At 51.2% G+C, this 63,928-nt stretch overlaps 1 protein-coding gene across 1 annotated transcript; it reads right to left on the bottom strand.

The window, feature by feature from the left end:
- Positions 1–8,942: 8,942 nt before the first annotated feature.
- On the bottom strand, positions 8,943–48,922 carry SYT13 (synaptotagmin 13). Its single transcript, XM_039226831.1, has 6 exons — positions 48,743–48,922; positions 21,040–21,265; positions 17,828–17,962; positions 16,030–16,331; positions 11,105–11,234; positions 8,943–9,331 (listed from the first exon to the last, which is right to left on the bottom strand). The coding sequence occupies exons 1-6, from the start codon at positions 48,920–48,922 to the stop codon at positions 9,027–9,029; spliced, it is 1,278 nt and encodes a 425-aa protein (XP_039082762.1). The 3' UTR covers positions 8,943–9,026.
- Positions 48,923–63,928: the final 15,006 nt, after the last annotated feature.

The raw sequence follows: 63,928 nt of genomic DNA, 5'->3' as shown, positions 1-63,928 counted from the left end.
TAGAGCTATGTTGGTTTATCATGATATGTACGCAGAAACTTTCCTTTTGTCATATTATCCTTATAATGTAAGAAGATTGTTAATAAAAGCATTTAAATTTACTCACCAAGGTCGAATCTCTGCCTCTTTGCCTCCATCCCAGGCCTGGGCTCTGGTCGCTCCAGAATGGGTCCCTGTCTCAAAGGCTCCAATGTCCGGAGAGGAGCCTGCCTGCTGCCAGGTCGGAAGGTTCTAGAAGAGACCTCTAAGCCCCTTCCTGCCTCTCTCGCTCCCCCACCCCACCCCAGGCAAGTCCATTTCCAGCAGGTGACCTACATGCCTCACCCACCTATCTGGCCAAAAGGAGGTGTAACAAACCATTTAAAATAAACCTGCCTGCCCCCACATGCATGTATCTCCCGGAGGCTCTTGGAGGAAACACACACGGAGCGGTTACAGACAGACTGCTGTTCAGATGCTCCCTCCAGCTGCCTTGCACGGTTTTCCACCTGCAGACTTGGTCCCTGGGATGGGGTGGGGGTGGGGGGGGTCTTTCCCCACTGGGCTACTAATGGCACTGGCACGGGGGCAGGTGATAAGCAAAACTTTGCTCAAATTGTTTTAGAAAGAAGATGGGCATACATTCAATAAAGACATAGATACGTGTTTTTATATCTTCTCAGGATACTAAGCTCTCCCTGCTCTCGGCTTCTGCTCCCCTTCGTCTGGCTTCCTTTCAGGGGCCATCCTTCTCCCCTTCTCTTAACCTCTGCCTTCCTAGTGCCTGCCATCTTGCTCCTGGCCTGTGACCCTCCCAGGACCACCCCCACCCCAGCTGGTCACTCAGAGGCTTCCTGTTGGGAAAGCCACCCCACAGTGCCAGTGGAATGTTCTGATTCTCTTCTTTTCCCAGAAGAGGGGGGATGGGAAAGGAAGGCGCAAAGGGCCATAGCTGTCCATGTCCATTCAGCCCAGGTGAACCAGCGTCGGCCCTCACTCCGTTGCTGGCCATCTGGATTTGCCATACATTGGCAGTCGTGGCTGGAACCTACGATGAGTTCATCACTGGGAAGCAAGGAATAGAAAGATCCTCCATTGGCACTTGGCCACGAGGTTGGTCTCCCCCGAGCTGGGCTTGGAGGATGTGGTAAGATGATGAAGTCTAGCCCATTCCCTTCCTTACCCCTTCTCCCCCAGATGCTCCCTAACTTCCCTCTACAAGAATCAAAGGACAAGTTGAGTTCACCTCAGAGAGATGACTCATAACACTGGCTAGTTGCCTGAAGACCCAAGGGGCTGCTCTGTGACAATGTCTACCGTGATCTTTTGAAAACACCAGTCTAGTCATGGCATCCTCTCTGCTTAAAACTCTCCAGTGGTTTCCCATTGCCCTTGAAGTCCAATCCAGGTCCTGAGCATGATCATCGCCCCGCACTGTCTATCCCCTGCCTCCCTCCTGACGTCAGCTTGTGAGCTCCTCTGCCCGGGGTCTCCAGCCACACCGCCCTTCTCTGTTCCTGGAGCTCACCAAGCTCGGGTCCCATTACCCCCGGTCCTCTGCCCGGGGCGGTTTCCCCCAGGGTGGTTGTGTGGCTGAGCTCATCTTGTCTTTTAAGTTCAGCTAAAATGCCACCTTCTCAGAGAGGTCCTCTCTCAAAATGCTTGTCTTTGTTTGCCACTGTGTGTGTGTGTGTGTGTGTGTGTGTGTGAGAGAGAGAGAGAGAGACAGAGACAGAGACAGAGAGACAGAGAGACAGAGAGACAGAGATTGTTCTATGTCTGGTCTTCCCCCTCTAGGTTGTAAAGCCCACAAGAAAAAGCGGAGACTTTCTAAGATCACTGTGTGCCCTTCCTGTCCCATAGTAGGCATTTAATCAGTGTTTATTGCAATGACTTTAAGCAACACCTGATAAAAGTATAATTCCATGAATACTGTACTGGTCACAGGGGAAGTCCTGGATTCTTCCACTTCATCTGTCTCTGTATTAGTTTCTCCATTTGATCAGGATGACCCTGCACCTGACGCCTGGCTACATCTGGCCTTGGCCCAACCTCTTCTCTATACAAAGCTGGAGGTAGCCCCTGAGGCGTCTACTTGAGGGATCCTCCACTCCAACTTGCTCTTGTCCCTTGAATAATGGTGTCTTCCAATTCAGGCAGGGGTGCCCTCTTTCCCCGAGCAAAGAGAACTTCCCAGCTCCTTCCACCTTGGTAATTCTCAGTCCATGGTTCCAGGTAGCATTTTAAAGCCACTGTGTGCATATTTAGGTTACCTCTCCAATAAAGACGCTTGGCTGCTGGCTGTATGTCGGAGTTTGGACTTTTGGGTTAGAGGACACCACATTCAGTCCCTCCTCTGCCTCTTATAAGCTGTGAGACCTTAGGTAGGTCACTTATCTGAGTCTGCGTCTTCAGCACTTAGCACAGAGCAGTGGTCTACTACATGCTGACTGTTTATCGTCATTATCGTGATATATTGTTACCTCTTAGATCAGGATGTCATAGGTGGTAGGAAGTTGTGTGGTTCCCCACTGCCATCATCCTTCACCCAGAATTCCTGGGGCTACAGGGGTCGCCTGCGACTCTTAATACAGAGTCGCCTATACTTCCACTGACAGCTAACGTGGTCTCCTCTGCCTAAATGGGGGTCACCTCTTCCTTCTCAGTCTGGAGAGCCTCAGGGAAGATTCTCCTGCTTCAAGAGCCCATCCTACCCGGCTTTCAAGGGACAAGGGGCCACGGAGAGATTCTGTTTGTTTTTGCCTGGAAAAACAAGTTTCTCTCTGCTCGCCGCCGGCTGGAGCACCTGGGTTTCTGAAGGAGGGTTCCTGCCATCACCCACTTGCCCCTGGGCTGTTCTGAAACACCGAGAAAAAGCGCTGGGTAATTGCAACGGGGACCATGCTCCAGCCTGGGCTGCTTGAGAGGAGACCACAGCCGGCTGAAGAAGAACCACCTCGGGGCCCTGAGCACATGGTGGCCACCACTAGACCGGTTTCCCTGACAACGCCTGGCTTCCGGCCCCAAGACTGACTTCCTCCCACCTCCTCCCAGGTACGTGTCTGCCTCCCTCTCCGGCTTGGGGAAGATTCTGAGGTTCCTGCCAGGAACCATCTGTGCCGGCTCACCTGCAGGAAGGGAAAGAGGGGAGAACGGGGCCAGTCTTTCGACGCGCGCAATGAGAAAATGCCCAACCCCCTCAATCTATCCATAGCCCATCCTGCGGCTCCAGCCTTGCCAGGTGTCTGCCCTGGAAGGGGGACAGAACAGATGCTAGGGCTCTGAGCTTCTGGAATGGTGGTGCTTCCGGCTGGCTATAAAAAAAAATAGAAAGTCTTGGGTGGAAAATTACCACCAGCTGCATTAGCAGTTAAGCACAGGAGAGGAGGCTGACTCTGAGCCTCAGGTGACATCGTATGTTGTCTCAAGGAGTGGGTGGCTGTCAGGAGGGACAGTCAGAAGATGCCCGGCAAGGGGCAGAAAGGGCAGCTACACAGGGACATGGGCTTGGCTCGTTTTAGGTATGAGATGGGAGACCACAGATGTGTGTGAAAAGGATATTGTTGCCAGTCCGGATCACAGAATCATAAAACCTTAAAATGAGTGATCGTTTGGTCCGAATTCATTTTACAGATGGGGACACTGAGGGCCGAAGGTGAGTGACTTGCCCATGGCCACAAAGTGACAGGGCCATGCTGTGTTGCCGGTTCTTAGCTCCTAAATGCAGGACCCTAGCCTTGAGTGCTTCTGCAGGGACAGAGCCTCCTTTTTAAGGCAGTTCCGTGGAAAGCCCTGTATAAGGTGATTAACTCTTCTTCCCTCTTCCAGACTCTCAAATATTCATTTTGGGCTCTAGTGGGCCATATGCATAGTTACCTGGGGAGCAGTCTCTATTTGGCTCTGTGAGATAGGACCTACTTCTACTCCACTATGAAAATAAAAATCCTGGTTGTTATTAAAATATAATAAATATGTGTATAATGTAACATAGGGAATTATATGTGCAGGTTTGGAAAGCAGGGACATCTCCTGGCTTTCTTCATGGATCATTTATCCTTTCTAAGAACTTTTTTTAAAAATTTTCTTTAATGTTTATTTAGTTTTGAGAGAGGGAGACACATAGAGTGTGAGGAGGGGAGGGGCAGAGAGAGAGGGAGACACAGAATCCGAAGCAGGCTCCAGGCTCTGAGCTGTCAGCACAGAGCCCGACACGGGGCTCAAACCCATGAACTGTGAGATCATGACCTGAGCTGAAGTCAGCCGCTTAACCAACTGAGCCATCCAGGTGCCCCCTAAGAACTTTGCTTTTAATCAGCCCAGCTGATTCTCTACTGACTGTGAAACTCAGGCCCCGCCCTCTGCCTAATGTCAGAGGCTTTTCCTCCAGAGGCCAGGGCTGCAGAGGCCACCAGCAGGCCCTATGGTGACAGGCCGCCAGGGGTCCGCTGGTCCTTGTCCACCTTCTGGAGCACAAGAGCACTACTGGCTGCTGCACTGATCTTCATGACAGGAGTGTTCCCTTTGGGGATGTTAGAGAGAGAAGTCTCTAGTTTCTACCTGATTTTTTTCTTCTCAAGATTGAAGTCAGAGTCCCAGAGGCCATGCCCAATGCTTGTACTGCCGCTTGTATGCAGCCCCGTTGACCCAGTGCCCAAGCAAGGCTATCAAGGCGCATGCGCATGCACACACGCACGCACACACATAGACACAGAGAGCACTTTATGGTTCAGCAAGTCTACTCACTCCTAGGCACATACCATAGAGAAATGTATATCTGTGAACAAGGGGACATGCACCAGAATGTCCACAGCAATCTTGCAATAGGGAAAAAAAAAAAAAAGGAAACATCTAAATGCACGTCAATAAGAGAATGGGATTGTGGCATCTCCATATGATGGAATATTATACAGCAGCAAATGAATGAATAAATGAATGAATGAATGAATGAGTGAATGAATGAATTAGAGCTCATATGTCTGCGTGGATCAAGCTCAAAATTTTAACATCGTGAGGCAGCCCCTGGATGGCTCAGTTGGTTAAGCATCCGTCTATTGATTTTGGCCCAGTTCATGATCTTGCAGTTCATGAGCTTGAGCCCCACATCTGGCTCTGCATGATTGCGTGGAACCTGCTTGGGAGTCTCTTTCTCTCTCCCTTTCTCTCTGCCCCTCCCCTCCTCATTCTCTCTCTCTCTCTCTCAAAATACATTAAGAAAAAAAGCTTAAAAAATGTTAATGTGGAGCAATAGTGAGATGCAATTTAAATAAAGTTTAAAACACAAAAATACTCTTACACTGCTCAGGGTTTACACATACATGTAGGGAAGGGATGAGGAAGTGCCCAGAGGGAGACACATGGCGGTCCCCTGAGTGAAGGACCTGAGAGGACTTTGACTTCATTTGTCAAGTGTTATAAAACTCGGCGCATGAGTTTTTACCAAATTACTTTTTGCGCATTTTATATGTCTAAAATCTTAAGTGAAAAGAAAAAAACCAAAACACCAGGCACCTGACCTCATTGGAAATTATTTATTCACCACTGAAAGGTTGGTGCTCCCAAAGTTGACACCAGACATAGAACTACAGGTCTCATGCGACTTTTTGTGCTTCCGTTCATGACGGCAAAACAGACACACACTTAGCACTGACAACAGGAAACACGGGCGGCAGAAACAAATCACAAAGACGGAGTCTGTGTCTCTTGGGGTCCTCGCCTTGATCTGGTTTAGGCTCTGACTATCTCCCCGCAGGACTTCTTTACATCCCAAAGGAACTGTCCCTGGAGAGCCCATCTTCCACCCTTACCCTCTCTACATCGGCTCATTTGGAGCGCTGTGTCACTCAGCCCACACCAAGAGTCATATCTCAAATTGAAATGGACAGACATGCGCAAGGTCTTGGTCAGCAGGTACCCAGCAAATGCACACTGATTTGATGTAAGAAGTGAAGTCACAGATTAACGAGGGTGGACTCTCATTGCCATCCAGGTAGGTCACCTTGGGGGCCATAGGCCAGTCTGCGATGGGTTCTCACCTTATTTTCATCTTGCTCCATGCCCTTCTTAGAAAACGCTCCCTGGTCAAGTACAACGTGTTCCTTTCAGAAATGATCAGCTGAATTCATACAGGCTCAATTACTCTAATTTGGGAGTAGGTTGCAAATGTGTCTGGTACAAGGTACGCGGAAGAGAAGGTCACTCAAGTTTGTTGATTTGGCAGTCTGGTAATCTCTGGGCAATTTGAAATTCACCAAGATGGAGTTTCAGTGGAAAAGCACAGCAATCATACTCTCTTCTATCACTGGGTACATTTACGGAGAGCTAGGGTCTGTCATTAGGTGAATGGTAGTGCTCAGGCTGACTGCTGAGGTTTCCAGTGCTTTTAACATTGGGGACTCAAAGCAGACTGATTTTTGTGCCACTTGCAGTGTCTTTTGCTGCCAACGCCCTATTCATCTTTCTTCCATTAATTAATTCAACAGATATTTATCAGGGGCCCATGAACTAGCTTCATTCTAGGTTCTTGGAACAGACCAGTGAGCCCAGTGGACAAACCCCCCTGCAAAACCTATCTCATTCTGTGCATGCCTGCCAGGTGAGATGATAGGTGACACTAAGATGTACCGTGGTGGCGTCTGACTCCTATTGGGGGCAACCTTTAGTTTGGATTCTGGAAAACGAAACTCTTGAGATACAAAGAAATGGATGCCCCGTGATGGAATGACCATAGGCAGACTTGATATTTCTGGCATCAGACCCTCTCTCCAGCCCACCTCAAACATCCTGTAGTGTGACTGTGAGGCAGGTGCATAGATTTATGAGGAAGTAGAACCTGGTTTCCTGATTTTAAGTCTAGAATTCAGAATTTTTTACATTGGAGTAGCGGATGTTGCCAAGAAGAAAATCCTGGTCAGCTCACATAGGAAATGTTTTGTTTTCTTGTGGCTACGCCAATCAAGCCAGGCAGACCGGAGTGTGAGGGGAGCCTCAGTAACATGTCATAGGAAATCATTAGCAAATGCTTTGTCTAAAAACCAGTTGGCAGGGGTTTTAATGAGCAAGATCTCCAATTATCTGAAAGCCTTTCCAATGAAACAGGGATCCGATATTTTTTTTCTGTTTCTTCGGATGCTTTTCTACTTCCGCACAGAAAGGCAAAGTCATGACAGAAGGTGATAAAGCCCTGCTTGGACTCTCAGGGAGAGCCCTAGAATGGCCTGACTTGTTGCAGGAATGAGCATGGCCCTTACCCATCTCGCCAAGGGGTTCCTTGTGGGTCATAGGACTGGGTGACATTTGAAAGCCCAGAGTTTGGACATCAGTAGCAGAGAGCCCAAATGAAGGATCCATGGGTCTGGAAGTGCCTGGGATGCTTCTGGCATTTTCCAGTCATTGTCAGCTGCCATCTTGAAGCTAAAGATGACCTGTGTGTGGCCCGAGAGTTTGTTTTTTAGCCTATGGTGTCTGAGTGCTGTTTCATCTACCACCTCATTCAGAGACAGAGCTACCATGTCATTGGTCTTGTTTTAGAGATGGCCAACAGCAGAGCCCAGGAAGCCGGGTTCATGGGCAAAATGCCCACTCAGCAAGACTCCTCTTTTAATTGACTATGTGGACAGCTATTTGGAATAAGAAGGTAGGAATTCGAAACCTAGGCTGCTGGTTACTTACTGATTAAAGTGACAGGCCCTGAAAATTCAGGAAGGGAGGCACATTTGCAAGACTTTTTTCCTATTTCAAGTTACCTTCCTTCTCTACTTCACAGAGCCAGACATAAGAGACTAAATGAACATGTGCCCCACACCAAATTCCTTCTGGAATGCCTGGCATGCTGAGAAAGGTGGATCTGGCTCAGAGGGTCACTCTGGTCATGTTGGTGGAGGTGACGAGTGCCTTATGACCAACAGGAGATTCCGAGTACAGCTCATCAAGGAAGATCTCCCCGAGTATAACATGAACCGAGTTTGAGATAAAACGATAGAGTTTTCGAACAAAAAGCACAAAATTCAGCCCCAGAACAGTATCTGAAGAGCACAGATGAAAATATTAAGCATTAAAATAATTAAATTAAAAAATCCAGAGAGCGCCCCTTCTCCCCCCCCCCCCCCACATTTCGCACTGCCCGCTGAGATGCCCAACCCTGCAACCCACTGCCCCAAGGGACTGCAGCCCCGACAAGGACTGGGAGAATCCTGTCTGGAATGTTGTAGAAGGGATGTCTCCAAATGCAGTGCTCCAACCTCGGCATCCAATCTGCTCTGTGCTGGTTAAAACTGCAGGTGCCTAGGTTTCAGCCAGGAAGATGGATTTGGTATGTCGACGGGTGGGCCCGGGGAACCTGCTGGTGATTCTTCACACACTAAGTTCTGAGAACTGCTGGGTGCCCCCGGGGACCGGGGCGGGGCGGGAGGGGGGCGAGGGGAGGGGGGCATGATTTAATGCTTAAGGTTAAGATTTCATCCCATCCTGCTAATCCTTAATTCGCTGAGTTGACCCAGGACACTTTACTTCCTCCATCATGTTTGAAATGCTTCTCTTTAGAGAGCCACGTGCTGCGCGGACATTATTGCCCACATTAAGCTTCCTCTGCATGGGGCCGGACACTCCTCTGCCAAACCCGCACGTGGGCTGTATTCGCCAAGTGTCTCTTCAACAGAACAGATAAGCAAAACGCACTCCTCAGTGGGACCCACGTGTCCTGTGTCCACACCCTGCCCTGCCTTGCTCATGGTTTAGAAATGAGAGTGTAGGAAGAGAGGGACGGGGTCCTGGCCTTTGCAAACACATCTGTCCCCTGCATGTCAGAATGCGGATGGGGCACAAAGAAGCCATCGCGGGGATGGCGGTGGGGCTGGAGGGGTGGGACTGGAGAGGTGGGGCTGGAAGGGCGGGGCTGTGCCCGGCAGGGGAGGAGTCAGGGGTGGAGGGGCGGGGCTGTGCCTGGCAGGGGAGGAGCCAGGGCTGGAGGGGCGGGGTTGTGCCTGAAAGGGGAGGAGCCAGGGCTGGAGGGGCGGGGCTGTGCCCGGCAGGGGAGGAGCCCAGGCAGCGGCTTACAGGTGCAGCTGATGCCACATGGCGATCTGCCGCCGAGGGTTTTTGAGCATCTCCTCCCAGTGGCTGCGCTCGGAGCCCGAGGCGTGCAGGCCCAGGCTGCAGCGGCCAAGCGCACAGCTCTGCCCTTCCTCGTCCTGGCCCAGCACCTCCAGCTCCACGCTGGAGGCCTGCAGCAGGTCGTCCGGCAGCTCGAACATGATCATCTCGTTCCATACGGGGTTGATCTTGTGCTTGGCCCGTTTCGTCTGCTTCTTCTTCAGCTTCTGAGCCTGGTGCTTTAAGGTCACCTTGACAGAGACGTCTGGGGGAAAGAGAGAGGCAAAAGAGTAAGCTGGTGAGGTGTGGCGGGACCCGGGTGACACTCCCTCTCGAGGCTGGAGAGACAGGGTCTCCGGCTCAAGATGTGCACTGAGGCTCCCTCTGGGCACGGCCTGCTCTCACCGGGCCATGCACTCATTTAGCAATTATTAAATGCCCACTATGTGGACCTAGACATGGGCTACAACAAAAGTACCCATCTGCCTCCACAGAACTTAGGCCGTGGTGTGGAAAACACACACGATTAGCATAATACATGAAGGGTGGTCGTTTGGTGGCCCATGCTTGGGTCCAGCTACAGCCACCACTTGCCAAGAGCCCTTCCAAGGATCTTCATGTCTCACACCAAATCAGGGCCAGGATAACGGCTCAGCTGGATTTTAAACTCAGACCAGATGGAAAACACACACGATTAGCATAATACATGAAGGGTGGTCGTTTGGTGGCCCATGCTTGGGTCCAGCTACAGCCACCACTTGCCAAGAGCCCTTCCAAGGTTCTTCATGTCTCACACTAAATCAGGGCCAGGATAACGGCTCAGCTGGATTTTAAACTCAGACCAGAAAACCTACGCCACCCCATGTGTTCATCCCATTGGCTGTCCATGCAAGTATTCTGGTTGATTATTAAGACAGAAGGTCTCCTCCTGGTAGGTTGAGTTCCTCTCCTCTATCGTTTTATAAATATTACTCGGCGGCCCCAGCCTCATGTGGAGGGTGAGTGCAGACTGCCTTGGCCCCCACAGAATAGCGGCACAGGTCACTGGACAAGCTTCAAGGGGACCTCACGAGGCTCAGAACCCAGATGATGTTTTCATGAGTCAAGGTTCCCGAAGCTAACGTGAGAATAATCGTTACTCGGTATTTATGGCTCTAATTATCATCCCTGGGTGGCCAGTTTGTTATGTCGGCAGATAGATCTGAGAGACAAAGGGCTGTGCTGTAATGGTCCTGACAGGAGTTGTAAAAAAATAAAAATAAATAAATAAAGAGTAGGAGGCAAAGAATTGTCTGGAGGGGATGAGAGAAAGCACAGAGTTCTGGCCTTGGGCTCAGGAATCTGTCGGCAAGACCAGCTCTTCTGATGTCATCTGCCCCAAATCGTTTGCTCAAAGATCATGAATGTGGTGGCGAGTCTCACTTTGTGTCCTGCTATAAATATCTCTTTATTTATACCCTGCGATGAGCAATTGGCTCCGGGGCCAGGTATCATACTGTTAACCAGAGATGCTTTCCCGCTCTGACCAGAGAGCCTGTTCGGTCCCCAGCCTCGGGGTCTGTGCTGGGGTTTCCAGAGGGAAACACGGAGGCTTCCAGAACATTCAGAGATGTTTATTTGGATATATGGGGCACAGACGCCCGAAGCTTCAGGCCGCCTCAGCCCAGGCACCCACACACCTTCTGCCAGCATCCGCACTCAGCCGGTGCGGGGTGGCAGGCTGACAAAGAACGAGAAGAGAGAAGAGCCTGGGGTGGGTGAGACGGGAGGACCTGGCCTTCCAGACACGGGCCAGTGAGGTGCGTCTAGCCGGGTGTGGGTGACGGGCTAGGGCTAAGTTTCCTCTACAGCCCAGATGCTCCAGTCTGTGGCTACTGTCCTATCCTTGGCTTTCTCTGACCCATGGGTAGGACTGGCTCCTCTCAAGGTGGATTTGGAAGGTAGGGAGCTCCAAGCAGCTCGTACCTGGGCCTGATGAAGGGATTGTCCCAGGAGCAAACGGATATGAATGTGAAGAAAGGAGTGTGTCCTCACTCACCCTTCCCCAGGAGCGCCTTGGGCTGGTTGGAGTGGAGGTTCTTGGCCTTAATGAGCACGACCAGGAGGCGGTTGGCAGCTGGGAGGTAGCTGATGGACAGAAGGACCTCTCCAGTCCCTGCAGATGGCTCCTGACACAGAAGAGAGGATACGGGAGGGGAGCGTCAGGTAGGCGTGGCTTCTGACCCATGAACTAAAAGGCTGAGGGTGGGGTCACACTGGACTTGTATCCAACGGGCACCCTAGAAGCCACTTACCCATCAGCGCTGCTTTCTTGCAGAGGGAGGAGGAATTCTAAGTAGCATGGGCCTCACTGAGAATTTTCATTTGCCGCAAAATATGATTCTCCAAGTATCATATATTCAAACCCAACATATAAGATGCATCCAAGAGATGCCAGTTAGGCTGTGTCAGGGGCAGAGGGCCAGGACCCCCTCTCACCCTTCGCCACCCACCACAAGCTCCTGGGATATCGTTATAGAACATTGGGGTTCTAGGGGACACCGCTTGAGAACCACAGCATCAAGCGGTCAGGTTCCTGCAGCAGTGGGGAGTTGAGATGCCTTACTCTGTTTGAAAAGATCATTCCTTCCAGCCCCTGGAGGCCTGAGAGTCAATAATGTGATGTACGGATGCTAAGCAAGGCCTTGCTTGGTCAACAGAATGGCCAACCATGTCAACAAAAATGCCGGGCATGCAACGTTAGGAAGGGCCTAGAGGCCATCGGCAATAACGTCGCTTTGCAGGAGGTGCTGATGCCCCCTATGAAACAGCCAGTACACCTTTCCTCCATCTGTGGCTCTACAGAGTATCTCCACTGAAATTCCTACAAGAATCTGTTTGGGATTTCAACAAATCAGTTGAGGGATGTAAATGACCAAGAAGGAGGCAGATGCCTGCCACAGTCCAAAGGTGACGTGACAGACTCCAGCACCAGACCATTGAGGTCTGAGCACCATTTACTGGCTGTGTGCCCTCCCGCCCATCACGTAACTCCCCCAAGCCTCTGTTTCCTCATCTGTGGAATGGGAACTGTTCGCTGTGATTATCACCATCGGAAGGACAACCACCACTTTTTGAGATTGTTAAGTGGGAATTTTGTTTTTGGATGAAGAAGAGCCAGTTTGGGCTTTGGGAGTGAGGCTGGAGGAGGCTGGCCGGCCCTCTGCCCCCTGTCACCCCTTTCCTCTGGGAACAACGTCTTTGACAATGACCACATCGATTCGACTAGCCCTCAGTAACTAGTCACATGACAGAATGATTTGGGGGCTGCCGGAACTTTGACAGTGATGTGAGTAACTACAGCTAAGACTAATTAAACACTTACTATGTGCTAAGTGTGATGATACTATCTATCTGACTGGGCTGTGATCTCCACAAAGCGGCTCCCAGGACCTGGCATACAGTTGACACACTCTACTTATTACGTGTGAGAAGTAAGGGAGATGGTTCATTTTGAGAAATGCCAAGGGAAAGCTGTGCTGTCTAGTTAACAGTAGGTTTACAACCTATTGGACATATGTACGAACCCCAGTCCCCCCACAACGGAGTCCCAAACCCTTAGACATTTCACTTCTTGGTTCTTCCCCTCTCCGTTTCTCAGGCTTATTTTCTCGGGCTTTGCAAGGGGCATGCGCCAAAGAACAAAGGGAAGAGGGACTGAAAGTCTCTGCTTCACGTCAGGGAATGTACATTTGTCCAGTCAGACCACTTCTTGCCTTACGTGAGCATAGGCACTTCCGGGTAAGGCTGTAACCTCTGGAGTACTCAGCCAATGAGGAATCAGGGGAGGGACTTCAGGCTAGGAGATAAATTGCTGTAACTGCCCACGGAGTGCTTGCCCATCAGACACCTGCTCTTGCAAGAACATTGATTAAAGCCTCCTTTCACTGTGCTCGGAGTCTCTGTATCCCTCCTTTGATTGGGTCGGTGGGCTCATTTCTCACAGTGAGAAGCAAGGGTGAGACATCCTACTGTATCTCGACAACAATCCTAGCGATACTAATTTTGTTCCTTTTTTAAGTATAAGATCTTGATGCCCCAGAGAACACGTCCCCGTCTGAGGTCATGTAGCCAAAGTAAGGAAAGTAGCAAAACTGAACCTTGAAGGGAGGTCTGGTCTGATCCCGAAGCCCAGGTCCTAAGCCAGAGCTCTCCAAACCTCTCGTTCCACAGTGAAGGAACCGGGCTCAGGGACTTGTCCTGGCACCCAGGGGGTGCCAACAGATTAGGATGGACCACAGCCTCCTGATTCAAGGCTGCTTCTTGGAGGCCCATGGGTGACCTGTGCTGTAGTCACAGGATGATCCGGCTCAAGCATCCTTCTCCGCTCAGACCAGGTAAGGGGAGCTTGGCCCCATCGGCCTGTAAAAGGCTTGTCACCTTTTTGTAGGGCGCCAAGGGCCCGAAAGAGCCCAGCCGGCTGCACCCCAGCCAGATAATTTTAGCAGCACCGGCCACCTCAACTCTGCTGCTTCAAGTACCTGCGGACAGAAATAACTCTTTCTTCACCCTCACCCGCCCCCCATCTTTCTCTTGGGCTCTCAATGAATCATCCGAGATGCCCTTGGAGTCGGTTGCTCTATGATCCCTGCTGACGCACATGCTGCTTTTTGGCTGAAAGTCTTCTGGTGAGAACTGCAGCGCAGCTGCCCATTAACCTGTTCTGGCCCTTAGAGGAGCCAAGCAGCCACCGAAGGCTCTGCCGGCCTTGCTCAGTCAGCCCACACCCTCCAGGGCCGCCCTCGCCTGCCTCGGGGCACCAGCTCCTAGGTCTGATGGCTGGCTGCCTCTGACATTGCTCACGTGTGTGGAAGCAGGCCAGGGGGCCAGGAGGATGTGGGGGTGTCCTTGCGACACAGCGGCGCCTCTGAACGCAGTGAGGATTCGAATGCGGGCACTGTGCGGGCAGGGCCTGGTCCTAGTGACGGCTGCGTCCCCAGCTCCCGGCACTGTGCCTGGCACAGGCTGGAAGCCCGGCAAGGTATTTGTGGGATGAATGAATGAGTTTTGGTCTTTCAGGGGGAAGGATAGCAGGTCTGAGCCTTTCAGAGAGACAGGCTCCGTAGGCCCTGGTGACACCAAAGTCTCCAAAGCCCTGGGGGAGCCCCTCCCCCCGCCTCCAGAGAAAGCAGGTTTACCAGCCGAATAAACCAAAGTGTGGGATCCTCCTGCTGGGGGCCCCGGCTGTGATTCCGCACAAATCCCAAACCACACGCTAATTAGAGAGTGTGCTTCGGAACAGCCTGCTTCCAGCTGAGAATGGCTACCAATTTTTATCAATTTTCTGAGCCTGGGAAAGAAAGAAAAATAAGGCAAGGAAGAGGTTATAGCACAAAGGGGAGCAGGTGGGGACCGGAAGTGTCCATCAGGAAAGGCTCTGACTGATGGAGCCTCCCTCATACGCCGACGGCCCCTTCCACGGCATGGTGGTGAGGGAACAGCATGGGACTCAGAGCCAAACCAGCCTGGCCGCGAGGTCCCGTTCGTGGTGTCCCCACTGGGTGACCCTGCATGGGTCACCCAGCCATTCTAAGCCCCAGTCTTCACGTCTGTAAATGAGTCACAGTGTCATCTTCACCTGGCTGCTCTGGAAAAGAACTGAGGTAAAGTTCTAACCACAGCAACTGATAGATAAGTACCCAAAATGAATGTCCTTTTTAGTATTTTCTTAGTCTCGCATGGGAGTTGGGAAGCATTTTCTGTAAAGCCACGTAGTAAACACTTAGGGCTTTGTAGGCTACACGGTTCCCCGAGAAGGCGCCAACCAGCTGGTTGAGACTGGTCTTCTAGAAAGTTCTCTCTAGGCTCCACTGTGGCAGGCCCTTGGATAAAGCCTTGACCTCAGGGCCTAAATAACCACACACCATCCTACAGCCCTGACGTCTCCGACCCCTCACTGCCCTAGCCAGGGAGCATCGATGGTCTGCTCTCCAAGGGACCCCCTCTCTGAACAGTGCAGCCTTTCAGCAGACCTGCCACTTACACTCTCAGCTCCCTGGATGGCAGAGGGGCGGGAGAGCCATGCCGGGGCTGGTGACAACAGAGAACACTGGGCTCCGGGGCTGCCCCCAGCCCAGTCCATCCTTCAAACCCCAGCACAAAGGCCATTCCACACCAGGCCTTATAGAACTCTCCATCAGAGTTAGGTCAGGCCTCTCTTCCATGTCTTAGGATTCAACGCATGTCCAATATCATTATCGTCCTCGTCATTGTCACCTGTCTGTTCCAATTTATCCCTCTGGCCTGTTAAGTTCTGAGTAGAAGCATTCTACACGGTGTTTGCCTCCCCAGCAATGCCTGGCACATAGTAGGGACACAGGGAATATACGTGGATTTAAATGGGGCCATTGCTGGGGCGCCTGGAGGGCTCAGGTGGTTGAGCATCCGACTCCTGATTTCAGCTCAGGTCATGATCTCATGGTCATGAGATCAAGTCCCATGTCAGGCTTCATGCTGGGTGTGGAGCCTGCTTAGGAGTCTCTCTCTCTCCCTCTGCCCCTCCTCTCTCTCTCCCTCTACCCCTCCTCCATTTGCTTTCTCTCTCTCTCTCTCTTTCAAAATATAAAATAAGATGAGATAAAAAATAAAATAATATAAAACAAAATAAAATAAAATAAAATAAACAAGGCCATTACTGTCAGCATCAGAGCCAATTCGCACATAATGTGTTTTCCATCATAGCAGGGGGTGACCTTAGGTGGCAAGCTAGAAGCAAAAGCAGACTCCAGAAATTCCATAGCCTGGGCCGTGAGTCCCTCCAGCCCTCCGCCCTGTTCACGACTCCGGGCTTCCTCGCGCATGCGCACGCGCCCACGCACAGCCCGGGGAAGGTCTGTGAAGTTCGTCCCGTGAGCGCCAGCCCGGCCCTGCCACAGTCACGCTCCACGACCAGGCTTCAGCTTTGCCGGTGCAGGGTCGCCCTACCTTAACTGACGTCTTCAGCTCACCCCACTGGGCGGCCCCCAGAGGCACAGACACGCCATCCAGGCCCAGGCGGAGCTCCCCGACCACGCTGTGGCGGGAGAAGCGGTCGCAGGTCCGCAGGGTCAGCAGCAAGGTGGCTGTGGGGAGCTCCTCCTCCGCCAGCGGGAGCACCAGGCCTTCCTCCCACGTGGTGTGCAGCTGCCGCTTCTTCAGGGCCGTCTGGGCCTCCGTGGTGCCCGTCCCGTTGGCCAAGCTGCCTTGCACATAGCAGTCACAGCCTCCGTCGTGGCCGCTGGTCACAGCTGCAGCCAAGGAGACAGCAACATGACATGGACCGCTCAAGGACAAGGGGAGAGGAGAGACGCGGGCCTGCTTTGAGCAGCCACATCCTGCTTAATGGCCATGACCTTGGTGTATGAGAGCCCAGGGCTGAGGAATCGCCTTTCAGGAAGACACTTAGACATAGGAGATCCTCGCAGTTGGCCACGTCCTTACACGCTGGTCTTCCCTGGGGAGCCGGGACATGACAGGCAGCTCCCCAGGGCCCTTCCCACCCGTGACCCTGAGGTTGCCCCAAGACCCGGGGCCCACAGACTGCTGAGGGCTTTTGTGCTCTGACACTGTAACTTTCCATTCTGTCCTTTAAGTATTTCCCAGACAGCCATTTGTGATGTGAAGCTCTTGGCCATTCTGTTGTTTTATATTCTGAACTTGGATGCTGTCAATGCTCCACAGTGTGGACGTATCCAGAAACGTGCAGCTGCGGTGCTTTTGAGAACTGGAGAAATGGTAGCTGAGCTCTCCCAGGAAGAGCAGGTGAAAAATTGAGGCCGTGTGTCCTGGCGGAACTCTCCACAGAGCTTCAGGGGAAATGGGTTTCGTCCGGGCTCTGGAGAGATCTCAGACAAGTCACCTGATGCTGCTAGGCCTCAGTGTCCTAATCTGTTAAATGGGACTATTGGGGAGCCCAAATGTAACAAAGTATATGAAAATGCTAAAAACAAAAATCTTGAAAGAAAATAAAAAGGGAAAAAGCCCCTTAAAATATAAAATTTAATACAAAAGTCCAATTTATTCTATTCACAGTTTCCAACCCCCAACAGCCATTGAATGGCCCACTGTTAGCCCCAATTTCTTTGCAAAGACTTAGCGTTGTGTGCCAATGGTGAAAGTGTTGGGGAAAAGAGACCAGGGACCCCCAGACCCCTTGGGCCAGTCCTTGGATTACAGAAATTTTGCTGACCATTCAGAACACCTCCTTATCCCCTACAAAGCCCCATTCAATGTCAAAGGCACCTGTGGCAGAGACAGCCGGCCATTCACCACAAACCCATTTCCTCTCTTTGCCGAGCACCCACTAGGCCACTGTTCCCATGCTTCTTTGCATCCAGTGGCCACGTGACAGTTCCAGCCAATGGCCTTTGCACAGGAGTGATGCATGATCTGTGTGGCCATGGACTTTAAGGGATGATTGTGCTCCCTCCCTCTTCTCCCTCTCTCTCCACCTGCTAGATACAGATGACAAGGAGGCCTGAGAGGGTTACGGAGCCCCTGGTGGAAAGAACCTGGTCCTGAATCACCATTTGGAGGAAAGATGTTTGCCAACCAGGAGTCTCCACTCTGAATGTTGAGAGAGAGAGAGAGAGAGGGAGGAGACATCCCCCCACACACACACATTTCAGGGTCTGTTCTTTAGAGTGTTAATCCAGCAGTGAGTGCTCCCTCCAGCCGCAGGTGCTCCCATTCCTCCAGAAAGACAGACACACAGGAAGCCGTGAAAGTCACATACAAGTAATACCTTCCAGGTGAGTCACAAACAGTTCTGCCTTCTGCTGGTCATAGTCCAAGCGGTAGTGGAGTTTTGGGGCTTGGTTCCAACTGGCCACCTTCTCTGGGTTCCAGGCCTCTGTGACACACACGTCCTCCACCACACCTGTTGAGAGAGGCAAGGTCGTCACCGCCACCCGCACTAGGGGCCTAGGTTTTCGAGATCCTATCTTTCCCATGTGCTGCCCACGCCATGAACGTAAACCGAAAGCTCTCTGGCTGGGGGACAAGCCATGGTGGCCACATCCGGGTGACACCTGGGATCACATTTTAAGGGACCATCACAGTCCAGTGGTCAAGACATGGGCTTTGGTGTCACACATGAGCTGCCACATAAGACTTATGTGTCCTTGGACAAGTTTTGTGACTTCTTCAAACCTCAGTTTCCTCACCTTTATAATGGGAATGATAATAGCGCCACTTTCCTAAAGTTACTTGCATTAAATGAAATGATGTGGGTAAAGTATTTGGCCCAGGGCGTGGCCCATGGTGAGCTTTCAGTAAGGGAAGCGGTCACAGCCAGTGTGGTTCTTCACCCTGATTCTGACAAACCAACCCTAGCCCATCTCCAGCGCCTCCCCACCCAGAGTCTAAGCCCTGCTCCCCAGGCGTTCATGGCTGGAGATAGTGTGCAAGAACAAGTCAGGAGGAGACGCGGGGGCAAGGTCAAGGGCAGCGGATGTGACTTCAGTGCCATGTCCAATAAATGCTCGTGGAATGAATGAATGATGTATCTTTAATTCAGAAGTTCCCCCAAACCTCTAACACCGCTCACTCTGCCCCACACTCGAACGGGAGCCAAACCTCTGGAAGATTCTCATTAGTCAAACATAATATAAGAGTGAAAGGATCCAGCAGCTGTAGCTGACTCCACTTTGAGCAAATTGGAATTTAAAAAGGTTCGATGTTCAGAACGACTTTATAGAGGGCAGAAATGTAAAGGACGATTGAATTTCCAAAACGGCTCGTTACGGGGTTCCTGCACGTGGTGAAAAATTCCCCTGCCGCGTCTAAGTAAGGAACAGATGGACCCAGGGTGTGAGCACTGTGTGAGGCGAGACCAGCACGAACACAGGACCCAGGTGGCTTCCAAGGGCGCCGCAAGAATGATGAAAGCGGGGTCAGTGCCAGAAGGATCCTGTCTGGCACCCACAGCTCTCTTCTCTTGACTACCTCTGCCTTCAAATTCAAAACCAAATCAAAACCAGACCAAAGCCGGCACCACTTGGAAATGCAGGAATGGATGCTGCTTTAAGAAACGGGAGGCTGGGGGCGCCTGGGTGGCTTAGTCGGTTAAGCATCCGACTTTCGACTTTCGCTTAGGGCATGATCTTGCGGTTCGTGGGTTCGAGCCCCGCGTCAGGCTCTGTGCTGACTGCCAGCTCAGAGCCTGGAGCCTATTTCAGAGTCTGTGTCTCCCTCTCTCTCTGACCCTCCCCTGCTCATGCTGTCTCTCTCTCTCTCTCTCTTAGAAATAAATTTAAAAAAATATTTAAAAAAAAAAGAAAGAAACGGGAGGCTGAGCTCCCCGGGGGACGAGGCGGAGGGGGGGAGGGGGGGTCATCACAGGTGGGAGCAGGACACGCTGGACCCATGGGAACAGTGTGAGTGTCCGATGGACCTGGCATCCTCCTCTCCTGCATTCCCCTGCCTCCGGTCAGGATTTGCTCAAGAATCAACTCCCCCTAGCTTTCTGTGAGAGTGGTGCTTGCCTTCTGGGGTACATGAGGAACGATGACAAAGAGAAGACAAACTGATGCGTTGTGAAGTCTTCAAGGTTCCAGACTCTGACATCCCCCCTCTTCTTCCTGGTGAGCAGGGTCCAATCCTGGCTTCCCCGGAGCTTTGGGAAATCTGGGACTCCCGCAACAGAGGAGCCGTCTTGTGAGTATGATTTGGGATCACTACCCCCAAGGCTCCACAGGCAAGCTCCTCCTCATGCTCAGTTAAGTTCTCAGGTCCTCAGAGGATCTCTTTTACATCTATTTAATGGGTCTATTTTACATCTATTTAAAATGCGGGCTCACAAACCTGGGGGCTAAAAGCTGAGCAGTTGCTCTTGACACAGGCACCTTGTGAATTTGTCCTTGAAGGAATGCGGGGCTGACTGCTGTGGTTCTGGGCGGACTGGGTGGAGGGGCGCCTGTTCACTGGCCAGCGTGCACTACAGCTGGACCCAGGCCAGGAGATGCATAAAAACCGGGGCGGGGGCGGTGGGGGTGGGGGGAGAATGTCAGAACCAGGTACGCTGTCTCCCCTTGCACCTTCTTCCTCCCCAAACACAGAAATAAAACCCCAGACCACACACCAATCCATTTTCCTGGATGCATTTCTTGCCTCCTTATGAAAAAGCCCACATCCCCTTTGGGTTAGGGGCTGTGTCTGCTTCCCGTACCCCCCCCTGGGCCCCGAAAGAGGCTGCATCCTGAAGTTGATACTGATGAGAAGGAGAACAGAAACAATAATAATAACAGTGTGTTTTGATTACCTCTTTTGTGCCACCCCCTGGGCTAAGCACTTGATATGCATTATCTTTTTTTTTTTTTAAATGTTTTATTTATTTCTAGGAGAGAGAGAGAGAGACAGCGTGAGCAGGGGAGGGTCAGAGAGAGAGGGAGTCACAGACTAGAACAGGCTCCAGGCTCTGAGCTGGCAGTCAGCACAGAGCCCGACGCGGGGCTCGAACCCACAAACCGCGAGATCAGGACCTAAGCGAAAGTCGGACGCTTAACCGACTAAGCCACCCAGGCGCCCCATTGATATGCATTATCTTATTTACACTTCACAACAGCCTTACCTGGAAGATAATAGTACCATCCCATTGTATGTACCAGGAAACTGAGGCCCAGAAAGGTTAGCCACAGGAGCAGGCCACACAAGGAGCACTTAAGAGGGCAGAGCACTGACTGCACGACTCTGAAAGCCCGTGATTTGACCGTGACCCCTCCACGTGAGTTGAAAAGGATGCTCCGCTTCCCAGTCGGAAGCTGGAGGCCTCAGAGAGAAGCCATGTAGCAACAGGTCCGTAGGAAGAGAGGACCGTGAGTCCCAGGCCCTGTGCCCACGTGCTCGCCCAGTGTCAGATGCCACGGGCGCTGGCGCGGGCCAGGTCCGGCATCTGCAGAGACGCCGTCTGCCCCCCGCGCGCCGGCCACGGAAGAACGAGGGGCAGGGGGGCCCTACCGTTCTGAGGAAGGATGAACAGCTCCTCGGTGACCTGCCTCTTGACGCGGCTGTCATTCGGGGCCTGGGGGCTGGCCGGGGCGGCAGGCTCCTCCGTGGTCCTCAGAGTGTAGTCCGCATAGTTGATGACCTCTGGGGCTGTCACAGCCGGCCTGGGTCCGTAGATGTCGGGCAACTTGAGGAGGGCTCGGGGCTGGACGGGCTCCGTGGACTTTTTAACATTGAACTGCAAACACACACGACTCTGATTAGTCCACGGGAGGACCTCCTGCCTGTTTTCTGCCCACAGGAAGGAGAAGCCATGACCTGACCTTTTGCGGGAGGTGGGGGGGGGGGGGAGGCACCACCCAAGAAGCCAGCATGTCATCTCCAAACCCACCGGAGTCCACGGCATTGCGAGTGGTGGTGGCAGGGTGCGGTGACATCTGGGCCCTGTCCCTCTACCCCCTTCCTCCCCCTGCCCACTGGTCTTCTGCTGTGTCCCCTGCGGCCATCCGGGCCCATCACCTTTTCAAGGGACCTACAAACACTTGCCCAACCCGGCACTACTCACCTTTCTGACATTGCCCCAGAATCCACCCCCCCCCTTGGCAGACCTCCAACCACTGGCCTCTCTGCTTCTCAAACAGGGCTGAAGTCTTTCTGGGTCTCATTTCTGGACCCCAACCCCTCCCCCCAAGCCCTCACCTCCCCCTTCACCTGCTGTAAATTAAGTCCCTCCTCCAAGCCTGTCCCTCCCTTTCACCACATCCTGCTCTTTGCTTTATAGCTTTGAGGTCACCCCATATTGGTTTTTTCACAGATTGGCCTGTTTGTGGCCAGATCTGTGTGAGCTCCGTAAGCACAGCGATTATGTCTTATCCTGTTCCTTCTCTATCCCTGGTGCCTGCACAGTGTCTGCTCACAGGGAACATGCAATACGAACCCATGGCTAAGGCTGCTATGTTCAGTTGTATGGTTTGTGCACTGCACAAAGGAGCGCAGACGAGGGACAAGTGAGGGTTGAAATGCAGTGCATGCCCCACATGCCCAGCTGTGTGCCCCGAGGTAGGGTCTTAGTCCACCTGGAGAAAAGGGCATCTTTTTCTCTACACAAAGGCCTGCTTGCTTGTGAAGCTTCAAGTATCCAGGGCTGTGTCACACAGACGAGTGGAATTTTCTATCTTTGCCTCCACTAGGGACGGAGATCTCTTCTACCGAAGGGATTCCACTTATATACCAGGCAGCATACTGGGGAGCGGCCTAGTCCCCCAGGAGATCGGGGACGAATGGCTAGACCTGGAACTCAAAATGCTGGGTGGGTAGCCCATAAAATAGCCCTCATGTTGGGGCAGGTGCAGACCCACAATAGAGTCCCCCGAGGCTTCCTGGTAGCCTGCCTTGCTGGTCCTGCCATCCCTCCCCATGGCTGCTGGAGGGGCTGACCAGGGGTCAAGGCTGCTCTCTCCAGTGACAGGGGATGACCCAGGGGCTGGGGAGTGCCAGACAGGGGTGGCAGTGGGGGTAATGAAGTCCTGGAAGGGGTTGGCACTTAGAAGTTCACTTGGTTTCCAAGCGTGTGTTTATAGTGTTTGCACTCTCTACATGTCGCTATCCCCGGATAAATCCCGGACACTCTGCCCTCCCTGACACTCTGCCTCCGACCATCCCCGGTGGGAGGCTGGACCTTGGTGACAGGATATCCTTAATTATCCGCATCGACCACACAAGAGATGAGGAGGGCACCAGGGCTCAAAGGGGCTACATCACCTCTTTCTTCCCAACTCCCTAAAGGGCTTCCAGGGGATAAAGCACTTCCTTTCTCTCTCGGAAACACTGCCCAGCAAACTCAGTACCGCCAAGCAAAGGCACCTCTGTCCCGGTCCCCGCTGAGTGTGCCCGGCTCGTTCGGGCTGGAAAAGCACTTCTGACTTACATGGAACATAGCCGTCCAGGAGCAGACAGCGGGGCGGCGGCAGATTTCCGCCCAGGTCGCCCGTGTCCAAAGCCCCGGCAGCTGTGACTCACGACCTCCCTCCTGCCTTCCAGCCTTTGCCTGGCACGTCACCCACTCATCAGAAACGTCCATCACCGTTACACACGGTGATGAGTCCCCTGCAGAGGCACCCTGCAGGATCAGGTCCCCTTGGCACGCTCACACCTCGACGGTGTCCCCAGGGCATCAAGGGACCTGGTTTCTAGTACCGACCCTGCAGCCGGAGCTGGGTCACTGTTGGCAGGTCATTTCACCTCTCTGAGATGTCGCCTCGAGTGACATGTGATTTCAAGGCTTGCTGTGCCCTGCATTCAGAGCTCCAGAGAGGCGGGAGCCACTGCGCATTATCTGCAGTACAAGAGAGCTGGGAAGACCATCACGTGCTGGAGAGTAAACAGCAGGCCTATTTGGCAGTTTGGGGCCCTGCACTGCAGAAGCAGGCAGCAGGTGGTCTGTGTAAATAGCCTTGGGGGAGGGGGAGGGTGCCTGCAAAAGGCCAGCAGGAGTCTGGGAGGGCAGGACCCAGACCTTGAAGGAGGGGCACAGTAGCAAGTGGGGGCAGCGAGTTGGGGGAGGAAGCCTGTGCTCCTGACTTGAGGAGCCCAGGGCCCCAAAGGACACGCACAGAGCAATGACACATCTCCACGGCTTTTAATCCTCCACAAAGTGGTGCCCGTCTCCCAGATTTCATCCGAGTCTGAGTTACATTCACTTTGCTATTGAGACGCCTGGGTGGCTCAGTGGGTTAGGTGTCCGACGTGATTCTGGCTCAGGTCTTGATCTCATGGCTCATGAGATCGAGCCCCATGTTGGGCTCTGCGCTGACAGCACAGAGCCTTCTTGGCATTCTCTTTCTCTCTCTCTCTCTCTCTCTCTCTCTCTTGATCTCTGCCCCTCCCCTGCTCACGCGCATGCGTGCACACACAAATCTTCCTCCTCTCTGTCAAAATAAATAATGTTTAGAATTATGTTTATTATATTATACAAGAAATCATAAGCTTGAGCAAGTTCAAGGTCATAAAACTGACAAGCGATATATAATTGAGCCTCCAGACATTTTGACTCCAAATTTGTGTTATTTCCACTGCCTTGCAGCTGCTGCTTCTCAAAAACCAAGTCTCTGTTGGTCTAGGACGCAGGATGCGAGGTGGCAAAGGCGGTGTCTGCGCTTCGGGCTCTAGGCTTATTAGCGCAAAGGCACTCGGTTTGCCACTGGCCACTGGCCACTGGCCACTCAGACTATCTGTCATTTCTGGGCCCAGAACTGAGGGTGTTTGGCTGGTTTGGGGAGCACTTTCGTGGTTTTATATCTGCTTTCATCCCAATTCAATCACTTCAGACAAGGGCTGTGTTGATTCATTTCCAGCTTGGCAAAATTTGGCTGGTTCTACATTAAAAAAAATTTTTTTTAAATGTTTATTTGAGAGAGAAAGAGAGAGAGAGGCGGAGCGTGCATGGGGGAGGGGGAGAGGGAGAGGGAGACACAGAATCTGAAGCAGGCTCCAGGCTCCGAGCTGTCAGCACAGAGCCCGACACAGGACTCGAACTCACAAACCACAAGATCATGACCGAAGCTGAAGTCAGCCGCTTAACATACTGAGCCACCCAGGCGCCCCTGGTTCTACATTTTTAATGGAAAAAGAATGATGGGGCTCAGTTATGACTGAGGCTCACTTTGTGTTGCTTCTAGTCCCTACAGAGCCTGGATCAGTGCTCCTTCCTACTTGGTGGCTCTGAATTTGTGAGCCCCTGATAAGCTCAAGAGCCTGTGACAAGAGCTAAGATGCATCCCCAGAGCACAAAGTTGGGATTTTCTTTCTCAATATCCATTCCCTCTCCATTCTGCATTTTCTCCAGATCTCCGGGCTTCCTGGGTCCCTCCCGGGCCCCAGCTCTGGGATGAGGCAGGAAGACCTGTTTAGTCTGATCCCATCAGATCTTGGTACTATTTCCAGCAGGGGGGTGGGCCCCTGTCCCGGAAAGCGAACCCAGACAGACAGAATGGAAAGACTTGCATTTCACCGAAGTAGGAGAGACCCTCTCTCCTGCTGGACAGGAAGCCTGTGGGCCCCCCTCCCCCCCCCGCAAGCTGGTGACCACAAGGTGAGCCAGTCTTGGGACAAAGTTGACATGGTGGACAGCAGGGTGGAGAGAACGAAGGAAGCTGCCTGTCTGGTGACAGTGTCATTAAGCCACCGAGTCAACCAAGCCCGGTGCCCCATCTTGGCACTTTGATCGCACGAGCAATACTGTCCTGAGAGTGATTTGTCGCCCTTAACTGGGCCGGGCGCACAGTCTGATGACTGCTACGCTAGTCCCTTCAAGTAGTAAAAGCAGTGGCTGCTTCCCTATCTCGTTCTCTTGTACAGCCTTATTTATTGCATTTCAAAACCCTGGTTCCCCCACATCTTTCAAACGCACCTATGCTTCCACTTAAATGGGCAGAACTGCAGCGCCCGAGAAGCAGAAAAGCGGTCTGGGAGGGAGGGAGGGGGGCTGGGCAAGAATGAGTGGGGCACAAGCCAGTGTGCCGGGAGGAGGGGGGCCCCCCGGGGAGCTGACCACTGGAGAAGGGCCTGCGCTCCAGACGACACCGGGGTGTGCGAGGGGCCGGATTGGAAGTGGGAGCCATCTCTCCAAATGTCCCTTGAACCCAGTGGAAAGGGCCTGGACATGTTGATGCAGAAGGAGCCAGGGAAGGTACCCAGTGGGGCAGACCTTCAACAATTAAGGCCCGCCCACCTGTGCTGCATGGCAGGTACAGAGAGAGGACGCCCCTCTGCTTCGTCTCTGCCTTAACTGTCCTGGGAGCCTCAGGCCACTGGCTGCTGCCGCACGTGTGGACCCTGACCACCTTCACGTGGCACAGCCACCTGCCCCGGGGCTTCTCGTGGCTGCTAAGGTGCATGTGACATCCAGCGACACTGTGGCTCTGCCCAAGGACAACCCAGATATGCCAGGACTTCACAGTCCATGGGACTGGGGGCAGGGGAGGAGGCCGGGGGGCTTGACCACTGCAAGCTAGAAGCCAGACCTGAAGTTTCCTTTCCTCCTTCCCACCTTTTCCCAAAGTATCTCCAGTCACCTCTTGGAAGATGACACCTCCAGCAATTGTCATTGGCGCCAGGTGGTGGCCAGCTCCGTAACTCCTCTGTGTGTACCCCCCTCCCCTCCCCGCTGCATCTGACATTGCACTTCCCGCCCCAGAGCAGCTCAGAGGTCTCAGGGTGGGCAAGGCTTTCCACAATCCGGGCAAAGAAAGACAGATGGCACCGGGAGGAGGGGTGGGAGATGAAGGGGCAAACCTTCATTTAACGAACAAATATTTATTGAGCCCTCCCGCAGGCCAGGTCCTAGGCTAAGTGTTCGAAACACAGCAGTGAACAAGACAGATGCTGTCCTTCCCTTATGGGGCTTGTGTTGGAAAAGGAGAAATTAATTACGCAGTTAATGATCCGTAAACAGACGCTTAACCTCACCAGAGACCTTAGGTGACCCCTAAGAATGTCACAAACATGATTAATTTTTTTCACCTAAAGACTGCTTATTAAATTGGGCTCTCGGGCTAGGGCACCCAGGAAGTTATGGGTGAGCAAGGCAGACCTGGCTGGAAAGTGGGACAGGTGGCTTATTTCCCTTACACTTGACCTTTAAAAAGCAGAGGGCAGAGGAGAGAGATGCAAACACAGAGGATTTGGATGTTATCAGACACAGGCCACTGCAGCTAAGCTCAGCGAAGTCCCCCTTGGAGGGGAGCTGGGCTTTGGAGCAAGGGGCCTGACAGCTTCAATCTCTCCGGACTCGTACTGGTAACTACGCGCACTAACTCGTGTACAAGAGTTTGAGACGTAGCCTGGTGGTCGGCCGTTCAAGCTTCAGAGCAAGACAGAGTGGTTGCACTTTAGGTTCCGCCAATTCCTTGCTGTGTGACCTTGGCCCTGGTTAATTAACCTCTCTGTGCCCCAGTTTCTCCATTTATAAAACGCAGATGCTAACAACACCTGTTTTTGGGCTTGGACTGAGGACTAGCTCTTATTGCAAGCTCTTGTCACAAAAGGCTGGCATAACAAACCCTGAGCAAATGCTGGAAATGCTTGTTGGAAGCTAGGGGTCTAGAGCACTTCTATGCAAAGCAGGGTTTGTGCCCCGGGGCCTGTCCGTGGACTCGTTAAAAGAAGAAGATACGTAGATGTTAAAACCAAACCAAACAGGTTCCTCTCCCACAGACGGTGTGAGAAGTTCCAGTGTAGATCGCGCTTCTCACCAGAGCTGCTGGGGCAGGAGGCTCTACAATGGCCCCCGGGGGCCCCCTCACCCCCTGGCGGGCACCCTCTTGTGCAGTTCTCTTCCCCCGAGTGTGGGCTGGACCTCGTGACTTGCTCCCGATGAGAAGAATATGTGATGAGCTGTCACTTGTGAGATTAGGTTACAAAAGAAATTAGATTTCATCTTGTCTGCTCCCTCTGACAAGCAGCCTGTGATGTTGCAGCTGCCCTTGGGGCGGGGGGGGGGGGGGCGGGGGGGAGAGCAGCTCATGAGGAGCTGAATCCTGCCAATAACTTAGCAGTAGATCCTCCCCCAGTCAGGCCTCAAGATGACCATGGCCCCAGACAGCACGACCCTGAGCCGGAGGACCCAGCTATGCCAGGACCAGATTCCTGCCCTCAGGAACTGTGAGCTAGTGTTATTTTAAGCCACGAATTTTGGGGATAATTTGTTACACAGCACTATATAACTAATACATCTGTTCAGGAGAATTAAGGTATAAAAAATATAGGAACTACCACATATGCATCGGAATTAAAAAGAATGACAACATTGGGGCGCCTGGGTGGCTCAGATGGTTAAGCGCCTGACTCTTGATTTTGGCTGATGTCATGATCTCCCGTCTGTGAGATCAAGCCTGGAGTGGGGCTCTGCGCTGATAGGGTGGAGCCTGCTTGGGATTCTCTCTCTCCCTCCCCCAATCACTCACTCACACTTTCCCTTTCTCTCCCTCTCTCTCAAACTAAATAAGCATAAAAAAAAAAAAAAAAGAATGACAATCGTAAGTATCAGCAAGGGTACGACACAATAGGAATGTTCGTATGTTGCTTGGAAGAAAAAACAGTAAATCACTTTGGACACCTGGAAGTTCCCTGCAAGTTAAACTTCTGTCTACCCCACGGCTCAGCAATTGCACTGGTAGGTATTCATCCAAGGAAAATGAAAATATACATTTACACAAAGACTCGAACATGAATACTGATAGTAACTTGACTCATAGTAGTTCCACACGGGGAGTAACCCAGGTGTCTAACAGCAGGAAGATGAATAAGTAAATTGTGGCTTCTTTTCACGATGGAATACTCCTCCAAAATGAAAAGAAATGAATTATGTGTACCCTTGACAATAGAGAAAAATCACAGAAATGTACTGAGCAGAAAGAGGGAGGCACGAGGCACGAGAATAGAGGGGCGCCTGGGTGGCTCAGTCGGTTAAGCGTCCGACTTTGGCTGAGGTCATGTTCTTGTGGCTTGTGAGTTCAAGCCCCGCTTCGGGCTCTGTGCTGACAGCTAGCTCAGAGCCTGGAGCCTGTCTTCGGATTCTGTAACTCCCTCTCTCTCTGCCCCTCCCCCCCTTTCTCAAAAAGAAATAAAGATTAAAAAATATACATACTGCAGAATTCAATTGATATCTTAACTCAGGGGGCATTTGCAAAATCTGAAGACATTTTTGCTCGTTACAGCTGGCGGGTGGAGGCTGCTACTGGATAGAGGTCCGGGGTGCCGCTCTTCATCCTCCAGCGCACGAGACAGCTTCCTACAGAATTATCCAGCCCAGGTCGGCAGCAGTGCAGAGGGTGAGAAACACCAATTTGCATGTGGTTTTAGAACACGTGACAGTAATCAGCAGTGATGGAAATCAGAACATTGGTTGCTTCTGAGAGAACTGAATAGTATGATGCATGTCAGACGTGTGGGTACAGCCTATGGGATAAAATACTTGTCAAAATTGATTATGGGTACAGCCTATGGGATAAAATACTTGTCAAAATTGATTAAGCTATACACTTAGAATATGTGCATTTCACTGCATGCAAACTGTACTTCACTAATAATTTAGATAGAAAGACAGAGGTGGAAATAGAAACTCTCTCTCTCTCTCTCTCTCTCTCTCTCTCTCTCTCGCTATCTCTCTCTCCTAGTAGACATTAGATAAGTCTTCCAGAGAGAAATCGGGGTGTAGCTATAGAGACTCTCCACCAACCCAAAGGCTTGATCTCCACTGCCCGTTCCCCACAGATGCCATCCTTGCACACACCCACCACTGGCTGAAGCTTCATGGCTGATGGGCTACTTGTTACCAGCCCTGTATTAGTCAGACAAGGCTGACTGCCCTGTAACAAACAGGCCCCACGCCTAAATGGCTGAACATCATAAAAGCTGATTCCTCACGGTCTTCAAGGGTCTACTAGTTCTTCTCCAAACCTGGAGGCGCAGCCTCTGCCACCTGGTGGTCGTGCCCACCTGTGCCCTGCGCCGTTCAGATATGAGCTCACTGAGTCCCCACCATAACCTTACCAGGAAGTGCTACTAGGATCGATCCCATTTTCCAGATGAGGGTGCACTGCCAACTAGTGAACCCTGGGGGCTCTATTCAAACCCCGGCTGACTCATCCCAGAGCCCTGTGCTGAGCTGCTCTGCCCTGCTCCCGGCTCCTTTCTCCATCTCCTCTCATCTCCATCCATACTTTACTGCTCACTGGTGTTTTCCTGCCACGTACACTGATGCCCAGGCCCCTGGGTAGCCCCCAGAAATCCAGGTAGGATGGGCATAGAAATGGCCTCCTGTGCGGTGAGCTGATTCCTAGGCACAGTGTCCTTGCCTCTCGGCAAGGTCCCTTGGCTCCACACAGTTTCTGGCGATGGGTCTTCCGCTCCAGGAAAACTGCTGGTACCAAAACTCTACGTCGTGGAGGCTTACAGGCAGGTCCAGGGTCAGGCCCCGGGGGAGAATGTACTTTCAAGCTGTAAAGTTGAAATTCACTTTGAAGAAGCAGCTTGCCTTCGGGTCCAGGCACCACACAGTGTTTCCATGGCAACCCAGCCACTGCTCCATCCTTCATTACCCCTTCCAGTACCGCCTCCTCTGTTTATTACAAGTCTGGGCCCCCAGTCCCTTCTCCAACCCCCATCCCTGGGGACACACGCACTGCTCTCTTTCCCCTCCTTTGTTATTTGGAAATCAAGAAAGCTTAGTTTGTGGGTGACTGGGACACTCCCTATCTCCCTACCTGGTACCTAAGACAACAGACCAGAAAATACAATAGACTAGGGGGTCTGTCCATGAGCTAGCCTTGCTTCAGTGGGGTCAATGTGCCTCTCAACCGGGCAAGGGTGAGACACCACTGAAAATGGCTGGCAGTCACTCATTTGATCTTTGTTCAACACTTACTAAATCTCTAAATGCTGGACAGCTGCAGGAACACCACCATCCAGTCATTTCCCTTGTGGGTTGAGCGTCGCCAGTGGGGCAGAGAGCAAGAAATCACCAGATGCAGAAAAGGCAATCTCAGGGACAGGTTAAGTAAGGTGGCGGGGGGGGAGGGGCAGGAGGGGAAGTGGTGTCCACCAAAATTTTGAGTCAGGAACGGTTTTCTGAGCTAAAATTTGGGCGCAAAAATCCTATCTAGCATTAATCCCGTGTTGGATACAGGTGTAAGCGTTTTACCTTGGTGGTGGGGGGGCTCCATTTAAACCTCACAGCCTCACCAGGGAGAGGTTATTATTATACCCACTTTACAGAGGAGGACACTGAGGCACAGAGGACTTAAGTCTGAAGTCACGTGGTTAACTGGATACAGAGCTGGTATTCGAACCTAAGCACACCACCCCCCGTGCCCTCTGATGCCAGCTATTCATTCATTCATTCGTCCATTCACTCATTCTATCAATCACTGTCTGAGACTGAGAACCTTTTCTGTAGTGGAGCTCACACAAACACTAGTCCCTGCCCTCACACACTGTGTGTGTGTGTGTGGAGTGGGGAGGAGTGGGAAGGAGGGGGATTCATATAGTAATTAATGCTGTGATGGAGGCTGGCAGTGTGAGACAGTATGTGAAAGCCCATCAAAGTGCCTAGCGGGATCTCAGGGTGGATTGTGTGCATCAAAGGGAGATTCTCAGGAAGATTCAGAGGCTCTGACTTTGAGATGGGCACTCCCGGAAGTCAGGACAGCCGTCTGATGGTGGAGAGATAGGAGAAGGGCCTTCCGGACCAAGGCTGTGGCTTCAAAGTCTGAGTGTGTTCAGAGATCAGCAGGTAGAGCAAAAGCTTAAAACCCTGTGAGGAGAGGAGGGACACTTGCTATTGCCATTCTCTCAACATTTCCAGGGTAAACAGAATTCAAACAACAAAAGCAATGGGTGGGACTGGAAGCCGCAACGTGGCAGGATGCTGCCTAGGGCTGTACTTCTTGGAGGTGGTCCCTGCCTTGACTTCATTAGTCACATCATGATGCCGGAAAGGGCAATATGGCTGCCACCTCCTGACCACTGTCTGCGTACCAGATCCTTCTCAAAGCACCACAGACTTCACCGTATTTGATCCTCACCCAACCCTATAGGTAAGTGCCCAATATCTTCTCTATTCCGAAACACCCTAATTTTAAAAAATAAAAACAGCCCAATCCTTTACAAAGGAGGAAACTGGGGCTCAGAGCATTTGAAACTACTCCAAGAGTCTATAGCTAATATATTACTGCTCTGGAATTGGAAGCCAAGTTCACCCAAAGCCAGAGCTGAGACCACAACACTACACGACATGGGCCCTGGGGGCTGTCTCTGGATACCACGCATGAACAGGTGGAAATGGAAATACCCAACTAGGTACTTTTGATTTGCTGGCAGACGCCGTATCATCAGACCGATAATAACCCCACCCCCCTCCCCATTCAGTTGTCTGGGGTTTTGTTTAATGAACTGTCTGGATGATTGGGCATCAGCTTTGTTACTGCTCTCAGTTTTGAATCTGGGCTTGACATTCTTTGTGCAGAAAATGCGTTTCATTTGTGACAGGAGTCAAGACAACGGCAAGACGGTATTGTAACCTCATCAACATCCAGCATAAGTGTTATTTCAAAGCCAGGATGTCTTGAAGGTCAGAGAAAAGCCCTCTGGTCTGGGGCTCAAACTCAGTCTTGCCACCCCAACCACCCCAGCCTATCCTTCCTCTGCTGCCGCCATAGCAGGGCTGTTGGCAATGGGTTTGCCTCAGAGCACAATCTCAGCCAGCCTGTATCTTTCAGAATTTCCACCTGCTCCCCACTCACCGTATGGGTTTCCTGGGTCCTTACGCGGCCGACTTCGGCTCAGGTCATGATCTCAACAGTTTGTGAGTTCGAGCCCCGTGTCGAGCTCTGTGCTGACAGCTCAGAGCCTGGAGCCTGTTTCACATTCTGTATGTCCTTCTCTCTCTGCCCCTCCCCTGCTCGTTCTGTCTCTCCTTCTCTCTGTCTCTCTCCCTCAAAAATAAATAAGCATTTTAAATAATTGTTAAAGGCTGAGAAATCTGGTTATATGCCAGTTTCCTTGACACCGAATTCAAGATCTTCTTTCAGAACAGCTACAGGATTTTTTTGATTCTGTAGTGCTTGGTAATCGATGAAACTATGGACAAAAGCAACCGTTTTTAACCTTGTCCTTAAACCAATCTATTACAAGCAAAAGCCAAGGTACTGAAATTTGATACCTGTCTTCTTAATCCATTTAAAAAATCAGTTCGAGCACATTCAAGGTTATTCTGATAATAATACCTCCTTCACACATCTGCATTCTGATAAGCTTTTCTTAGTGGGAGAGAAAGGAGGTAAATTCTGTAAAGCCCCTGAGCATGTGAATATCACCCATCGAAAGTGCTACAGTGTGGCGTAAAAATGCAGAGAGCCCCTAATTGAAGACCGCCATCTACATCTGCGCGGGCACTTGGAAAGCACATCATTTTCTAAGCTGGTGGTTTAAATGATAGCCACGTTGTAAAGTGTGGCTTCAACACAGGACAGTGACTGTCTTATTAGATTCTCCTTATATTTTGCTTTTTAGCCCAAGTCCTCCCATTTCTATCCAATAAAACAGAAATCAGCACATACTTGTTGCCCACAAACTACATATTTACTTATCCTTAAAACCATGGAAGATGCACGAATAAGTCCCTGCCCTCAGGAAGCTTATCATGCCATGGTGGAGCTGAGGCGTTCCATAAATGGGGAATATGCATACGTTTTTGCTAGAACTCTCGTGTCCCCACGCCAGACATGACTAATCAGTTAAAGCATTATTTCCTGCTCTGCTCTGCTGCAGCCTGTTCTGCTCAGGGCTCTGAGAAGCCACTACAAATTAGTAGAAATTGGTATACAAGGTGGAAGTTACATGCTTTCCCTGATGCACAGCTATAAAAAGAGAAGTAAGTATAGAAGGCAATCTTAAGGGCCATATGTCTAGACTAGGTGCTATAACCGGCTATGGAAGACGTCCTTACCATCAGTGAGGTCAGAGAAGGCTTCCTGAAGGAGGTGCTTCAGCCCAACATTCAAGGATATCTACGGATAGGAGGGGCAGGGGGAACTCAGATGGAGAGAATGGAGCAGTGTGGGCACACAGGGTGCACACTCGAGGCGTGGGGACCCCTGTGTCACTGTCACTGAATTGTGGGGATTAAATCAAATCCAGGCATTTGGCAAATCAGCCACAGAGAAACACTGGGATTGGAGAAATGGCTTTGCAAAGGGATGGTGAGGCCAGGTCATGAAGGATCTCGAATAGCCAGCCAGAGATTCTGAATTCTAGTTTAAAAACAGTGGAGAGACTCGGGTAGCTCATGAACAGAATGACAGACATGAGCATTATGTTCAGGAAATCAGAGTAGCAGGTGCATGCAGGAGGGACTGGAGGCGAGAAGGCCAGCCCAGAGCCAGCTGAGGGGAAGTGAGGGGCCGGGCCACGGTATGAAAATGAAAAATGAAAGCAGCATGCATCTGAGGGCTGCGGTAAGGGAGCGGCACCTCCATCACTTGCCTCTCGCGTCTCCCTCCTTAAAAAAGCCTCGTCTCTGAGGGTCACTGAATGTCCACGGCCATGGAAATGTTTAGGCAACTGATTCTCCTGTGTGACTTTTGTGAGAGACAGCAAGGGACAGGACCAAAGGGTGGCTTCTCACATTGCACTCCCAGCAGGCATTTCAGCAGCCTCGGAGCTGGTGAGTATCAGCCGTAGGCGCAGCCGTTAACTGTTAAATGGGGTGCTGACCTATCAGATCTCCCTCCTGCACCACGTGGGCCACCTTCCGGCACTCTACCACCTGCCACAAAAAGGCGATTGGATCGTGGAAGGTCAGTAATATCAGAATATTTGGCTCCAAGTTACTGTAAACGTCAAACAGATTTCCTCAGCTCATTTCAAGCTTTTTGAAATGAGAAAGACCGCCGAACTTTCCTACCCACCAGTGTGTCTGGTACAAGCACGTATCAGAAGCTGTAAGATGTGCAGACCACCTTGCTGGAGGCTGGACCAAAGGGAAACCCTGCGAGGGGCTAAAACCAGTTTCTGAACATCAAGCCTTGTGCAAACTGGGGTTTATCATTGCTGGCCCTGACCTTTGCCAATGCGTACACCCTCCCTCTGCTGCGCAGACCCTACCTTTGTTATAATTATCAGGTTGGAAACAGCAGCTAACGTTTATTGAGTGCCCTATCAGTAAGGGTTTGGGCAAGAACAGAAGGCACAAAGTAGGTCACTGAGGAGAGTGTGGGAGATTAAGGAAAACAACGCGAGATGTGGAATCTCCCGGAGCCAGCGGAAGCGGGGCATGGGCAGGGGGAGGCTGGGAAATGGGGACGGGTTTGGGCGGGCGTGGCAGGGAGGGGAGAGGGATGCGGAGAGTGGACTGGAAGCAAAGGGATGATGTCCAGCCTGGCGCTTCAGTTCTGGGCACTGTCGAGCTGGATTACGTGATTTAATCCCCACGATGCAGTGACAATCACACAGTTAATAGACGGCCACAGTGAGACGCGGACAGGTGAGGTCACTAGCCTGCCACCACCCAGCAGGCAGGGCGCAGACTGAATCTGGGAGCCCGGCCCTTCCTGTCCCCCACGCCTCGACTAGTACGGAACGTTAAATCACTTTACTAGAGTCGTTTCGATGACAACTTAATTATTAATACTACTTATTAATCCAGTAGTCAGTTCATGTACTGTAGCCATTAGCTCAGCCCCCCGAAGGCCGCGTGGAGGAGTCAGAGGAGCTTGGTATCCAGTGTGGCTGCGGTCAGAGTCAGCCTTCTCCTCTGCTCCCGAGGAGGTGGGGGCCGGGATGTGACTCCGCTGGGGACAGCCTGTGCAGCCGTGTCCATTGCCTGGATCTCAGGCAGTGGCCCAGGGAACTGCAAACACAGCAGCGGCCTCAATCCCGCCAGGCCCTGCCTGGTCCTCCTATGGCCTTTGGAGGTAATGGATTCAATGCACGCCCTGCTTAGAGCCCCACGTTTCCCTAAAACGAAGAATTCCAGAAACACTACAGGGCAGACAACTGCTGACTTCACTAGCAGTTGGCTCATCTGGTCTTCTTAACGACGATTAAGTCCATCATTTATTCACTCTACCACTGTGTCCTCACCCCGCACCCTACTGGCCTTGTGAGGGAACTAAGAATCAGTCTGGCACCTTCGACTCTGTTGGGCACATGGCCCTCACTCTGCAAGCTTCCCAACTTGATTCCATGGTCCATCATTTCCACAGCACCCCTTAGTCTCAAGACCCCCCTTGCCTTCCCGTCCTTCCCTGATGCCATGTGGTAAAACCCCAACATTGATGAACGCGCGACAGCGCAATGCCTGCCCTGGACTGGATCCATGAAACATTCATGGTCGGCAACCTCAAACTGGCTCCCAGCCCTGCCTGGCAATTCCACGGTTTCCCCAACTCCTCCCCCGAGCCCACATTTTGGAACCTGTCTCTTGCCTCAGGCTTTTTCCACAGACAAAAAAGGAAGCCAAGAGAATGGAGACCCCTTCAGGCCAACCCTGGCTGGACAAATGCTGTGGCCACCTGGTCCTGTTACCGCGGGAGGTGCAACCCCTTTCTCCCCCTCCAAGTCCAGTCCGTCCATCCAAGCTTTGCACCCGTCCCCATGGCATTTGTGGGAGCCTGACCCCAGGTATTTTCCATCTCTCTCTTCCTTTCTCTTGAACGTTCACCTTTCTCTTTCAACTGGCCCCTCGCCACCTGCTTTTATATGCGCTCAGCATTGCAATGACTCCTTGTCCCCTGATTGGCTACTGTCCCCACCCTCTCAGCCACACGTCTTAAAAGAATTGCCTGTGCTCATTTCCTCACTTTCCATCCATGTAGCAAGCCACTCCCAAAGGGCCCCGTCAGCCCACTGAAGGCCGCTGTTAGTCTCCAAGGTCATTGATGACCTTCACCCTCTAATTCCTATGGATTTTTTCAGTCTTATCTTACTTGGCTTTTCCACGGCAGGTTCTCAGTTCATGATTCCCTTCCTCTTAAAAGGCTTTTTCTCCTGTTATTCCTCATCTTTGACATTCCCTTCTCCACGTTCTCCTCCTTCCCCTCTGGCCACTCCTCTGGCTCATAGAGTGTCCAGGCGCTTTTCCCTCTAATTCTGCTCTCTTCCTGGGTGGTCTCAGCCACGCTCCTGGCTGTGACCACCGCTTCCTACAGACGACCCCCCCATGTACATCTTCTGCTCCCCAATATACGTCACAGCCATACTGTGGGCTCCAGACCTGCCAAATCACTGGCACGACTGACATCTCCATGCAGAGAGTGCAAAGATTCCTCGTGCTCTCCCCGCGCAAAAGTGACCTCATGAATTCAAATCCATGACCTCATTTTTGTTGAGGGTTCCCTGTCTCGCTAATTGCTAGCACCATCCAGCTAGGTAAGTGAAAACCTTGGGTGTCACCCCTAACTCTTCCTTCTTCCTGAAACCCACACCCAACCCATTGGCAAAGCCCGTCAATCTATTTCCTTTTTTTTTTTTTTAATTTTTTAAAACTGTTTTATTTATTTTTGAGAGAGAGACAGCACGAGCAGGGGAGGGTCAGAGAGAGAGGGAGACACAAAATCTGAAGCAGCCTCCAGGCTCTGAGCTAGCTGTCAGCACAGAGCCCGACAAGGGGCTAGAACCCACGAACCGTGAGATCATGACTTGAGCCGAAGTCAGACACTTAACCGACTGAGCCACCCAGGTGCCCATCAATCTATTTCCTAAACATCTTGTCAAAATACTGCCACCATCAGACTGGCCCAAACTGTGGTCGTGGTCGCTCTTCTCCAGGGCTTCCCATGGTCTCTCTTCCCACTCTTTCCCATCTGGAAGGAGGGTTTCACAGCCCTACGATGGCCATGTGACACCTCACTGAAGACCTTTCAGTAGCTTCCATTGCTCTTGGGCTAAATATCCAAACATTTCCAGTGGCCCCGGAAGACCCTGGGTAGCCCTGCCCTAGTCTGACTGCCTCCTTCACTTTACTCCCTCCTGTGACCTTTGTACTCTATCCACTTCAAAGTTCATCCAGTCCCTCCTGAGTGGTATTTCTTCTTTCCACAGGGCCTTTGCACATGCCCCATGCCTAGAAGACTTCAAATGTCATCCCCAACACCTTCACCTAGTAAATACCACTAACTATCAGAGGGGTATGCAAGACAGTTCGTTTGGGACATGGGATGAAAATAACAGAATTTCATTCCCTACTTTATTTTTATTTCATCATTTTAAAAGGTCCATTTTGTGCATGTTTTATTATGCACACAATACATTATATTAGTAAAGTATATTATATATAATATATATATATTAGTAAAGTAATACATGTTTAAGTATATATATGCTTATAAAGAATTAAATAGACACGTATACTATATACTCTCAGAATTTTTCTTACTGAAAGGAGGTCTCCAAAAATGTTGACATCAGAGCAGTAATCAGCCATCACTTCCGGGGAGGGCCTCTACCTCCCTGAGCGCACCTACCACAGCTGTAGATAACTGTGGGATGAACATCTCTACTGCTGGAATCTGAGCTGAAGGTCAAGGGCGTGGTCTGTCTGGTTCCTGCAGTGTCCCCGGTGCTCAGTGCTGTATATATAGTGGGTGATCAAGAAGTATTTTTAGAATGAATGACTGTCCTAGAAGTGGAATGTTCCTGCTTTCCTTCCTTTCCTCACAGGAGCCTTTTCCTTTCTCACATTTGGAATATTTTTAACGAACTCTCTTTCCTACAAAGAAAGTCACTGCTTTCGTAAAAGATAAATAAAAAACAAAAAACAAAAAAACTGATGGAGAGATACTTAAAATATACTCTGAGTAGCTCCAGGTGCTGAGTCTGCCTGGTGCTTTCAAAATTCATCAGGGGCGCCTGGGTGGCTCAGTCGGTTAAGCGTCCGACTTCGGCTTAGGTCATGATCTCACCGTTCGTGGGTTTGAGCCCCACGTCGGGCTCTGTGCTGACAGCTAGCTCAGAGCCTGGAGCCTATTTCAGATTCTGTGTCTCCCTCTCTCTCTGACCCTCCCCTGCTCATGCTGTCTCTCTCTCTCAGAAATAAATAAAAAACATTTAAAAAATTCAAAAGTCATCTCGTTCGGTCTTGAATATTACCTTCGAGAACCTTGTCACCATCCCTGCCTGTTGATGAGGAAAGCAGGACTCAGAACGGTCAAGGTCATTTAGCCGGAAAATGGTGGAGGAGGAGGAGGAGGAGCGTTCGGTCTTGAATATTACCTTCGAGAACCTTGTCACCATCCCTGCCTGTTGATGAGGAAAGCAGGACTCAGAACGGTCAAGGTCATTTAGCCGGAAAATGGTGGAGGAGGAGGAATTCAAATTCAGCTTTGGGGTCTGCGCCTAATCTGCTTCCGATTCTATCTCAGCAGCTTGGTCATAAAATGAACGTTTTCATCCGAAGAAGCAATTTCCTCTTTCAAGCAATCTCAAAACACTAGATGGTTATGAACCCCGCTAATTCTGCTGCGCATCCAGGAGCAAATGCACGTCCACCATGTAGGGGTTCCGCTGACGTTCATTCCTTTCTGTGCTGTTTCTGCGTGTTTTGCAACGAGGCTGTAGCGCAAAGGGCGGTGGTCATGGTGCTACTTGAAGGGTCCCTTCACTTGCAGGGTAAAAGTTGGGCTCATCAGATGGCGCGCTTGGAGGGACAGTGCCCCAAAGCTCTCCAGACCACATTGTGGTTTTGCTGTGGAGTTGCGTGCCTTGATGTGTCACACTGCCTTCTCTGTGTCTCTCAGATGGACTCCTTGCCTTTTCTTCTAAGTGAAGCGACAGAGCGGGAAACGGAAATGCATCTCAAGATGCCGGGGATGGGGGGGCAGGGGGTGCTCTGGGAAGGGAGGAGGGCCCGAACGCACGGAATGAGCAAAGAGCCAACAGAAATCACTCCACACTTAGAGCTGTTGCCTTGATGTCTTCTACCTGCCCAGCCACACTGCTTCCCTGCAACCTTACCTTCATCTTCAGATTCTGTGCTCTCCAAAACGGCATTCTTCACTCTGTTTGAAAAGCAAAGTCTTCACTATCCTGCCTCAGTAAGCTACACCCCTCTCCTCATGCCTTTTTGGCAGCAAGTCCAAAACCGTGGCCTATGATGTGCTTTTCAAGTAGAACATAGTCTCCGTGAGCATTAGCCCAGTGGCCTCGCAGCTGAAGGTTTTTAAACTGTCTCCGATATTAGCCAAGAGAATGGAGACTGACCATCCATCCATCCATCCATCCTCTGACTCAGGCAGCCATTCAGCATTTCCCCTCACCTCTCTGGCCATCTGCCAGCCCTGCTCAATTTCTCTACAAAGAATCCGTCCGTCTTGGACTTAATGAATGGAGGGCAGGGAGTGGGGCACCCACGAAATACATCAAATTACCCTGACGTCTCCGCCAGATGGAGGAAGACTCAATTTCACAAAATTCCCATAGGACACTCTTCCCCTTTTATTTATTCGTAGTCATATTCGTGTATGCACCTCCTAACTCTTTGACTCTAATTTGTTCATGAAAACATGCTGGCTAGCAATTTTCAGTGAGCAGTCACTCGTCTTCTGTTAAATGAGAAAAGTTATAATGCGTTCCAAATCCACCCAGAAACCTCAATCAACCTCCCCAAATATCACCGTTAACACTCTTAAACACCATGTACAAAAATCTCTCAGGAATTTTCTATAATATAAATCAATTAAAAAACCCTTCACTTAATTAGCACATAGGGAACTCTTCGGTGGGAAGGTTTGCGTGTGTGTGTGTGTGTGTGTGTGTGTGTGTGTGTGTAGCAAACTAACTCCACGGTGGACCAAGGCCCCAGCTCCTGGAATTGCACTGGCCCGATAACATCAATACATCAGGAAATGGCACTGAAAGATAGTAAATACCACCTCAATAGGACCCCCCGCCCAGGTACATGAGTGAAGCAGACTGGGACCCACGAAGGGCTAAAAGTTCTGGGGGGATAGGGTGGGGAACGTGACAGCGATAACAGGCAATGTATTTAGAGGGTGAGGCAGCAGGTGCAAACAGGCTAGTACAACAAGGGAGCCAGGGCTGCACACTCGGCACTCGTATTTTAAGACTCACGAGCAACGCAATGTTTTTTTTATAGGTGTGCCCTGTGGCTCTATTGTAATGGCCGTTCCATAGAGAGAGGAAATGTTCGCTAAAAACTTGCCAGATACTGATGAGTATTTTAAAATCGAGAGCTTGTATTTTTAAAAAATGAAAAGCCTAGAAAACACCGCAATAAAACACCACTTCCCACCCACTAGGACGGCTGTAACAAAAAACGAAGAAAAGGAAAACAGCAAGTGCTGGCAAGGATGTGAAGAAATCAGGTCTCACACATCTCTGGTGGGAATGTAAATAGTGCGGCTGCCGTAGAGACAGGCTGGCGTTTCCTCAAAAAGGTAAACGTGGAACTAGCAACTGATCTAGGAGTTCCACTCCCAGGTATATACTTGGGAGAACCGGAAACAGGTTCTGTGCAGGAATGTGCGCCGGGGTGCTGTTCATAGAGCCGTAAGGTAGACTCGACCCAGGTGTCCCTCAGCTGATGAATGGATAAACCAAATGAGGCATTTGCAGATGGTGGAAAATCAATCAGCCACAAAGATAAAGTTGGGATACAGACCACGACATGCATGAACCTTGAGCACATTATACGAAGTGAAAAAAGCCAGACACGAAAGGGCACATGGTTTAATAATTCCAAGTATGTCAAATGCCCAAAACAGGTGAATCCATGAAGACAGAAAGCAGTCTGGTGATTGCCAGGGACTGGAGGAGAGCGAGAAATGTCTGCTTAATGGGTCCGGAGTTTTCTTCAGGGGTGATGAAGATGCTTTAGAGCTGGATGCAGGTGAGAAAGATGTGACGGTGTGATTTGTACTCTTTAAACTAGCTCGTGAATTTCACCTCCGTTTTTACAAAAGCTTTGAGAACAACTGTAACTTTTGGGTCACCAGCTCCCCACACATAGGCATTGATCGACGTTTGATACACGAATGAATAAATGAAAGAGTGAAACTGTCCAGGGTCTATGGTTCCCTGCTTGCCCCAGGGACACTGACCTTTCCCTAGATCTTCCTAAGTACTAACCTCCTAAGTAAGGTTAATATCACAGGACCTTTGCACGGCTTCATTCTTCTGTCTGGAGCCCCTCACACCCCTCCCCATTGCCCTGATTAACTTCCCTTCAAATCCAGCTCTCAGCTTGGCCATTAGTCTCTCCAGAAAAGCTTTCCTGGACCTTCCTGACTGGATCAGTTCCACCTCACCCTCTCATAGCACTAGAACTTTCTCCTTGGGTCAGTTACCATAACCACATCTTCATTTATCTGTGCTTTTCTTCTCCATCACAACACAAATTTCCTGAGGGCTGAGAATGGATAACTGTGTTGTTGAGGAGGGAGCGGCCACTGCTGCATCCCCACCTCCAAGCATGGTACCTGGCACATAATCTGCGCTCAATAAACACAATTGAGGGAGGATGGAGGTGAGAGGGAGGAAAGTATCCACCCTTTTCATCTGTTTTGCTTTAGAAATCTACAAACACTGGAGCACCTGGGAGGCTCAGTCAGTTGAGCGTCCAACTCTTGATTTCAGCTCAGGTCATGATCTCACGGTTTGTGACATCAAGCCCCGCATGAGTGTCTGTGCTGACAGTGCAGAGCCTGCTTGGGATTCTTTCCCTCTCCTTTTCCCTCTCTTTTTCTCTCTCTCAAAATAAATAAATAAACTTTAAAAAAAGAAATTTACTAACACTTCATTTCTTGACAGACCAGCTATAAAGAGCCCTTTGTATGCAAGTGTATGTTGACTCTGACATGTCCCTATAGAAAACCTTAGCTCTTTAAGCCTATCCCTGGGAAGCTATTCTCCTTTGTCTCAAAGCAAGGTTTCCCAGTGTTTGTATGCAAGAAATCAGCTATGGACACAGCGAAAGCAGTAACACTGGGGCAGAAGTGAGAGACGGACTGTTAGTGGTCACTGGGAGACTGAAGATCAAATAGTGTGGATCATCTATGGGATTCTGATTTCTCCTGCCAGCCTCCCACTCTGGGATGGCCGGTTACTCTTTCTCTCACCCCCTCTTTGTCTTCTGGGTCTGCTGCTTCCTCATCTGACCAGCCCCTCCCCTTCCTTCTGGCTTTGCCTTACACCCCCCTGATTTCTCATTTGGGTGTTTCTTCCATGGGGTTCTGATGGCCTGTCTACTCCTCTTTGTGCATCGCAGGTATTCGATGGTAACCAGGACCAGCATCTGAAGATCTGAAAATTTCTAAAGATACAGCAATCTTTATTCCTGGAATTAACGCGAAGAGAAGAGCCGGGCACCTGATTTATCTACTAGCTCTATCAGAGGAGAAACGAGGAAGGGAGAGGGATGGGAGGGTCTGGGACCTGCCCCCTGGGAAGGGATTGGGGACAGACACCTAGGGTCCTCATCGTATCTGGAAGGGCCTGGTGTCTCCTGTGGGTGGGTGCTCATCTCTGAAATAATCTATGCTAATTTCTTGATGAAAAATTCATACTGTCTTCCATGTTGCTAAGCAACCAGCCCAAACATGTTTACTGTGTAAATCTCTCTGGAGGGCCCTGGGCTGCACCCAGTGCCTGAGTGTGATGGGCATAAGAGGAGACAAAGCCGTCCAAAGCTTTGGGAAAGGTTTCTGAAGCTGACCTGCAAAAATGCTTTTTTGACACTTTTATGCCCTATCTGGGGAAACACAGTGGCCCAGGTGTAATTTTGACTAGCTTTTTTTTCTGCTAATCTCCAGCCTGCGGTCAAAAGTGTGGGCTCAGAAGCCAGGCTTCCTAAATTTGATTCCCAACCCTGCCACCCAATGTTACTTCAGTGCGCTGTGTTCTATTTCTCCCATCTGTAAAATAGAAATAATAATTAACGCATATTTCATAGGGTGATTCTGAGGACAAAATTCATATGATTAAAGAGGGCCTGGCACACATATAATAAACACCGCAAAATGTTAGTTAGACTATCACTATTGCTTATTACTCTATGGAAATGCTTCCCTTTTACTTTGTCTGTTTAATAATACGAACAGAGAGTTTGCCAGACAGGAGATCAGCTGAGAAATGAATCCTTTAAAAGGGTAAGAATGCATGGAGGTCAGGCCCTCCAGCACCCCCCAGAGCCACGCTCGTTTCAGGAGTGAGGTTAGCAGCTCGTGGGGCCTCTTCTGACCACTGAGGCCCAGGGGAGACCTCGGCAGAGCAGGGGCCCAGAACAGGAGAAAGCTCTTTGAGCCGAAGGTGGGGGAGTTCCCCCCCCAAGGGCTACCCAAGCCCCTGCACCTGCCCCATCACGAAAGCAGTGTGACTCGCTTCATGGCGATGGCTGGCCGGCCTCCTTGGCTGTGTTCTCACTTATCAGGAAGAGCACACGCCCGTCTCTTCATCGCTGTATCCCAGAGCCTAGCAGGTGCTCATGAACTTTTAATGAATGAACTTATTAGCTAACGAATGCAGCATATGGGCTCTGAGCCCTCCACACCCTGATAAGTATGAATTCAGACACGTGAGCTGAGAGGAAGTTGCCCCGGGGGTCTAAAGAAGAGGCGATGGCGGCAGGAGGGCTGATATGGCCAAACGGGGGGTCTCGAGGCCCCAGTCCCACAAAGGAGGCGGCCGCAGGAGTAGCAGGAGAAAGCAGATGGGGCCAGGGAGGTAGCATGTGATGGGCCACCAGAAAAGGAGGGCCACGTCTCTTGTGTACAGCCCGAAAGTCCTCCTGGTAATAAAACTTGTGACTTGATCCCAAATTCATGTTCACAAACATGGTCTCACAACACGAAACATTTTAATTGCAGCTTTACTGAAGTGTAGCCATACAAAGAAAAGTGCGTAAATCAGAAAAGGAGGGGGGCGCCTGGGGGGCTCAGTCAGTTAAGCGTCTGACTTCAGCCCAGGTCGTGATCTTGTGGTCACGGGTTGGAGCCCCAGCTCAGGTTCTGTGTTGAAAGCTCAGAACCGAGAGCCTGCTTTGGATTCTGTGTCTCCCTCTCTCTCTGCCCCTCCCCCACACATGTTTGGTCTCTTTCTCTTTCAAAAAAAAAATCTTTTAAAGAAGGCAACAGGGCAAACACGGTTGGGGAGCAAAATCAGACACTAAAACCAAAGCTTTCTGAAAACAGGGTCCCATCTCCTGCTAAGTGGCAGGCAACAGGGGCACTGAGCTGTGGGAAAAGGCACTTCTCCCTGCTCACTCTTTATTATTTAGGTTGGCCCAAAGCAGGGCTTCTGAAGGCACCCAGATGCAAGGTGAGTGAAAGCCAGTGCGAGAAGGAAATTCAGGGGGAAGGACCCCAGGGGCCTGGCCACCTTTCACTAAGTAGATTCTGAAACAGTAGTGAAGGGAAGACACGCACACACACACACACGCACACACACACGCACACACACACGCACACACACACACACACACAGACCCTTGTTCTGTTCTCTGCTCTGTCTCCTCATTCAAGCTGCCAGGTCACTGCAGTCACCAAGCTTCGAAAACGGCTGACAACAGTGAGGGAGGTCCCAAGCAGCTCCGCCAGACCGTGAGCAGACAACGTCTGGATCCCCCACCCGCCAGACCGTGAGCAGACAACGTCTGGATCCCCCACGGACCCGAAAGGACTGCACCCGGGGGAGGGGGAGGGGGCAGGGCTGTCTCAGGAGGCAGGATGAAGGATCCAGAGCATGTAGTTTGGAAACGCACAGATCAACTATGACTGGAAGCCAGGGGAGGCATGAAAGGTGGCGACTGAGGGCTTCTACACTTGCTCTCCTGCAACTCAGTAGAGATTCGGGGCCTTTCTTGTTCCCCGGAACCCCGTGCATGCTTCCTCAGGACATGTGCAGATGAAAGACATCAGACTGCCGAGGACCATCTAATAACACCACCTTGTGAAACGGCTGTGTGTGCGCCTCTTCATCCACGCACTCCCTAACAGGACCCGGCAGGGGGTTTAATAAGTACCATGATTTAGAACCGGTGATCAACGTAAATGATACTACAGTGGCAGCTGCCTTGGAACGACCTGTGATTCCCTTGGGGACCAAGTCACAGACGCTGTTAACACTCCTGAGGCGTGTTGTGGGTATTCCTGCTCACAGGAAATGCTAAGTTCCAGTCACTGAAGTTACTGAAAATAAAGGTGTACTTTTTTTTTCCTGTCCAATACCAGGAACCTCTTAAATTCTCTCCACAGAACCCACGGGGAGGTCTTGGGTTAAGAGCCCCCCCAGGGAGGGGCAGTTAAGCGTCTGACTTGGGCTCAGGTCATGATCTCATGGTTCGTGGGTTCGAGCCCCGCATCGGGCTCTGTGCTGACAGCTCAGAGCCTGGAGCCTGTTTCAGATTCTGCGTCTCCCTCTCTCTCTGCCCATCACCCACTCACATTCTGTCTCTCTCTCTCTCTCTCAAAAGTAAATAAACATTAAAAATAATGAAATAAATAAATAACTTTTTAAAAAGAGCCCCCAGGGGAAAGTTCTTCTCAAAAACACTACAAACTTCAACTTCATCCAACCATTTGGGGCCCGACTGTCCAAGGCACTTTTCCAGAAACCACAACCGGTGACTTACAGAGACATGGGGGGTGGGGGGTGTCCCTCTCCATCCGACAGACATCTGGTTCTCAGTGTACAGGCATCTGGGACCCAGTTCCCCTGCCCTGTGCCCTCCTTTCAAAGGACACCTTCAGAGAGCCTTCCCCCACTCCTCCCCCCCTTGCAAATGTGTGCCACTTCAATCGCCCCGCTGTCACCTGCCACCCCTCACACCACCTCCTGTACTTATTTTGAAATGTCAGTTGTGTTGTGTTTTCTCTCGTCCATCTGGGCCAGGGGCTGAGTCTGATCACAATGGCAGCCAGACCAGCACAGTGAGATCTCTCCTGTACCACATCCGGGCCTTGGGCTTGGCCCTGGTTGCTCAAATCCCCGTCACGGAGGGAACCAGCAGAGGGAATGCGGAGGAAGGGGTCTCATGTACCAATAAATGCTTCCTGTGCCCCTGCGGAGCCAGCACAGGGTTACAAAGGCAGGGCGTGTGCACGCGCATGTGCAGCCACGACTCGAGCCAGAGTCCCTAGTCTCTGGACACGGCGATACCTTTATTTGTCCAGTTTTTTACTAGACACCTAGTCGGTTCCAGCCACTGAGGAGGTGCTGGGAATAAATAACACACAAGTAAGCGGATATGGAAGATCACATCCAGTTACAACAGGTATTATGAAAGAATTGGAATGAACAATAGGGAAGAAGGTAACGAGGTGGGGGAGGGGGAGATACTCTATTACATGTGGCAGGAAGGGGCGCTTGGGTGGCCCAGTCGGTTAAGCATGTGGCAGGAGACAAAATCCTCCTGAGAACGTGAAATTTAAACAGAAAGAGTGTGGACAGTCAGAGGAAAATGGCCATGAGGACCTGGGGGGTCTTTAAGAAGGATCAGAAATCCAGGGAGAGTGAGATTTCAGATGACTGGGAGAAGGGGCACGAACTTGGCTTGGAGAGGTAGGCACCTGCCAGGTCAAGTGCACGAGGGAGTGGAGTGGCTCAACAGCCAGGATTCCAGAAGCAGACCAGCTTGGCTAGAATCCATCCCAGCCCTAAAACTTCTCTAGCTCTGTGGCCTTGGGCAAGTCACTTACCCTCTCTGAGCCCTAGCTTCCTCATCTTTAAGTAGGGATCATCACATGTGTGCTCCATTGAGCTGTTAAATGCATTAAGAATAAAGCACTTAGAATGGTGCCTGACAGAGCACATATGCCTGCAATGGTTTGCTATGACTTGTGCCACGCTCATTGAGAAGTTGGGCGGGTGGGGGTGGGGGGGTGAGCCAAGGAGATGCATGCCTGGGTTGTCTTTAACAGATTCTTGGCCATTGTCTGGGCTACTGGGCATCAATAAAACCGAATTGGGAGGGATCCCAGAGGTCATTTACACCAAGTCCTTCTCCAGTGCTTCTCTTTGGGGACGGGAGGGGACAGTGCCTGAGAGCCACCTCTGTGACAGGCGGAATGGCCTTCCCTTAATGCTGGGTGGGAGAAAAGGTTGAGAGGCAGCCGGCTACAACTTCTGCAGGGTTCCCCCCACCCCCTCCACCCCCAGCGGGTGCAGAGCCCATACTCCCACCTCAGATGGTTCTGGGACCCATGTCCCAGTGCCCAGCTGGCTCCCATTCCTGCCAGTGTCAATGTCACTTTTCTCGGATTGGAAGTGCCTCAAGGACAGCAGCCATTTCCTTCCACTCGCACTAGCCGGTGACTGACACAGGCCCCCCTGAGCAAGCGCGGAGTCTCAGAGCTTTTGAATAATTGATTGGAAGAAGGAAGGTGGAATCACAGCATTTGTGTGCCTCTCTCAGACCTATGAGCTCTGGAAAGAATCTAGAGGGCCTTGGGAAGTCATCAAGACAAGCCCCCACCCAGGGCCAGCCTTCCTCAAACACCCTAGATAGACTTCCTCCGGGTCCCCAGAGGGCATTTTACGCTCCCCACCTCGAGGAATGCTGTCTGGAGTGCACAGCCTATGGCCGGGGCTCTTCTGCAAACCTCATCCTAGACTCCTTCGGCCACACTGTACAATGGGGACACCACCCATTCCCTGCCCAAAGGGGCTCTGGGTACAAGCCAACGTATGGGATAAAAGCCCTCCTGCGTCCAGGGACATCTTCGGAGGGATCTTAGGGGAGGGCACGAGGGAGGGGGCGAAGGCCCTTCAGGCGCCTCCAGATTCACCGGCCTCTCCCCAGACCCCAGGCACCCCCTGCCCAGCTGCTCCCGCACCGCCGCCCCCACCCCCGCCAGCTCACGGGTACAGTAACCACCTCTCCTCTCGTTTTCCCGTGGCTTTCCCCCTCCTCGGCTAAGCCAGTGCTTTTCCTACACCAGACAACCCCCCCCACACACACACTTCCCTTCCCTCTCCGGTCCCCCGGCTCTCTTCCCCCAATTCTGCATGCTTCTAACCCTCCAACCCCCTCTCCCGGTCTCCTCCCAGCCGCTCAACTCTCCTCCCAGCCCCAATTTGGTGCAAAGAAGGCGACCGCTCCCCTCAACCCGTCTGCCGCACCCCCCCACCCACCCCCCCGCGCCCGGGCTAAGGCCGCCGAAATCCCGCCGCGCCCCGGGAGGCCCGAGGCGCCGCCCGCGCTCACCTGTTGTGCGGACCGGAGCACGCCGGGGTTCGCCTTCTCCGGATCCGGGTCCCGCTCGCGCTGCAGCCCCTTCTTGGGATGCATGTGCCGGCACAGGCAGGTGACCCCGCACAGCGCGAGGATGCTGGTGGCCGTGCCTAGCGTGGCGCCCAGCGCGATCACAGGCACCGACAGCACCATGGTGCCCGCTCCGCGCGCGGGGCTCGGCCCGCCGCCGCCGCTGCGCACCTACCCGGCCGGGCCAGCCGCCCGCCGCCGCCCGGCAGCTCCTGGGATCGGGGCGCGCCGGCTGCTCTCCCGCCGCCGGAGAGGGAGGGGAGAGGCGGGGAGGGAGGCTGCGAGGACGTCAGAGGAGGAGGCCGGCCCGGAGCAGGCTGGTGCGCCCGCACTCGGCTCCACGTCAACCCGCACCCCCTCCCGCCGACACGTGACCAGACCCCCAGCCCAACAGCAGCCCAGCGTTCCGAGAGGGATCCAAGCCTAGGGTGGTCTCAGGCCAGTCTCCACGCTCTCCGTACGCGGACACTCGTCCCAGTAAGGGCACGAGCTCGCCGGCGTCCCCTGTGTGAGCTGGCGAACCGGGGCTCCAGCCCAGGCCCGCGGCTCCACCCGGGTACAGGGCATCTTACCAGACTGCCAGCCCTTCCTTTCCCACCTAGTCAGGCCCGGGAGGCTGGAAACTAGAGCCCTCCAGGAGGTTTGCAAGCACACACAGCCGGAGACGTCCTGACTCTCGAATTTGCTGTGGGTTGGCTATGCCGTGAGGGTCAGGAGCAGGGGGTAGGGAGGAGGGAATTGATGGCTGGAGTTGAGCCTGTGCCTGTGTCCTGGTGAAGGTGACTGCAAGGATTGTGCTTCTTCCTGTATCTCCTTGAGCGCTCTCTGTGACCTCATTTGATCTGCGGGTCTCCACCGACAGATGAGGTCTCTGTGGCTGGTACGGGATGTGGGGCAGCTAGAAAAATCCGGTCATCCTGAGCCCAACTCAGGCTGGCAGCTTCCGCGTCCATGTGGCACACTCAGGGAAAGAGCTTGTCACCTGCAGTAGCCAGGAGCCCACACGTGATATGGAGAGGGGGGAGTAAAATCGGGGTGCTCAGAGTAAGGGGGGATCAGAGTTCCAGGCATGAGGAAGACTGTCTTAGAGCAGGAAACGATGGTTTTCTGTGCACTGCGTTGTGCAGAGTGTTTCATTTAATTCGGTTAGCATTTGCGGTGTCTGCTGTTCTCTGGGCGTGCTGGGCACGTGTGAGAACGAGTGGGGACAATTTCATCCACAGCAGGGCTTTCAAAATCCCATGAAGCCAATGACCGCTGAGGCTTCAGTGGCTCTGGCCAGGCCTTCTGGGCTGCGCTGCGGAAGGGACCACCACCTGGCTTGTCCCAGTGTTTTGCTGATCTACCCTGTGTGACAAACCACCCACGACTTAGTAGTTACTTCTCATGGCTTTGTGGGGTGGCTGGGCTCAGCTGGGTGTGTTTGCTGCACTCAGCTGGGCTGGGGCAGGCAAGATGGTGCCCCACATGGCGGGCAGCAGGTACTCTCTGCCACTGGGGGCACAACTGGCTGTCACCCTGTGCACTTTGGCTGTCCTCCACGTGCCTGGTGCTGCACAGCAGCTGGGGTCCAAGAGCAAGGAAGCAGGAGCAGTCACTTCTCTTAAGGCCCAGCTTCAGAAGTTCTAGAACATTGCTTCTTTGGTCAAGCAATAGTCTCCCTCTAATTCTTTCCCTACAAGGCATTAGAAAGGATGTTTCTGAAATGCATAGTTGATCCTGTCACTCACATGCATAAAAGCCTTCGAAGTTTCTCCAATGATGAACCTAAAGACTCCAGTTAAGTCCAAAACCCTGGTGACACCTGAGTGGCTCAGTTGGTTTAAGTGTCTGACTCTTGTTTTCGGCTCAGGTCGTGATCTTGAAGTTGGTGAATTCTAGCCCTGAGTCGGGCTCTGTGCACACAGCCCAGAGCCTGCTTGGGATTCTCTGTCTCTGGCCATACCCCACTTGCCCTCTCTCTCTCTGTCTCTCTCTCTCTCTCATTCTCTCTCTCCCTCTCTCTCTTAAAAAAGAAAGAAAGAAAGAAAGAAAAAATATCCAAAGCCCTTTGTGATGTGGTTCCTGCCAATCCCTTCAGATTCGCTTCTATACACGTCCCAACATGGCCTTGAACCCCAATTACTCTCAGGAACTTGCAATTCATTCGGCAAGCTCATCTCTTTAGAGCCTTCACACCATCACCCTTGGGTGCAAACAGCAGGTGCTCAGTAGCCGTTGGAAGCAGGAACGATTCACATGATCGTCTCACACAGGACTTCCAGTGGCTTGGAAGGAATCCCATTTGCTAAATGAGCTCCGTGTGATTAAATTGACTCTTCCACAAATATTTATTTTGTGCCTGCTGTATGCCAGGCACATTCTCCTACTGGGCTCCATTCGCTGCCAACTGTGGAGCTCAAGTCCCTCCGGGAGACTCAGTATTCTCTCTCGTAAGAGCTTCCCTGGGAGGTTTTCTTGGCTCCCGGGCCTGGCAATGCACAATGTTCTGGGGAAATAAAAGGTTAAATGATGTCGGTCCAGATCTCCCATGCCTGAGCTGCTCCCCCGGGAGACCCCTTACCACCATCTAACAGCATCTGGGGTGGGGGAGAGGGGAAGGATGAGCACTTAATTTTAGACACTGTCTGATGGCGATCATACACCTGTCATGTGGTTCATTGTTACTATGGTTACCGGGATGACAGCGGCTGCAGTGACCTTCATTTTCAACAGGAAGAAGGACCCCAGCCTGCGAAGACCTGCTTGTCTTTTGCCTCTTTCACACACAGGGAGCCCATGGCAGGGCTAGGGGAGACCTCAGGGAATTTGAAACCCAGTCATCAGAACTTGGCGTCCCCTTTGGCGCATCTCATCCAGGATGCGACTTTGGCTTCTCTGTTACCGACATCCAGGCAGTAGCCCTTAACGACAACTTTCTAAGAAAAGGCATTAATGGATTCCTTTGAAAACTGGGAGTGTCTCAATTGAGAAAGGCAGTTGAGAGAGTCGGCCAGATGGGACAGTTGAGGTGGTCTAAGGAGGAGGCCTGCAAATAATTGGAAACGCGGGGGCCGCCCGACCGCCAAGAACAGAGCAAGATGCTGGGGGGTTGGGGGAAGCTTCTGGAAGGCTGAGGGGTAGATGCCAGAAGCTTCGCTAGCCTCTTGTTGAAATGTCACTATTGTTCTTTTGATCGATATTTTACTCGTTGCATGATTAAATATTCTGAGCAACCACTCCGAATATCCAAGGTATTAAAATGCTTTTATCTGGGGGAAAGTCTTTCAAATATAGTAGGTCCTCTGATTTGCAAGCATTCATTGCGTCTGCATAGAGTGCTAGGCAGGAGGGAGGAAAATAAATGGGCAGGACAACCGAATTTTGACACTGGAAGGGTATTGGGGATTCCCTTGGGAATCCCTTGGGTCCTTCCATCGGACCAGTAAGGAAACTGAGGCCCAGAGAGATTGTGGCTTGGTATAGGGGAGTTAATGACAGAGCTGAGGTCTTTTAGGTCAGGGTAGGTTAGGTCCTGTTGTGGCAAGAAATAGCCTCAAAACCTCAGGGATTAACACAATAAAGTTACACCTTGCTGCTATCATCATTCAAGGTGGGTCAAGCGGCTCAAGCAGGAAGCACATTTCCAGTCAATGACTCCAGAATCTGGGCTTCTGCTTCCCATCTTGCAGGTGGAGAAAAGAGAGCACCAGGGACCACTTGTGCCTTTTTCAGAGGCCATGGCTGGAAACAGAGTACATAGTTCTCTCCCATTGCGTTGGCCAGGATCTGGGAACACAAGAAACCAAACAACAGAAGAGACTGGGAAATAGAGAAATGAAACACGAGTAATAGTAGTCTCTGCCACAGATACCTAGTGCCTATGTCTCTAATTAATCCAAGAAATTATTTTTAGTTTCTACCAGGTGCCAGGCACTGTGCTAGGCAACGGGGTAACAGTAGTAAGGAAAATCAGGCATGGTCCCTCTCATCAGTTACAGCTCTCATCCAGGCTCAGAAGGACAGGTTCGAGGTGGGGATTTGACTTGTTCTGAGGCACTGTGGAAGCCTTCCCAGAGGAAGTGGCAATTGGACTGAGGCATGAAAGAGTAAAGTTAACTCAGCAAAGGAGGAAGGAAGAGTGTTCCAGGCAGAGACGCAGACGGTCAAGGACTCCGGGGTGGAACCTCACAGTGGGCATGGGCAGTGTGCTGGTCGGCCCGCTCTCTGGTGGAAAAGCGATGCTCCGCATTTGTTGATTTCGCTGGTGTAAAATAATCCCACTCTAGTGAATTTCCAGCTACCAGTGAATTCCTGAATATCTCCCAGGTGGCTCTGTGTGTGGTGGGAGCCAGCTCCAGTGCACACCTGGGGAAAGTCCTGAAAGGAGATGGGGCTCCTGGGTGGCTCAGTCGATTAAGTATTTGACTTCAGCTCAGGTCATGATCTCGTGGTTCATGGGTTCGAGCCCCGCGTCCAGCTCTGTGCTGACAGCTTGGAGCCTGGGGCCTGTTTCGGATTCTGTGTCTTCCCCACTCTCTCTGCCCCTCCCCAGCTCACGCTCTGTCCCTCTCTCTCTCTCTCTCAAAACTAAAATAAAGTGGCAGGGGCCGAGCACATCCGTGTTTTGAAAAGGTCCCTCTGGCTGCAGTGAGAGCAGATAGAGGAGGGACAAAGTAGATGCTGGTGGGCAAAGAAGTTGCTATAGCAGGCATCTGGGAGAGTAATGCTAAACTTCTCTAAGACATGTGTAGTCACATGGTGGGCTGAGGCTGTTGATGGTACGAGGAAAGGGCAGTTTGATGGGCATGTCCCTTTCTCCACTTGCCCCACTTTCTAGCTCTGTGTGGTCATTCTCTTATCTGATGACTGTGGTTCTCGGTACTGGATGGCAGCTAACTTGAGGGTCCCCGGCCCTGGGCCCTGTTGCAGGTGGGATGTGCAGGAGGAAACTGCCTGGGCCACAGGGGTGGAGATCTTGGGCCCCACTGCAGGTAAATGCACATTCTGCAGAACTGAGCGGTCGCTGGGCAAGAAGGCGAGGAGTCCCGTCGAGGCCCATGAGTGAGTCCACCCCCAGGACTCCTGCTCTGGCCCTGAGCAATTCTGGGGCCACATCATCAGGCAGAAAGGAGAAAGGGGTTGGGCCTGGGATCCCCTGATACAGAAACCCAAGATCGTGAAAGGTAGAAGAATATCTTGGAGTTGGAGCAAATTGCAGCACGATTCCTGACCGCTGCTAGCTACCACCAGCCCGGCAGATCTTCTCCAACAACCCCATGTGCGTTCCCACCGCTGATGCCATCTCAACACGAGAGGGAGGAGCCCGTTCCAATCCTCAGACCTCCTCAGTTCCATCCGATTTTTCATGGAACTAGCCTAACGGCTCCCTTTCCCTCCATGTTTCTAGAATAGACAAGGATTATGGGACTTGGTCTAAAGGGCTTCTCCTGCCTAGTTGGGAGGAAGTATGCGCTCGTGCAGAGATGGGGTGCAGGGAGCCTTCTGAGAAGCTAATGGGAGCTATTTCCTTTTTTTCCCAGAAAAATGCTTGAGTGCTATATTTTCGAAATTTTGTATATAAGCCTAAATGGTTCAAGGGCCATGTGCCACCGTCTAGAAGTCCGTGGGCCCCAGATGAGTCGTCTTTTATGTGCCTGAAAAGAATAGTGGACCTGAAATCAGAAGAAATGGATTCAAATCCCTGTCTTTATGTGCACTAGGGGTACATGATCATCGGCGAGTAACCTTTTAGGAGCCTTAATTTCCTTATCTGTAAAATGGGGATGATCATCTCTACTTCGTGGAGATGCTGTGAGGACGCCCCGAAGCCTAGTGCTATATAAATAATAGAGGATGCTCAACTCAAGTGAGAATTAAAGCGATCATTTGCACCAGACCCTTTAACTTCTTAATTAAGCCGCTGAGCCTAGGGGAAGCGTGCAGACTGAAGTCCCTTGGGTACGTGCGATGCTAACTCTGTTGCTTCTTCGCTGAGAGACCCTGGGTAGATGAGTCAGCTTAACCTGCTTGGGCTTTAGTGTCTTCATGTATAAAGACAGAGGTATAGTGTTTGCCAAGATGGCTACAATCATTCCCCACCTGTGCCCTGTCTCCTTTGTAATAGGACTTTGCAAAAAGATGGCGGTCAATGGCTTCCCTCCTTAATCTGGGCTAGCTTCGTGACTTGAACTGGATGATAGATTGTGCTGGAAATGGCATTGTTCTAAGCCTCAGCTTCAAGAAACCATGAAGCTTCCTCCTTTTGTCGTGGGACCCTGCCCAGCCCCCAGGGGGAGAAGCCCAGGCTCATCTGCTGGAGGGTGAGAGGCCAAGTGACCTAGCCTGCCACTAGTCGCTAGTCGATTCCCAGTAGCAGAGCTCCTCACAGACACATGACGGAGAGCAGCTGAAATGAGAGGAGCTACCTAGCCGAGCCCCCACAAAGTGCCAATCACAGAATCCAAACCAAATTTAAAAATGGGGTTATTTTAAGCTATTAAATTTTTCAGTGTTTCTTACACGTCAAGATTAACAGATTCAGCCTGGGTGGTTCCGTCGGTTAAGCGTCTGACTCTTGATTTCGGCTCAGGTTGTGATCTCACAGTCATGGGATCGAGCCCAGCATTGGGCTCTGCCCTGGGCATGGAGCCTGCTCAAAATTCTCTCTCTCCCTCTGCTCCTTCCCCCTTCCCCGCTTGCACTTTATCTCTCTCTCAAAAAAAAAAAGATTAACAGATTTGAATGCTAAATGGTATCTAGCCCTCACAAGATCACTGTCAGGGTACATGGTTGTGATTATTATTGCCCAGCTTCCCCAAGGCAGCCTGACCAGATACTTCCAGTAACGCTCAGTGGGTGCACCAGCCCATTAGTAATTGTGTGAGAATCCATCTCAGGGACCCTGACACTTAAGAAGGGTGCAGTGGTAGCTCTCTGACTCAACCACCCCTGAACCAACTTTCCAGATTGGCCCAAGCTCTCCACTCCTTCTGGACCTCTTGGTGACTGATGCCCACTGGCAAATCCTCATGGCCCGCAGTCCCCTCTCTACTTGACCGCAGCCTTCCCTCCCCTTCCAGTTGGGTTGTATACTCACTTAGGGTTAGTCGTGCTGGTCTCCAAATCCTTTAATGCCAGCTGACCTCATTATCGAATTATATACTTTAATTAATATGTCCACTAATGAAATAGAAGTAGGAAGGGAAGTTAGTTCCATGAAAACTAAGGTGAGTCCTTTGGAAAGATCTATAAAGGTAAGTTCCCTTTAGAAGTTCTCTTGAAATAGGGAGGGGCAAGCTATCTGGGAAAGGTGGGGAAACATCAGAAAATTCTGGGGTTCTGCCATTAGACTGCTAGGCGAGGTTTTCTAAGTTCTTCCTCCACCGCGAAGAGAACAAGACATCGCAGAGGAGGCATTGCAGCGTGTACAAAAAGGAAAAGGTGTTAATGATTACGAAGTGCTTCCTGCATGTCAGGCATGGGTCTGAGCATCTTATCGGTTCTAATGTATTTAATAAGCTTTTTGGGGCGCCTGGGTTGCTCAGCCGGCTGAACATCTGACTCTTGGTTTAGGCTCAGGTCATGATCCCATGGTCATGGGGTCGAGCCCCGTGTTGGGTTCCGCACTGGGCATGGGGCTTCCTTAAAATTCTCTCTCCCTCTTCCTCTCCCCCTCCCCTGCTTGTGCTCTCTCTCTAAAATAAAAAATAAATGTTAAAAATGGTGGCATACAGCTCTAATCAGCAAGACATGCACAAAATCATTAAAGCTATGGTTTGGTTGAAAAGAAAATGCTTGGGCTGTGTGTGCCGTGTTCAACTTTATTGGGATGTAACCATGGGCAGATAGTGCACAGATGGCATCTGTCTATCCAGCAGCCGGATCAGGGAAGGGAACATACTCACATCCCAGGGATTCTCGTGCAGTATTTTCGAGTGTTCCCCCATTTTAACCAGAATTTGTAGATGGGGCCAGCAGCCTTGGTTCCCACGGAGTCAGACTTAGGCAAGTTTCCCAGGGGACACTCCCCACGGCTGGGGAGCCTCGGGCTATGCTGCTGCATGGATGGTGGGATGCTGCCACCTAGAGGATGTAGGGGGAAGTGGACTCTCCCCTCCAGGTTTTTCATTCTTCCTTCCCAGCACCACCTTCCTTAAGAGCCTTCTCTGCCCACCTGGTCTAAAGTGACCAGCATTCTGTCCTTCACCTCATCACTGCCTGCTCCCCCTTTCTGCCTTACTTTTAACAGCATTTAACAGTCTGTATAATCTTCCTTGCCGGTCATGTTTACTTGCTGATGGCCTGAGTCTCCCTTTAAGAATATAGGCTCTAGGAAGGCAGGGATATGAGACTGTGTGATCCTCTGATGTATCCCCAGCCCTAGACTAGTGCCTGACACATAACGGCACTTCAACAAGTGTGTTGGGTGGACAGATAGGAACCCTGTCCCTGTCCTACAGCCCTGCCTTGGGGGCCTTAACCCAAACCCTGAGGCTTTACTGCATCCCCATGCACAGCCTTTTTGCAAGTTCCTGCCATCCACCACCTCCACCACCCACCCCTAGTCCTACTACCCACAACCAGGCGGGGGGGGGGGGGCGGGCTGGAAACACCTGGCATTGTTTAAACTGCTCCAGGGCTAGGGAGAATGGGAGCAGCCGTGGTCAGGGCCCCTGGACACCCTGGTCCGTGTCATAGCCTGGGTCAGTGGCCAGATGAGCAGGACAGTAGTACCATGCAGCAGTCCAGCCAGAGGTCTGTGGCACTGGTCTACCCCGAGTGAATCGGGGTTCTAGCTGGGGAACTGGTGGCCTCCGGCAAAGCACTGTATCTTCATGAGGTTTGCTGACTGACATCTATCAATGGAGATAATTAAGTAATAATAATGGGTGTGAAGTGCTTGGCCCAATGCTTGGCACGTGGGTAATGCTGTGCTGTTGGAAGTATTAGCATTACATTGAAATGTGAAGACAGGAAAACTAGAGGTCATAGGGTCCAGGAGAAACATTGTTTATTGCTGTAATTGACAAACATGCTCCTTCCCTATAGTTTTATGTGAAAATTCAACTTGCAAACAGAAGACAAGCCTTCTGGTGAGGGGTGGGGAGAATCACCCGGGACCCCTCATCACCAGGCCTCCCTCGCCCCACCTTACACACCATGCACCCACAAGGAGCTTCAAAGCCACTCCTGTGAAGTCTCTGATGGTGGTCAACACCCTCCTTTTACAGGCAGTGACACAGGGTTCAGAGAGGAGGAGGCCCTGCCCAGGCCACACCTGTTTTAGCCAAGTGGGGCTGAGTTCCCGGGCTTTCTGACTCCACGACCAGGGTTCTCCCCAGGCTCTGCTCCCCCTTACACCTCTCAACGTTTATTCTAGGCTGGTCAGTAAAGCCCCCAAGGGGATCTCTTGAGGGAGGATCTCCTTTCCTCTCATTTAAATCACAATGATCTTCCAGGAGCAGGAGGAATTAGGGAGGTTTTCAAAGCTTTAATGGCATATTACAGAGGATGTCTCAGAAGCAAATTCAAGCTGGTGAATTTGAGACGCTCTGGAGGCAAAGCCAAGGTCAATCTGGTGTCACGGAGCAAAGACACCAGAGGAGGTTTGGGGATTATGATGAAAACGGAATCGAATCATCAGTGAAAAGTACTTTGTAGATTGCTAAGTGCTAGTAAAGGACAAGATGTTTATTGTCGTCAAAATCATCATTACGCTTTCTCTTAATCAACGGGCTTGGAAGTGATTCTAATTAGCAGGAGAAGAATTAATGCCTGGATAAAAATTACAAAATGCCAATTTCTGGGGCCCTCCCCTGAGAGAGGCTGATTTGGGGTCACTGGAAGGTCTGGTGTTGGAGAGCAATGAGATCTGTGCCTCATTTGCTGCTCGTAAGTAAAATCCCTTCCTTCCTTTACTCCATTTCTGTCTTAGGGTTCAGAGTTACTCAGTGATTTCTTTTAACACTAATTACATCCCAGGCCTCACTCTCAAAATGGGAAGGGTTCCTAATTAACAAAAGTATCTCAGAAACCAATGAAGGTGATGTCCTCTCTTCTATAGCTATTATTAGGTCAAGGTCTTTTTTTTTTCCAAATAATCTGATTCGATACGATGTAAAATTGAGATCATTTGTGAGAATATCAGTCTTGGTGGGATGTGGTGGATAATCTCCAAAGATGCCCATTGATTCCTTTCCTCCCCATAAATGTGCAAATGTGTCCCAGTCCCACAATGAGAGGGGTACTCCGTTTCCCACCCCTAAGAAGCAGGCTAGTCTTGGTCATTGGCTGCACAACAGAATGTATAGAAGTGACGCCTGACACCAAACCTCCCAGCTTCTGCCCAGACCCACAGGTGATGACTTCCAAATTCTTGGAAGGCCAAGGACACGGAGAGGCCACGACACTTCAACACGATTGCTGCCGTGTCCAGCGGGAATAACCTGCAATTTGGACCAGCTGGAATAACCTGCAATTTGGACCAGCCATTTCAATGTTGTGATGGGCGTCTCTGTATCCGCAAAGAGCATAAATACTTGTAAGATGCTCTTCCTACTGGCCGTTCTTCTTCCACACATACAATGGGGACAAAATCAAAGCCTGTGATTCTATTAGATTTCTTACTTTAATAAATAAGTGAAGAGTCCTTTGTGATTTAAATTAATACGTACATATCTTTTAAGTCCTCATGTGGCAGTGGGGCAGGTGGTCCAGGGACAATAATTTGGGAAACATCATTACCTTGGCCTGTGCCTCAGGGGCAGAGCAGGGCCTTGAGGTTCTTTTGCATTGTCTCTCTACGCACCACCAACTTTCTAGTTACGTCTTTGCACACCACTGCCTGAAAGCTCCCTGCATCTTTCTCCAGCCTTTTCAACCTTCCCCTAAGGAAACTCACGAGGGTTCAGGAGAGAATCAAGGACCCGATTCACCTTCCCTGGGCCCCCCTCCCCGCGTGCTGCTACCACTGTCCTTTGCTCAATTCCGGGCATCTTACCACACTGTCCGTCCATAGCCTGCTGAACTCAGAGCCTGAACTAGCCCTGTCTCTGTGGGTTAGTCTCACTGTGGAACCTCAGGCAAACTCATTTCCCCTCTCCCAGCCCTTGCCTTAGGCAACCCCATAGGGATTTTTAAAAAGATAGTGTTTTGTTTTATAGTTAAATAATTGCAATTACGCAGTCATGAGACATGCGCACCTGTTGGACACTGCACAGTTGCTTAACCCTTATTTCTTTTTTACAGCATAATTGAGGTGTAATTGATATACAAAAAAACTTGCACGAATTTAATGGGCTCTGGTAAGGATTAAATGAGTTAACACAAGTAAAGGGCAGTCGCTGCTGCAAAGGGATTCATGAATACTAGCTGTGACGATTGTCGTCATTATGATTATAAATCAGCGTTTCTCCAGCTTACCCGGATACCTAGTATCCTCCTAAAGGACCTGAAGTGATAGCAGCAGACATGCATTTTCTTGGAAACCTTTATAGTTTTACCATAAAAAAAGTTATGTGATTTTGCATTCCTGTCCACCATGCACTTTTATTGGTTCTGAAATAAAGTGTTTGGAATTGAACCAGGAAGAGAAACAAAAGCTGGCCCCGGGTTCCTTCTGCGGTTTCCATCACGGCCAGCCCGGCCCCCTAATTTGAAAAGCTCACCTTTGCATTGTGTCTCTCTCCCTAACGTGTTCCCTATGCTTTCTTGCCCATGATGTCCTTGCAGCTTCTTGGTGTCCTGGGGCTGCAGCTCAGGTGGACACATGCGATTTACAGAGTGTCTGGAAGTAAATGAGGGCAGCACGGAGTCAGACTGCCAGGGTCAAATCTCGGCGGCTCCGCTTCAGAGCCGTGGCTGGTTGCTTAACTACCTTTAAGCCTCAGTTTCCTCATGTGTATGATGGGGGGAGAATGGTTAATATTGGGGTTGTCATGTTGTAAGGAATAAATTAGGTAATCCTCTGTAGGGTGAGCCTCATGTTGAATGTATTGTTAGGGGTGTGTGTGTGCGCGCGTGTGTGTATGTTTCCAACTCAGTGGTTCTCAACGGGAACAATCTTGCCCTCCAGGGGACATTTGGCAGCGTCTGGACATATTTTCAGAGGTTGCAACTGGGAGAGGGGGAGTGGCTACTGGCATCTAATTGGTGGGCTGGGGCTGGACCTCCTACCAGGCACAGGATGGCCCCCACTCTCCACCCAACTTGCTGTGCCCCCCTTGTCGAAAGTGCCTCCGTTGAGGATCCCTGTCCCGGCTAGAAGGTGAAAGATTTATACGATCTGAAGAGAAACCAGAGTATTCCCTGTCCCGGTTAGAATCCACCTCCAGGTGGACACGGGCTGCTGCCTTTGCTCAGCAGCTGGAACCCCACACCGCAGCAGAGAACTTGGTCCTCAGTAAGTACTTGCAGAATGAATGGGTGACACTCAAGTTTCTTAGGGGGCGGGGCTGTCTGTGAGGTTGTATGGACTTGTTTGGGTGCAGACCTGTCTCCCCACCTGAGGGGTCTCCAAGGAGAAAGGATCCCAAGGCCGGGGGAGGGGGGGTCCGGGAAGGGGAGGGGTAGGTTAGGGTGAGCACTAGGACTCCGAGACTCTCCTCCGGGGGCTGGCTGATAAGATGGAAGGTTCACGCAGTCCACCGCAGGCACACCATTCCGGAAAAGCAGTCAGAAGGCTCAAACACGAGGGCCATCGCGGGCAGCGATTTCCCTCAGGGCCCATGGGAGCCCTGTGGGCTGCAGACCCCTCGGGGCTCTCAGCAGTTCTGAGTTGTCCTAGTGGGGGCTGGAGATGGTGCTGGGGTAGCTCCGCAAAGCACTTAGGGCAGATCCTCTGGGGTCTGCGGATTCTAGTAATTCTCTGATTCCTCCCCCCCCCCTTTTTTTTTTTAAAAAAATATAGTGATCCTTCCTACCCTGGAAGGTACTACCTGCCTAGCATTTCTGCGATTTGAGGAAGACAAGAATCCACATCAGCAAATTCCAGCAACCCCCTAGCTGCTCCAGCATCCCTTTCGCGGATCCAAGCCGGCAGAGAGCCTGGGGTCCTCCCACCCCCACATCTCTTTTTTCGCTGGCTGTTCCTTCTCACAGGGCAGTGACACCCAGAACACAGGCAGGGTGCAAGGCGGAGACCGGGCTGCTGTCCTTGGAAAGCACCTCCGTGAGCCTCCCCACGACCCCACAGCGCAGCGACTGATGGAGAGGCGGTGGAAGCGGAGCCCAGGGCATGGTCCCGCCAAGCCAGGCCGACGGATTTCCAGGCTGCGGATGGGGTCTCACTCGGGCTTTCCCAGGACGCAGGTCTGAGCAGGTACTTACCTCCAGGCTTTGGGAAAGGCCAAGTAAGCTTTGCCATCAAGCCAGGCATTCATTAAAGCGTTATCAAGTGCTAAATTTCATTTTACTCGAGTTTAACAGAAGAAACGGAAATTGAGGTTACGCTACACGAATATCTGAACTTAAGATAAATGCTCCTCTCTAGAAGATACTGATTTAAATGATCCTTTTATGGTGGAAAAAAAAAAACAAACCCAGAGTGTGGAAAATCTAGGAGACCAGAGTCGTTATAGTCGTTTTCTAACACCGTGTTTTTATTTGAAGCCGCAGAGACTGGGGCCCTGCTAAGAATGTGGAGGGAATTAAGCACCCTTAATAATGTTCCCACCTTCCTCCCTCATGGCTGACTACTGTTATTAGTTATTTTGTCCAAAATTGCAGCGCTGACATTGTGTTCCGGCACCACAAAGCCTGTTGTGACACAAGTCATTGGTCACCCTTTGTTCCCCGCACACGGCTGGACTACAGTTCCCAGCCTCCTCTGCGATGAGACGCGCCTGCGCTCTAGACAATGGTCCAGGAGCTGCGGAGCGGAGTGCCCCTGGCTGGCCAAGCCCGTGGAAACCACGGTTGGCGATGCTGTGGGTTCCTTCTCATCCCGCAGGCTGGGTGCGTGAGAACCCAGCACACCTGAGCACTGCCGGGACACAGGACGACAGACACCCGGAGCCCTGACCCACCACTCAGGGGAGAGCTGCCTGCCAATCAGAATTTATATGACCCAGAAGTAACCGTGCATCATGTTCGAGCCCTTGTATATTTGGGGCGTGCTTGTTAAGGTAGTTAACATGACCTTAATCAGTATCTTCTTTTTCCCTACAATTAAATGGACACCATAGTCATTACAGGTTTCCCAGTTCTGTGTTTTGTTTTTAAATTCTGAATGGTTGGTTTTATCCACAAGTAGCCTGTTTCAGAAAAGCCCACAGTATAATGGCTAAGATTTACTCAACTCTTGCTATATGACTGGTGCTTCACTCATTGCTCTGCGTATATTAAGCCGTGGAATTTTTGCAACAATCCTATAATGCATCAATGTCACCCCCATTATACAGATGAGTAAGTTGAGGCCCAGAGAGGTTATGTAAGATCACACAACTGAGAAGTTCCAAACTGGATTTCACAAGTTCGGACTGTATGGCTCTCAGCTCATTTGCCTCTGGTCTATATTATTAAAAGTTTCAGGGTTTTCTATTCCTAAAGTTTTTAATTTTTTTTTCATGTTTATTTATTTGAGAGACAGAGGCAGAGAGAGAGGGAGAGGGGGGGGGGGAGAAAGACAATCCCAAGCAGGCTCTGCACTGTCAGTGCAGAGCCAGACTTGGGGCTCAATCTCACAAACCCAAAGGTCATGACCTGAAGCCAAATCAAGAGCCGGACGCCTAACCGACTTAGCCACCCAGGTGCCCCTATTCCTAAAGTTCTTATATGGTTCATTGCCATACTTCTTACTGTGTACTGAGTACTTGTCATCTACGCTTTGATGTGGTACCAAATTTTTGATTTGCTGGAGCACATCTTCAAGTAACTTCCTCAGAAAAATGTGTGTGGGAGCCTAAAGGACAGAGTCCTGGTAAATCTGAAAATGTCTTTTTTTTTTGTAACACCTTCGAACTTGGATGTGGAATTCCAGGTTGAAAGTCATTTTCTCTCACAATTCTACAGGCTTGCTCCATTTTTCCCCCTAGCGTTCAGGTTTTTGATGCCAGACTGAGTTTCATTCCTTTAAGAACAACTTTTTGGGGCGCCTGGGTGGCTCAGTCGGTTAAGCATCTGTGTTTGGCTCAGGTCATGATCTCGCTG

This window comes from Hyaena hyaena, unplaced genomic scaffold (assembly GCF_003009895.1).
Source record: "Hyaena hyaena isolate Hyena2069 unplaced genomic scaffold, ASM300989v1 scaffold_23, whole genome shotgun sequence".
NCBI lineage: Eukaryota > Metazoa > Chordata > Mammalia > Carnivora > Hyaenidae > Hyaena > Hyaena hyaena.
Note: the sequence above shows the minus strand (reverse complement) of the source record. Positions and strands in the feature narration are given on the sequence as shown.

What these genes read in the sequence shown, in the direction of transcription:
- SYT13 (XM_039226831.1), bottom strand. Translation starts at nt 48,922, where the DNA reads ATGGTGCTGTCGGTGCCTGTGATCGCGCTGGGCGCCACGCTAGGCACG. An exon ending in GTTTGTGACTCACCTGGAAG is followed by an intron (nt 16,332 to 17,827) that starts GTATTACTTGTA and finishes CCTTGGCTGCAG; the next exon opens with CTGTGACCAGCGGCCACGAC. An exon ending in AGCTGAAGACGTCAGTTAAG is followed by an intron (nt 11,235 to 16,029) that starts GTAGGGCGACCC and finishes CTTCTGTGTCAG; the next exon opens with GAGCCATCTGCAGGGACTGG.